Source organism: Argentina anserina, chromosome 1 (genome assembly GCF_933775445.1).
Source record: "Argentina anserina chromosome 1, drPotAnse1.1, whole genome shotgun sequence".
In the NCBI taxonomy this organism is placed as follows: Eukaryota; Viridiplantae; Streptophyta; class Magnoliopsida; order Rosales; family Rosaceae; genus Argentina; species Argentina anserina.
In genome coordinates this window covers 13,494,580-13,566,484 of record NC_065872.1, presented here as the reverse complement: position 1 = coordinate 13,566,484, position 71,905 = coordinate 13,494,580, and the positions used below count along the sequence as shown (strand labels likewise).

The window sequence follows — 71,905 nt, the reverse complement described above, 5'->3', positions numbered from 1 at the left end:
AATGATAATTCTTGTTTAGTTAAATTTGAGCTACCTATTGATTAAAAATATCTGCTTTCTCATGACTTCTTAATTTACATTTCTTTGTTTGTTTAAACAGGCACGAAGAAGCATATTCAGCTACTTCAACTGTTGTGTGAAGGCTTGATGATCCCGCAGACGTAGGATTTGGAGACAACCCACCTTCTCCTTGCATTTCTTCAACTGCTTATATTGTTCATCACATGTTTATCTAATCTTCTCACCAATCTCCCAGTTCATTTGAAAAAAAAAATGGATGTGATGTATAACTCCATTTGGTTATTAGCAGTCTTTCTAATTTTGTATTCTTCGTGTTTCTGCCCTTCACGAGACTATGATAAACCATGTACTTAAACTAAGAGATTAAGAGGTTAAACAGAAATTTGGCATAATATTTCAGCTCAAAAACATTGTTACATGTGTGGCGGTAATATGATAAACTTGACGGTAATTAATTTGGCTGAAAATAGTGATATCCACAATATGGCCTATAAAGTGAAAGGTTAACATGCAAAAATGTGAATGAAAAGATGCTCTAATAAGTGATCCCTCAAAGTCCCTCAACGGAAGTGTCCTATATAAGTATCAAGTCTGGATCGAGTTTCAGCAATCTGTTCAACAATGAACTTCGCAACTTTTGATCTGGTATGAGGTTTTCATAGAGGAATTCATCATATGATATGAGAAGGAAGGTTCTTTTTTTTTTTGTCAAATTGAAACTTCATTAAGAAAAAGGGACAGAAACCCAAGTAAAAGAAAAATACAGAACAACATAAGCAACAAGTAGAAAAAAGAAAACATAACAAACTAAACAAACACACCTTAACTAGACCAACAGAGCGCCAAGCCATTAGGGCGGACCTGGCAGGTCATCATTTCTCAACACTCGAGAGAGGGAAGTTGGGGGTGTTTCCACCCACTCCGAAGAGCACAACTCCACCATTGCAAGCTTGGCCGCAGCATCCGCTGAACGGTTAGTGTCACGCGGAATCCAATTCCACAAAACCTCATCAAAATCCAACTGAGCTGAACAATCTTTTTCAAAATGATGACAGACCTCCAGTGAGCACAAGAGTGATCCTTGAGAGCACCAATCACCTCCAAACAGTCACTTTCCATCACAACCTTCTTTTGATGCATATTTGCGGCCTTTTGGAGCCCAACCAAAGCAACCATAGCCTCAGCTTCTACAACTGAGTTATGACAACTAACATAGCTTGCTCCAGCTAAACAAGCCCCATTCTCATCCCTGATTACCAAACCCAAACCACACTCAGACCGTTTAGCACTCCAAGAAGCATCAAAATTAACCTTCACAAATCTAGGAGGAAGAGGCATCCAGTTAACACCCTCTTTCTGCCTCATGAAATCATCCTGCAAAATCGGCTGAGCAACTGACCATTCAGCAAAATTACGGCAGATGCCCTCAATTGTTGCAACTGGATCAGGATGCACTTTCTTCATTACTACCTTGCATCGCTGCTTCTAAATTTCCCATAAGTGGAAGCACACTAATAAGAAAAGATTAGAAGGGCCTTCATCCACACCTTTAAACTTCTTATGCATAGCAAGAAGCCAAACGTCAAGAGTAGAAATAGAAGCAATGTCCGGAATATAACCAAGGGTCCTACTAAACCACACCGCCTTAGTCCACGGACACAACAATAAACAGTGCTCGACAGACTCTTGATGCTCTCCACACAACTCACAAACCGGGCTAGGAATTATTTTTCTCTTAAACATACCCTAATTCGTAGAAAGTGCATTTGAGAGGGCACACCACATAAAGTTAGAAATCTTTGGAATAAAACCTGGCTGCCAAATAGCTTTCCACACAATAGAATCAATGATATGAGACGTGGATGGCTTCTTTTTCTTAACAGACCCATTACCCAACTCTGAAAAAATCAACTTGTAACCACTTTTTGCCGAGTACAAGCCATGCTTAGAGTGAGCCCACACAAGCACATCATTGTCCTTCTCCCCCCCCCCAAATCGGAATAGCACTTATAGCGCACTTGTCCTCCTTGCTAAGAAACTCCTCCAAGTTATTGATGTTCCAATTCCTCTGAGAGTCCATTAAGTCCGCAACCAACAAAGGAGTGAATCTGTTTGACATATCTGTAGGACTGATACGACCCCCATTATTATTCGGAACCCATCTGTCATCCCAAACATCAATACTCTTTCCATTTCCCACCCTCCAAATTGATTTCTCTACAACAACATCTCTACCTGCAAGCATACTATTCCAAATACAAGAAGCTTTGGACCCTTTTTTAGCTTTCATAAAACTTACATGGGGGAAATATCTAGCTTTGAGGACTCTAGCCCACAGAGAAGAGGGATTATTCACTAATCTCCAGCAATGCTTAGCAAGAAGAGCCAAGTTATAAGCATGTAAATTCTTGAATCCGAGCCCACCCTCAAATTTCCCTCTACACAGATCATCCCAGCTTTTCCAATGCATCTTATCCTTGGATTCGTTGAAACCCCACCAAAACTTGGAAAGATCGGAATTGATAGATTTACATAGAGTTTTTGGAAGTAGGAAAATAGCCATAGGGTAGGCCGGGACCGCCATAGCCACGGCTTTAATGAGCACCTCTCTTCCAGCTTGAGATAGAATATTAGCTTTCCACCCTTGAATCTTCTGATTAATTCTCTCTCGAATATAGGCCATCGCACTCTTCTTGGAGTTTTCCCAGATAGTGGGAAGACCGAGATAAATTCCCGGCTGAGGATTGATGGGAATCTGCAACTCAGCAGCTACCATTTCCCGGATTTCAATAGGAGAGTTGGCCGAGAAGAAGATCAATGATTTACCCAGGTTGACAGCTTGTCCAGAGGCTATACAGTACGAATCCAAAATTGTTTTTAAAGCTTTGCAATTCGAAATTGAGGCCTTGCAAAACAAAATCGTATCGTCAGCAAACATATGGTGAGAGAGCCCTGGACACTGAGGACTAAGCTTAATACTCTGAAGATTTCCTTTTCTAGTCTCAGCCTCAATATTTCTCGACAACACTTCTCCCACAATAAGGAACAAGTAAGGCGATAGAGGGTCACCTTGACGTAGGCCTCTTGAAGGATTAAATAGCTCCCTTGCTTCCCATTAATCATGATTGAGAAAGAAACTGAGGTAACCACCTTCATAATCAACTTTACCCACTCCATCTTGAACCCAAATTTCAACAGAGCCACCTCAAAGAAGTCCCACTCTACTCTATCATAAGCTTTCTGCATATCTAACTTCAAGGCAAACTCATGGCAATGCTTCGATCTCTTCAGCTTAAGGTAATGATAAGCCTCATGCGCTAGTATAAGGTTAGCATGTATTAACCTTCCAGGAACGAAGGCGTTCTGATGCTCCGAGATAAGATTAGGGAGCAGGGGCTTCAATCTATTTGCTTATTAGCTTTGAAATAATCTTCATGGAGCTATTACACAAGCTTATCGGGCGAAATTGAGTCATGGTCTCAGGAAGAGGCACTTTCGGCAAAAGGACAATATTGGTCTTGTTGAGACTCACCAAGGAAGAGTCACCATTAGTAAAGCAAGCCACAGCTCTGTTAATAGTCTCGCAAACTACTTCCCAATGCTCCTTATAAAAGTGACCGGGGTAACCATCCGGCCCCGGAGCTTTCCAATTGCCCAACTGCATCACAGCCTTTCTAACTTCATCAAGAGAGAACGACTTGCTTAAGGACAAGTTGTCGCTATCAGAAATCTGACTCTCCACAGCCAAAAGTGTTTCATCCAGCCTCCTAGGACCAGAAGCATAATATAGTTTACCGAAGAACTAGGAGAAAGCAACGCTAATTTGAGCATCCCCGCTAATCCAGTTGCCATTATCTAGGCATAAACTACTAATTTTGTTCTTATTTCTTCTATAGACCGTGGACACATGGAAGAACTTCGTATTACGATCACCCTCAAGCAACCAGTTAACCCTGGACCTCTGCTTCCAAAATAACTCCTCACAAGCCCAAGCAGCATCTAACTCTCCACAAATCTCTTCTTCTCTAACTCTACTCACACCACTGAGAGGCCCCTCATGCAACCCTTTCAACTCCCAAGACAGAGCATCAATAATGGCCTTGTTGTTAGGAAACTTAGCCCTGCTCCAACACATCAGCTTTTTCTTGCAGCGAGATAAATTATTCTCCTAAGTAACAAACGGATCACTGACATCAGAGGAGTTCCAAGCCGTAGCCACAAGCTCTTGGCACTCAGAATCATCAGCCCAATTTGCATCGTATCTGAAGGTACACGGGCTCTTTGTAACTTTGTCATGAGAGTAAAGAATAATCGGAGAGTGGTCAGAGCCAATACGAGCCTCGTGCTCCACAAAGGCATTAGGCCAAGCACACAAAATCGCCGCATTCCCAACTACTCTACCTAGTCTCTATCTGATCATCTCTGAAGGCTCATCCCTCTTATTATCCCACGTAAACCGCGAACCCGTAAAACTGAAGTCCACCAACGAATTTGCATCCATGAACTCCTTTAAATATCTAGGTCTACTCCAAGACCATGGTAGACCCCCTTCCTTCTCACACATTGCAACAATTTCATTAAAGTCACCGACACAAAAGCAAGGAGTAGAACTAGAAATTGCCAAATTAGAGACAGAAGACCAAAACACTATTTTATCCCCCTGAGAAGAAGGGCCATAAAAGAATAACAAGCGAACAGTGATATCTGAATTGGAAAACTTCACCTCCGCATCTACCAAGTTCTTACTCTTAGAGACAAACTTCATTTCCACATCAGGCTTCCACCAAATTGCTAACCCACGAGCTCCTGAAAAGAGTAGGATCAATAATGATGCCATTTCAAAAGTGAAGGTGTCTCCTGAGATTATTAATTCTGAACTTCGATTGCTTTGTTTCTGACAAGAAGACAATAGAAGGAGAGTGAGTTCGAATCAACTATCCAAGTTTCTGAATTGCCAAGGCACAGCCTAGTCCTTGACAGTTCCATGAAAGTAGTGTACTCATGACTGACATGTGACATGAAAGTAGTGGGAATGCCCTTCCGGTTCAAAACTACCTGCTTCTGCCACAACCATCGGTCTTTTAGCCACACCAGCATAACCCAAATCAACCAACCCATCATCCAAAATCGCAGTTCCCCTCATTCTCTTGTAGACTTGAAAGACTCGCTCTTCCTTATCATTCTCAGGCCGCGCTGAACAACTCCTCTTTTTCCAACCCCTAGCACTAGTTCGCCCTCGAGCGCCTCTTCTAATAGCATCGCCATCCACACTCAAGCATGCCGCCAGAGAGCGAACCTTACCTGACGAGGACGATATGGGGAGGGATCGATCTGAGCAATTAGAAATTTGGGGTGGAATGAAAGGGAGCTGCTGCTCTGGATCTTGGTTTAGGTCAATTCGAATAGAAGTATCACAATCAACGAGTAAAAGAGAGTTCGCACCCGGCTCCGAGACAAAGGCCCGACCCGCCTCTATAGGCTGGCCCACTTGCATGACATCATTAATTGTAGTTAGTGAGAGGGAGAGGCTCGTATCTGGGCCAGAACATTGGGCATCCACACAAACGGAAAGCTGGTCAGGCATAGGGCCACAATCTAGTGATTCAACCCTCTTTGACCATTCCACATGAGTTTTCTGAGCAACGACAGCGAGCATCAACCAGTTAGGGCTTGGGAAGGGGTGAGACACCAAAATTTTTATTTGCGGGGGCAGAGAAGGAAGGTTGTTTTAAGCCGACAACATCACGCGTTCAGCCCTATGGAGTGAGGAGATTCCCCTGTCACTATCACAACTGGCAGCACAATGGCTTTTTCCCTCAAACATTGGCTAAGGAGCCCAATCAAGTGAAGGAGCCAACTCAGGGACGATGAATGGCACAGTTCCAAGATACCGTCCAGTGGATGGATTCCGGCGCAGGAATCTCTTATCCAACCAGGAAGGGGTAGGAGCTGAAAGTACACTCCTCCTCATCCATGGACCATACCAAAGAATCTCATACTCCACTTCCTCTGAAGCTTAATGATTAACCAGCGAAGGATTTAGGCAATCATCCTCCTTATGGCCAAGTCTACCACATCGATAGCAGAAATCTTTTAGCCCCTCATAAGCAAACTCCACTCTAGTCTTTGAGTAAGCATTCAGCGGTAACCAAAAACCTGTCGGAAGTGCATCTCTAACGTCCAAAAACACCTTGACTCTGAGGAAAGCCCTAAGTGTGATATCCTCCTGACTAATATCTTCCAACTGCAGCACCTCTCCAATCTCCGCACCTATCTCCTTGGCATTGTTGTTGTTAGCTTTTCCTGAGTTAAACCTGAAATCTGAACCCAGTACCAGGCTTTGTGAAGATGAACATCTCTAACAGTGAGATTTGATCTCTATCGTACCACAATGAATCTCATGTTATCGACGTGCCAGGGACCACCAAGCAGAAGCTCATCTACATTCTTTGGTGTTATCACAATTGAGAACACGTTGCTGTGTAGATGTACGATCTTCAGAGGGCCAAAGTGCCTCCAAGAACGTTTGAGAGAGCCCTTTATACCACCAAAATTAGGGACCACATCTGCTATGAGGGCTCCAAGGAGAGAGACTCCATTGTTGACATTCTCCAAGTTGCAATTGTTTTCCAACCTGAAAGCAAGGTTGTCGAACGAGCGCATGGGAGAAAAAGAGGACAGAGAAATCCCAGGGAAGGGCTACCACGTCTTGGGTAGAGAACTCCAAATAAAGGATAAAGCCTCCAAGATCTAGGAGGAGAAACAAAGAACACTGGACAAAACAACTCTACGAGAGTCTGACTAATAACACTCGTATTAAAGCGACTGTGACAATATTGATCTGAGAGGAAAAATAAACTCGATCATCAGATCAATCGATCATGGGTAGAATGTCTAACACAGAGGCCAGATTTCGGTCATAGACTTCTCCGGTGATGACTTAAAGCCTGGAACAAGTTCGTGGCTCCAAGCCTGCAACAGGGTCTACAACGCACTCGAAGACTATGAGTGCTTTGTGGCGACACTGTCCATTGCAGACTGTTTAGAGCTTCACAACACCATCTTTGCATTCTAGTATTCACGCGGCAGTAACCCAACCACCGATGATCAAGAACTCATTCCATATGAGAAGGAAGGTTCTGATTACCATAAACATGACACCATTACTTTGCTAAAAGCCCTTCTTCAATGTATCCGCCATCATGTTAATTCTCTGGCTCGACCATCTACATACAAAAAGAACAATAGATTAGCTACTTCCAAGAATTGCATTATTGAAGTTTCAGCATCACTATACAACAAACGTGAATGAGTGTCTCCCAATTTTTTGCAGATTTGGTTTACTTCAATCTATTCTGTTGAGAGTCGGGTCGAGTGTTCTCCTAATTCTTTGGGGATTTGGTTAATAGCATCATGCTCGCAGTAGGCTTAACAAAAGGAAGATATAAATGGTACGTACCTTAGAAACTTGTTAGCATTTGACGAATGGCTGCATGTCTGCAACTCAACTCTAGGCCCTTCACGCCGCTTGGCTGCAACCCTAAACACAAACACACCATCAGGATTGATAAGGTGAGGTGCTCCGCCGCTCCACCCTCAAAATGCTACACCATCACCCTACTTCCTGGCGATGGCATTGGCCCCGAAGTGACTTCAGTCGCCAAAAACGTCCTCAACCTCGCTGCCTCCATTGAAGGGATTGAGTTTAGATACAAAGAAATGCATGTGGGTGGAAATGCCTTGGACTTGACTGGAGTGCCATTACTAGAAGAGACCCTAACGGCTGCTAAGCATTCTGATGCAGTTCTGCTTGGAGCAATTGGGAGGTACAAGTGGGATAAAAACGAAAAGCATTTGAAACCAGAAACTGGGTTGCTTAAGCTTCGGGAAGGTCTTAATGCATTTGCAAATTTAAGGCCGGCAGTTGTTTTACCACAGTTGGTCGATGCCTCTACTTTGAAGAGAGAGGTCACACAAGGGGTTGACCTTATGGTTATAAGAGAGCTCACCGGTGGCATCTAATTTGGACAACCAAGGGGTTTTGGCACCAATGAAAACGGTGAGGAGATTGGTTTCAATACAGAGGTGTATTTTGCTTCTGAGGTAGATCGTATTGCTCGAGTTGCATTTGAGACCGCTAGGAAGCGGCAAGGAAAGCTCTGTAGCATTGACAAAGCAAATATTTTGGAGGCATCAATGTTTTGGAGGAAGAGAATTCAGAAAATAGTCTTGGAATATCCTGATGTTGAATTGTCACACATGTATGTTGATAATGCCGCAATGCAACTTGTTCGTAATCCAAAATAGTTTGATACAATTGTAACAAACAACATTTTCGGCGATATATTATCTGATGAGGCCTCAATGATTATTGGAAGTATTGGGATGCTTCCGTCCGCAAGTCTTGGAGAATCAAGTCCTGGACTTTTCGAGCCTATACACAGTTCTGCTCCTGATATTGTCGGGCATAATATAGAAAATCCATTAGCAACAGTTCTTAGTGTTGCTATGCTTTTGAAGTACGGTCTAGGAGAAGAAAACGTTGCTAAGAGAATTGAGGCATCAGTTTTAGATACTTTGAACCGTGGATTTTGAACAATTGATATCTATTCCTCATGAATGAAATTGGTGGGATGCAAAAAAATGGGTGAAGAGGTACTTAACTCAATTGATTTTCTAGTAGTTTATCCGGTATGAAGTTAGTCATGTCTACCTCTAGAGTAGATTCTAATCGGAGAGGAAAAGCAGATGAGTAGAATAGAAGTCATTTCCCCTTTTTATGTTGGTAATATATGAGAAGCAACTCCTTTATCACTTCTCGATTTGTAGCTCCATTTTTTTAGGCGAAATAAAACAATTTTCAGTTTATGCAGTAGAATAGAAGTCATTTCCCCTTTTTATGTTGGTAATATATGAGAAGCAACTCCTTTATCACTTCTCGATTTGTAGCTCCATTTTTTTAGGCGAAATAAAACAATTTTCAATTTATGCAGTAAAATAGAAGTCATTTCCCCTTTTTATGTTGGTAATATATGAGAAGCAACTCCTTTATCACTTCTCGATTTGTAGCTCCATTTTTTTAGGTGAAATAAAACAATTTTCAGTTTATGCAAATGAATTTCACATACATATATTGTTTTTTTTAACTTGGCTTGGTGCTTAAGGTTGTCATGCTCATGGAGGATTATTGTACCATGAAAATATTGTTCACTCTTACTTATGCGATGAGAATTACATGAAAGAAAACTTTAGCTAAAACGCCTTATATTAACCATGTATCATTTGATCTATTAGATCAAGTCTTTTCTTGTAAGTGATAAGCCAACTCTAAAACGCGGTGTTTGGGCTTTGTTATGGTAATGGAGCAATAATTCCGGCCACTTGTATCACTGATACACCGAGATTTGGAACTTAGTAATGGAGGTGAAAGAATTTCATACTACGGTGTCAATTTAAAATTGACTATATTTCTTGTCGTTAAAGAATGTGATGAATAGGAGCAGAGTGCCAATAAGGATGACTACTCTGAAAATAATTAAGGCTAATGATAATCAATTTCGACTGAGACATGGCTTTAATTCTCTGACTTTCAACGATAATCAATTACTCGATAAATACTATAGATGATATGCGGCCTATGCACTTAATAACAACATACTAATCCATGGAGTTATTACATCATCAAAATTATATTCGATCCTTTACTATAATGAGCAACTTTTGAAGAAAGTTGCAGCTAATGATTTGAGTGACAGTTCATGAAATGTGAAATGAACGGATATCATAGTTGTTCAAAGATTTGTTTATTGCTAATTGCTACAAGGTATTAAGTATTTGAATTTTGGGAAAAGTTCTAGTTTATGATTTTTTTATACATACATACATGTATATACTAGATTGAGTCATGAGTTATCTAAAAAAAATTTACAACTTATGACTTGTCAATATTAGTATAACAACATCGATCTTATATATGATATCGTTTTCTTTAATAAATTTCACCTAAAAATGAGCTATAAATTGAGATAATATATCGCCAAAAATGTTGTTTGTTACAAACTTACAATTGTATCAAACTTTTTTGGATTACGAAAAGTTGCATTGCAGCATTATCGACATATATACATGTGTGACAGTTCAACATCAGGATATTCCAAGGCTATTTTCTAAATTATCTTCCTCCAAAATATTTTATTTGTCAACGCTACAGAGCTTCCTTGCCACTTCTTAGCGGTCTCAAATGCAACTCGAGCAATACAATCTACCTCATAAGCATAATACACCTCGGTATTGAAACCAATCTCCTCACTATTTTTGTTAGTGCCAAAACCCCTTGGTTGTCCAAAGTCCACCAGTGAGCTCTCTTATAACCATAAGGTCAACCCCTTGTGAGACCTCTCTCTTCAAAGTAAAGGCATCAACCGACTGTGGTAAAACAATTGTCGGCCTCACATTTGCCAGAAAGAGGAATGAGGTTAATGAAGCAGCAATACAAGTTAGTGTTTAGAAAAATTCGAAGAGAAGAAGGACAAGATAATTGAGGAGGTAATGGAAAATTTAATTGAGGGCCTGGAGGTGCTACTAGATGTTACTACATGGAGTTGGGGACACGTTGGCAAGTCAATACATTTTTTTAATGATGAAATAAACTTTCATTAAGCGAAAAACCCAAAAGGCAACAAAGCCGAACAACTACAACAGAGGAAGAAGTGAGGATTCACCTTGGTATTGAGGCCTCATCAGATAATAATCACTTAAATGTAATTTGTTACAAAGATTAATACGAGTTTTGGATTACAAAAAAAACTGTATTGCAACATTATTAACACTGATGACACCAAATGCTTAGAGTTCAAATTATTTCTAATCCTAAATATCAAGAATTTTGTTCTTAAAGGTTATCTAAGATTGAAGGTTGGCATGGACTGAGGTCACGGATAATCAACTCCTTCAGCTGGTGAAAGTAACAAATATATATATATATATATATATATATATATATATATATATAAATGATCATACATGTTACACGCACATGCTATGGGGTTCGCCAATGGAAATCTTTCAATATGGTCAAATTATGTTATTTTAGGTGAGGTGTCAATGATAGTTAATTTAAGTATCTATAGTCATGTGAAGTTTGCAGCGGAATCTGTCCGGATTGACATTAGAGACTTTCTCTTAAACCTAAAAGTGATCCTGATTAATCGACATGAGTGAGAAAAATTTGTCTTATCCTTATTGGAAAAAGTTTTATAAGCGGATGAAATTATAATTTGATGCTACTAGAGGAGAAATTAGAGACTTAAAAATGGATTTCAGTCCTCTTGCTAACATTATCTAGGAGGTATTGGAGAATAACTGTTCTCTCTGGCATTAATTTCTCTCTAAATCAAAATGATGGAAAATCAAAAGAGCTACGAGGCTAGAGAGGGAACGTAAGATGAAGATTTTTTTATCTAAAAAATCTGATTGCTACACATGCAAACTACTTTGTGCTTTTTTGTATGGCATGTACTCTTGTTATATTGAAATTTTGCGTGAGAGATTCTCTGAATCTGGGACAAAATACAAGAAAATCAGGTTATGTAATGACGCCTTCAAGGCGTACAATCTTGCCAACCGGACATTTGATGTGGAGAGAATAAGTTTTATGTTCACCACAAATACTTAGGAAAGAGCACATAACATGCTAAATTAGATTAGCCACTGCATTGTTTGCAACGAGCATCATCATGGTGTTGACATTTTTAAAGATAAGTGTATTTATAAGGAATAATATTGAGGATGATATGAATACTGTTAACATGGATTCAGTTTTCTAGCGTGAAGTAGGGCTCGTCAACGGGCCGGGCCTTGCGGGGTTGTATTAGAAAAAAATATAATACTCTAATTTAAGGGTTTGAAACAATATAAAAATTATTAGAAAACATTCTAAAAACAGATAAATTCTAGTTTCGAAATATTGTCGATCGACACCAATAGATGTGATCAATATATATATTGAGGGATATATTGAGGGACCTTGTAAAAATTTCATCCGTTTTGAACATGGTTTGACCGTCCGTACCTACGGTCAACCAAAAAAGAGGCGTTTTCACATAATAAAACCTCATTGACCGGGGTTTTGCCAAATGGGTTTCCTCATTGCGACCAAGCACGATCAGTGACAAAATTTAGGTGATTTCAAATATGTAAACAGCTTTCCGCATTCGCATCTTGGTAATGGATATCCTCTTAGGGCATATTAGTGTTGTTTTTGGTTTACCGGAAATTCTGACGGTTAAACGAGGTCTAAATTGGATGAAATTTTAAAATAATCACTAAATATATATATTGATCACATCGGATGGTGTCGATCGATTCTGAGAAGTTTCATTCATATAGTCGCTTCATAATGTGATCGTTTTTATTATAAACCTAATATAAAGGTTATGATACATTAGTGGACACTTCGGCGATCGACAACTCCAGTTCGAAATATGGTCGATCGACACCAGTAGATGTGATCGGTATATATATTTAGGAAACCCGTAAAAATTTCGTATGTTTCATGGTTTGACCGTTAGTACCAACTGTGAACTAAAAAAGAGGCGTTTTAACATATTGAAACCCCATTGACCGAGACTTTGCCAAATAGATTTATTCAGTGGGACCACGCACGATAGGTAACAAAAATTAGGTGATTTCAGATATACAAACGGCTTTCGGCGTTCGCATATTTGTAATAGGTCCTCCCTTAGGGCATATTAGTGGTGTTTTCGATTTACCGAAAATTCCGACGGTCAAACGAGGTCCGAATTAGATGAAATTTTTATAGGGTCACTAAATATATATACCGATTATATCGGCTGGTGTCTATCAATCCCGAGAAGTTTTCTTCATATAGTCACTTCATAATGTGATAGTTTTTTTTAAACCTAATATAAAGGTTATAATACATTAGTTGACACTTCGGCGATCGCCAACTCTAGTTCGAAATATGGTCAATCGACATAGTAGATGTGATCGGTATATATATTTAGGAACCCCGTATAAATTTCATCCATTTTGGACATGGTTTGACTGTTCATACCTACGGTCAACAAAAAAAAGGCGTTTTGACATATTGAAACCCCATTGACCGGAGCTTTGCTAAATAGGTTTTCCCTGTGTGACCGTGCACGATACGTCACAAAAATTTGGTGATTTTAGATATACAAACGGCTTTTGGCGTTCGCATCTTTGTAATGGGTCCTCCCTTAGGACATATTAGTGGTGTTTTCGGTTTACCGGAAATTCCGACGGTCAAACGAGGTCCGAATTGGATGAAATTTTTACAAGATCACTAAATCTATATACCGATCACATCGGCTGGTGTCGATTGATCCCGAGAAGTTTCCTTCATATAGTCGCTTCATAATGCGATAGTTTTAATATAAACTTAATATAAATGTTATAATACATTAGTGGATACTTCGGCGATCGATAACTTTAATTCGAAATATGGTCGATCGACACCAGCAGATGTGATCAGTATATATATTTTGGGCACCCGTAAAAATTTCGTCTGTTTTGGATATTTTCTGACCGTCTGTACCTACGGTAAAAAAAACGTTTTGACATATTAAAATCCTCATTGACCAGGGCTTTTCCAAATGAGTTTTCTTGGTGCGATCGCAAACAATCAGTGACAAAAATTAGGTGATTTCATATATGCAAACGGCTTTCGGTGTTCGCATTTTAGTAATGGGTCTCCCATTACGACATATTAGTGTTGTTTTCGGTTTATTGGAAATTTCGACGGTCAAACGAGATCTGAATTTGATGAAATTTTTACATAGTCACTAAATATATATACCAATCATATCGACTGGTGTCGATCGATCCCGAGAAGTTTCCTTCATATAGTTGCTTCATAATGCGATATTTTTATTCTAAACCTAATAAAATATGTATCATATTTTATTTTTTGGCGGTCTTTTAAGGATCGGGCCGGATTTCACATCTCTAATCTAAGCCCGACCCTCTATCCACGGAAGCGGGCTTCCTCACAGGCCGGGATGGGTAAAAGTCCATTGGGCTTGCGGGGCTCCGCGGACTTTTCGGATCCGCGGACTAAATGCTGAGGCCTAGTGTGAAGTAATTCCGATCCGATTGAGTATGTAGATCTAGTAGAACACTAGTTACTGCTAGCAAGTATAAGCTAGTAAGCTAGGGTGGCTCACTTGTTAAGTGCAAAATTACATTACATTTAACTAATAGAAAACAAAGAGCACACCTAAAATTCTAATAGAAAGTCGATCTTCCCTTAGTAGATTTAGGTCAATCTAGTGCCTATATTATCCAAAAAAAAGTGCCTATATAAACATTCACATCATCAGAAACTCGGACCTGCGGTTTCTAATCCTTTGTTTCCATCAATATTTGTTCGTCAGTTAACTAATACTAGCTAGCACGTTCTTCAAGACTTCAAGCATATCTTTCAGACCATTGTTCATTATTTTACGAGCAGCTATGAACTTTCGCTTGATGAGACTGGATAGTTTGGACTATGGAAGCTAGAATTAGAAAAGATGTGTTATTTGTAAGGAGGGCCTTAATCACTTTGACGATGACGGTTTAGAAGAGGTCTCACTTTTGTCTCTTGTGGCCATATCCGAAGCCAACAATGGAAGACGTGATCAGCCAACGATCAAGGGCCAATCTGCGTTGGCCTATGGTTCTCACAAATCACAATATTTGCAGACAGCTGAAGACAAGGCATCGATGAATTATATATAGACCGATATATATCAACGGAATTTGAACTGCCATTAGCCGTGCACTTCCTGAGAAGTAAATATGCGAATGAAATTTATATATTTGTGTTGCATCATCTAGAAGCTGGATTGCAGTAAAGGGCAAACGAACTTTACGGTTCAATTTTAACTATATAGAGATCACATTAGTTACCTACTTACCTTCATCCATTGGGCTCCTGAATTTTCACTGTATTATATGTACGAAATATGCATAGAATATGTAACATAAACATGGTTCTTTTGTTTGCCTGAACTCTTTGTACAATATTACAGATCCAATTACAAAGGTGAAGAAAGTTCAAGAGTTAGGTCTGGAGGGTCGCAACTCATTCCTATGGTTCATATAGGCTGCCTTGTTTTGATCATTGCCCAGTCCAGTTATGCAAGCAAAATGAACGAATGAATTTTAGTATCATAACTAGTTTATGAGTACGTGGGAAAAGGGTCTTTGGATAAATGATTCAATAATTTTAACAAGAAGATCAGTAATGATCGATTTCTGGTTTGGAACACAAGATTCAGTAATCCGTTGGGAACCTGAAAATGTGCTTCTTGACGACAACTTTAATGCCAAGATTTCAGATTTTGGATTGGCAAAGTACACACGACGTTGAGGGGCATGCGAGGTTACATTGCACCAGAATGCATGGCTCACCAATTATGCCATATCAGAGAAGAAGGAACTTGGCTCCACTCGGGGAGTGTACTTTGCCATGGACTTGCACAACTTGTTTCACATGCGTGCCAAGGCATTTCCATCCTCATCGTTATCGTCATCAAAGGCACGAATGCAGTTGTTGCTGATTCTGGTCTGGAGTCTAGACATGGAACCATGGAAGTGGTTCTAGGTTCCAATCAAATAAAGGGTACGTCGCTATACACTCGAAGCAAACATAGCAGACTAGATATTCTTCAAAATGACATTCTAATAGCTCACAAGTAATAAGGCTACAGGGGAACTAATAGATTATTCTGCAAACAAAGTACAAAAGGAAGAGCATACAAAAGGCTACCATTCATATAGTAGTTGACACCTCATCGTAAAGGAAGATACAGATTAACAAAAGGTCATACTAATCTTTGATGCATTTCATACATGCTGTCTTACAATCTCATAGACGATATTCATTAGTATCCACGTAGAACATAATACCAAGAACAGCTTGATCACATAAAGCTGCAGTAAGGTACCAAGATTTCGGTTATCAATCCTCCTTAAACTTTGCCTACCCTTACCACTAATAGAACAGACAAAAAGTGATGCAAAAACTGCAAAGTACAAGCGATGAATCTCATAAGCTGTAGCCCCACAAACCATGTACTGATGCTTAAGTTGCACATATTTTTCTGACTTCCTTCCAAATCACACCTTTTTGATAATCTGAACGACATCCTCATCTTCAAGCAGATGCTCCTGTTGCCAATTACAAGACAGACATGCTCTTTGATTAACACAGGAATTTATAGTAACAAAGCACAAGAAAAATGAAAGAGATGACATGGGAATCAAGATAAAATCAACCTTTCCAACTCTTTGGGGCTTGTGCTTCGCGCTAGACCCCCAAACCAGAGCACTGCAACAAAAAGGGGCTATGTCAATATTCAGGCCTAAAACCCTTGATAGCCAAAAGTAAAGGCATCAAGTTCGAAACATATAATGAAAGAAAAAGTCTATATGAACTTGAAAGTGTAGTTTCCTACAGATATGAGACAACTCCAGAAATGCCTTTTCAAGATTTCCCATTGTCAAGGTATTATCAGTGAGAAAAAAAAAAAACTACGAAATTTAAGGAGATGGCACTTACTACTTGAATTGTTTAATGAAATCTTTATGAATTCGCTCACAAAAATCCTCAACTGTCCTTGTCTTAGATGATAGGATCACAGGGTCTTCATAATCTGGATTCATTCCTTTAGGTTTCGTGTATATGCGAGTTAAATTGAGATACTCCCATATCTTCTCCAGCAAACCGTCAAGGTTCCACTCTAGGTGAGCACTGCAGATGAGTCGTGTAAAATGAAATTATAAGTTACAACTTACAACGATGAATAATGCCAGACAATCATGAACCTGAAACATTCAAGTCCAATACTCCTGTTTTTTCCTTTCAAAATTTGTATACTATCAGTACAGGGGAACATTAAATCTAATGCTCAATATAGTTATGTAAAACATTAGTTACTACAAATATTACAATGTTACATTCAATATTTTTTTCTTAATTTCATATTTACCATTCATAGTTCATTGTGAAATTATTAAAATCAGCTGTATGTTATAAGTTACCTGACGGGACTGTAGTGAGGAAGTTTATCCAAAATCTCAAGTTCTTCCAGAGTAATTTGATCAATCTTGTTCACAGCATAGATGCAAGGCATGTATACCCTACTGCCTTCAATAACATCTATGAGGTCATCAGCAGTTGCATCAAACCTAAGAGTGATATCAGCATTGTGAATTCTATATTCACTACAAATTGCCTTCACAGTTTCAAGATCCAAATGTGTGTTGGTAACCGTTGAGGTGAAATTGATTCCACCCTTCTCTTTCTTCCTGAAGGTCAGGTTAGGCGGCTCCTTGTTTAACCTGATCAGAATAAGCATTTAGCCAATCAGATGATGCACAGAAACTTTGAGATAATCTGGAAGAACAAAAGGCTCTAGAGACTTGACCAAAGGTTGCATCTACATCAACATCTACATGCTTTTTGGTAACCATTTTACCTACATGTGTTTGTGTGCCTGGAGACAATTGAATCAATGTTCTTTTAATTCATTGTTGGTTTAAGTGGCTCAAAAGCATCACGCACACAACGCACCGAAAGAAAATTATAATGTTAATATGCTACAATTGGCGACTGAAAGCGTGACAGACTCCTGTTGTTAAAACCCACAAAAAACAGTGAAAAGGCGGTATGCACTACAGTTTCTAAATTTTTTTAAGAGACCTGAAGCAGTTTCCAGAAGCCACTAATGTTAACTACTTTCTCAAGAAAGAGTGGGTTCAGTTCCCAGACAGGTTTTATATACAACTTCTGTTTTTGAGAAATGCGAGACAATTGGTAAACCAATAATTCATAAAGGCTGGAAAAAAATTTATATATTGCAAACAAAAGGCAAAATTATTAGACGCCAGCATATTTAGATAAATGACAGCTTCTGAAAGTCACATACACATACATACATTATCTAATTATCTGTATGGAGGGACAATACTGACAATGCATCAATGCTCTTAAGACCTGAGCACAATTGCTAACATCAAGCTTATACAGATTTATAAATTTATATCACAGTAAAACCTGTACCGACTAAAAAAATTGGGAACAACAAAGATTACCTTATACCAAATCCCTCAAGCTCTTTCTCAATTAGACGTTTGTGAGTTATTGGCTTTATTGCATCTAGAACAATTATTATGCAATTGCATGTTCGAGCAGTGCTGATAACCTGGATGTCATGGAAGCCAAATTTACAAACAAACTCAGAAGGGAGCAAACTACTTTATATTCCAACAATACAATATCAGGCATATCTTAACCCTCAAGCCTCCATAATTGCAAATTTAACAAAACATATCAAGGTCATTCTTAAAGAAAGCTATAAATACCGAGCAGTTTTCATGAGATATATATTGTTTAATATCTTTAATAACTACAGACATCAATTTAAGATGGCCCATAGGTTTAAAAACCAAACCTATCTTTCTGGTAGCAATGAATATGAGATGTAAGAAGACAATGTTCAACATTTGTTTGTTTGGCAGCTTTAAGTCTAACCACTAACTGTACTTCTTTTGCATGAGCAAATGGGAGCTAGACGGACCAGAGTGGGCACCGGTTAGCCCCCGGTAGAAATACGTCTTGAGAGATCTTCCATATGGGAGCATTAATTCATCTAAGTGAGTTTATGTTTTTCACATTTCTCTCATCTCTCCCCTTTAGGCCTTTACTCATTTTACCAGGGAATAAAACAATTGTTGGGGTCATCGGAATGCAAATATCATAAACCAAAGTGGTTATATTAAAAAATGCATTGAAATTTATCATTTATGGTCTTTCAAAGAAAAAAAAATTGTGGGAGTATACTTGGACACATTACCTGTCTTCCTCGACCCTTTCCATCCTTGGCACCCTCAATAATTCCAGGGAGATCCAACAGCTGCAGATTAAGGAATGAGAATGGCAAAGTTAAAAAGACATAAACTAATAATAGGGGAACCTCACGAGCCTATCTCAACAAGTGATAAATGCATAACATGATTATAACAAAGCTTCGCCCATGAAATCCAGGACTTCCATCTTGAAAGATGAAGATATGCTGTTAAGGCATGATCCAGCTAGTCTAGATAATTACTCACACACACACACACACACGTACATCACAGCCTAACGTGTTCTGTTGCAAATGGAGGCTACAAAGAGAAGCAGATCCCACTCATAAACTACATAATTGTCAAAATGCTACAAATCTGAGTTGCTTGTCAAAAAAGATGTACGACTGGTATAAATGTTGTTGTAGATGTAACTCTGCTAAAAAGGATATGATGAAAATGACGTGAGAAAGATAATGTGAGAACCATGATTAAGAAAAGACGCAGAGGTAACCAAAATCGTAAGTCAAATTTAGCTTACTCATCATTTCTGCAGCCACCCTCAATTTTACCTATAATTGTGGTTCCCATTCATGAACCTTTTGTGTTTTAACTGAAAAGTTAAAACCCCAAACCTTTTGAAAATCAAAATACAGGCAGAAAACCATTGAGAATATGCACATTTCTTGTCAATTTTGAAATCCCATCTGATTTATTAAATTATTTAATTTTCTGAATTCGGTGATACATGAGACAGAGCCTGCCTATATTTTTGAGTTCTAAAAATGAAGCTACCACATGGGAACTTTGGAGCGTATTTTTGAGGAATATTTATATTTATAATTAGAGGTATGAATGTCATATGCACGTCAAGAATTGACACACAAGAATCATATACAAGACAATATAACAGTTCAATATATAGCGTGATTAGTTTCTGTTATTAGAATCTAGATTATCATGATGAATGGTAAAAGATAAAATATCACCAAAGATAATATAAATGGTACCTGAATTTTTGCACCTCGATAGACAATCACACCTGGAATGCAAGTTAAGGTAGTAAATTCATATGATGCAACCTGTAAAGATACACACCAAACAGCCTTTAGAACATTAAGATTATAATTAATAAGATAATTCAAAGAGCGGATAGTTAAAAAATTTCATTCAAATCTCACGGTAAGCAAGCTTTCAAGCTTCATCACTTGCATACACATTAGTTAGACAGAGGAATAAAGATTCTCAACCCCTAACTCAATTTTATGTGAAAGTATTGACCACCAATTTCATCATCAGGCCAAAAAAAAAACCTTCGACATAAAAACTAATATAAAAGGATGACTCCTAATATTTATGCATTCCATGCATGTAGTTAAGAATTTCGCTTTTGGAGGGAAATAAACAGATAAAAATCTAATAGTTCCATATTGAATTCACAAACAACTAATCCCAGGAATAGTTGCATGCAAAGGGCGGGTGTATATCACTTATGTTTCATCAGTTTGTGATCCCCTAAATTGCTAAAGTAATCTATCTCTGAGAAGAATATACACTTTTTCAGACAACTTACGAAACTTATATCAATCAAACAGATTTGCACTTGCAATCTGAAAAGCACAAGTAGGTTTAAATCCCTAGACTGACAGCTACAGCTATTAAACGAACAAATGTTTTGGGACAATATGAAAAAAGTACAAAATGATCATCAAACACCAGGCAATGAATCCCAGCAGATTGCATCAAAAAGTTGGTCCACATTTGTCCCAATACTAGAGACAAGTTGCAGCGATTAAACATATCAGTGATCTCAACCAAAGTCTATATGCTTCCACTCTACATAAAAAAAAAAGTGACTATTCAAACATATTTGGGATAGATTTAGATATATCAACAGTACCCTACCTCTGAAAAAGTCCCCGTCAATTTATTGAGCAGAGTAGACTTCCCGACTGAAGGGAAACCCACCAGACCAACTCTTGCATCTCCACTTTTAGTGACGTCAAAACCTTCACCAGCACCACCACCACCTTTTGTCGAGGGCTCAAGTAGGTCTCTCCTTAACTTTGCAAGTTTAGCCTAACAACAAACCAACAAATAATGAGCCACATCAAGATCAAATCTCAAAGATCAATTAATGATAATACAACACAGTAAAGAAGCCACTTTTCCGCTCACCTTCAGCAAACCCAAGTGATGGGCCGTAGCCTTGTTCTTTTGAGTCCTGGCCATCTGCAATTAACCACAAAGCGTATTAGTATTCTAATTAAACGGCGAGAGAATTCACAACATCCAGATGCATCAAATTATAATCAACGCCACACATTTCAACCGTGAATCGACAAGAAATAAATCAAACAGTTGCAGATATTCAATACAATCAAACCGAAAATGCCAAATGCATATCAGGTAAAGTTGACAACTAGTGATCGAGTCCAGCTTAAATTTAAATATTTAATCAAAGAAGCCAAAATTTGATGAATGATGATTCCAACATTCTACGTTGAATTCAACAATCAGAAGAGCCATCAATTCAGCACGAAAACAAAAGGTACACTCGGAAATCGGAAATCTCAATTGTCTGTTATCGTTCTTCTCGATTGAATTTAACTGATGGAGAATAAATCCGAACTAGCCTAACAAGTATCACAGCGAATGCAAAATTTCTATCCAAATCGATTTCTCAACCATCTCAACTGAGCTAAGCAAATACAAAACTTGATTAAGCCTCATAATCTCGAACGCGAATACAAACAGTGATTTAATCTCTGGTTTAATCGTGCTCTAAGCCTCTAAGCCCTAAGGTCCGAAAATGATAAGGCTAAACATCTCTAATATCCTTCAATTTTTACTGACCGAACGGAGCTTAGAGTTCTAGGGTTTAGAAAAAGCAAGAGAGAATAGAGGTGAAGGAGAAGGTACCTCATCTTCGATGTCCTTGATTTTCTGCATAAGAGTCGCCATTGTTGAAGCGGACGAGCGTAGTGAGAGAGAGAGAGAGAGAGACGAGTGTTAGGTAGAGAAGAGTGAAGCGGTGTGATCCAACTGTGGAGATTCTAGAGTGTGTGCAGCTCTGTTGAGAGAGAACTCGGGGGAAGAAGAAGAAGGCGCTAGAATGAAATGCAGGGTAATATTGTAGGGTTAAAATACACTCGACACCCCTCCAGTAGCGGGGTAATTGTGGATCTTGGTAATTACTTTTGTTACCATCTTCTCTACATTGCCTTTTGTGGTTAAATAAATCAATAAAGCAACATGAAAAGAATTCATGTAAACCACAAACTACTTCAAAAAGACAAAAAACAAGCCCGAAATAATACATAATGATTGTGGAGGAACAAATACAAGTAGTACAATTGGAAAATACAAGATCGTTATGTAACTTAGATTTAGAAGTATTAAGAGCAGGTTAATTGATAACAAGTTTCTTTGTAAAAAATAATAGTTGTTTCGGGATATTACGGTTCTACCCAACGATGATGCTTTGATTTCCAGAGTCTACTCGACCCGGATTTGCTCTTACTCGACCCGTGTCAGAGGTTTCCATATCCAACTGACGTCCAACTTGCTCACCCAGTCTCCGCTTCAATTCAGGGTGTCGGCTCTATCTTTTTTCTATATGGAGTTGCAGCGGCCAACGTTTTTTTATGGCAGAGGGAGAGGTACTCGATGTACTAAGGGGCACACAAGTTAATTTGTCTTCCATATAAAATGTGTTTACCTCTCGTGAAACGGTTACTTTTTATTAGTAATTTTCCAATTACGGTTACTACTTTATGGTATATTTATCAATGATAATATGTATTTAACCATACACTTTCATTTCATAAAATCTACTGCACGACGCATTATATTGGATTTACGCAAGCTTCGCATTCACACGCGTTCGGAAAGGATTACAACGATTTGTGTCGTCCGTACTAACTACCTTCAGCTAGCAACTTTTATACATGAAGATTAATTTGAAAACTATCTCAATTATAGAGGCAGACTTAGAGTAAGCTTGTCTTAAAATTGCTGCTTTTCAGTAAGATATATATATATATATATATATTTTGCTCATACTTGTTTTGGGTAAATAACTTTACGTGTGCCTTTGTCTATTCGAGATTAGGAACATCTAGTATTTGTTTATACATTAAACCATGTGAAGATAAGATTCTCAGTATTTACATAAAAGTAGTTTGTAATCCTATATATAAAGACACTCCTATCGATATTCATGACTGTATTTATGTTCTCCTCATAATTTCTCCTGAAACAATTCTTGTCATTTTAGACCATCAGGTGGTCCACCTCATCCGCAATATCCCTGTTTAGAAAATAAAAACATGAGAATTAACAAATTAAAACTCGCTCTTCCGTCATTTTCTATTCTTTGTTTGTATCCATCAAAGAAATTAACAATGAAAATATGTTCCTCTCGGTTTCATCCTCATAAGCCCCTTAAACAAAACCATATACAAAAACAGTGATACTTACATGCCCTCTATCACAAACTCGAACCCTGATGCAGATCAAATAAACTCATCAGAAGTAGAGTTTGCCATCAAATTATTTTCCTTCATCACCAATGACGCAAAAACAAATCTTTAACAAATATTTCGCGTTACACTTGCACAACTCTCGTTGAAATGTTGATACCCAACCAGCTAATCTCACTCACTCTTATCACATTTCAGAATTTCTTAATCTAAATGCAAAAACGCCGCCATGGAAAAACGAAATTTGAAAATTCAAGTTTCCATCCCTAATGAAGACGGAAGTCGATTCCTATTCCAGATAAATACCAAACGCGGCACTCTCCCTCCCTACTCTCTCTCTGCAGCCTCCGCTTGTTTCCAACAATGGCGACTGTGTGCGCCCCCCTCACAATCTCACCCGCCGCCGTTGCCCCTTCTTCACTCAAAACCTCCCACTCCCAATCCCAGCTCCTATTCCGTTCACACTTCCCCATCCCCCGCCACGTCGCCTCTTCACCCCTCTCCATCTCGTCTCCTTATCTCCCCGCCGCCTCCAAATCCCGCGTCCTCTGCTCCCGAAACCCTAACCTTACCCCCGCGCGCCGCCCCGACTACGTCCCCAACCGCATCTCCGACCCGAACTACGTCCGCGTCTTCGACACCACGCTCCGCGACGGCGAGCAGTCCCCCGGCGCGTCGCTCAACCCCAAGGAGAAGCTCGACATTGCGCGCCAGCTCGCCAAGCTCGGCGTCGACATCATCGAGGCCGGCTTCCCGGCGGCGTCGAAAGACGACTTCGAGGCCGTGAAGACGATCGCGAAGGAGGTCGGGAACTTTGTGGATAATGACGGTTATGTCCCTGTGATCTGCGGGCTGTCCCGGTGTAATAAGAATGATATCAAGACGGCGTGGGAGGCGGTCAAGTATGCTAAGAGGCCGAGGATACATACATTTATCGCCACGAGTCCGATTCATATGGAGCATAAGCTGAGGAAGACCAAGGAGCAGGTGATCGAAATCGCCAGGAGTATGGTGAGCTATGCTAGGGGCTTGGGTTGCGAAGATGTCGAGTTTAGCCCCGAAGACGCCGGCAGGTAATAATGCCATAGTTCCTGCAATTCATTATAATTGTTGAATATATTGTCAGTGTGAGCAATGTGGTAGTCAAGTCGAATATATTGTCAAGTGCTAAATATATGTCCGGCCGTCCGGTAGTGTTGGTTTATATTTGGGAAGTCAGAAATTGGTATTTGGCAGTACGTGTAAGAGTTTAGTAGGTTGATGTTGGTGGTTGGGTTATAACTGCTAACCTGTGAGCAGCTATATATACTGAACTATCTACTGTTTAGAGGGTTCGAAGCTCAAAGTCTGTCCCCAGCATATGTTGGATTGGGGCTGATACTTTAATATATGTGGCTGTGTGCAAGCTGACTATTAACCGTTCGGGGTTCATTAGTCACATTGCTGATCTAGCATTGGTTATCGGTCCTGTACATTGATATGCTGCTGCAGGAAGGTCAAAGTAAAATACTTGGTTCAATGAAGGTCATGGCATTGCAATATTTGTAAATAGGTATCAACATTTATTATTACTATAATGAGTATAATCGGTCTTGACAATATTGTTACACATTGTAATTTACAAATCAAAGCCTGAGTTGTGTTAAATCAGAGACTTCTTTAGCCTCTTTACTCAAATTTTCGCTTCTATTGAGTAATTTTCATTTGTTCATGTTTATTAATAATTTGAATCTTTTATTTTCTTGGCCCAAACCCTACCAGATCTGAGAAGGAATTTCTATATGAGATCTTAGGTGAAGTCATAAAGGCTGGGGCAACAACTCTGAACATTCCTGACACTGTGGGTATTACAGTGCCAAGTGAATTTGGCCAGTTGATTGCTGACATCAAAACTAATACTCCTGGAATTGATAATGTTATCATCTCAACTCATTGCCAAAATGATCTTGGACTGTCCACTGCCAACACTTTAGCAGTATGCTCCTTATTTTTTTGGTTTTGCAATTAGGCATGGTTTTTACAAAAGGCAATCACACATATCTAATCTATGTTGTTCAGGGGGCAAGTAAAGGGGCTAGGCAAGTGGAAGTAACAATCAATGGAATTGGTGAAAGGGCTGGTAATGCTTCACTAGAGGAGGTGAGAGTTGATTCTTGTTGCAACCTGCAATATTTGTAGTTTGTTATGGGTATAGTTGAAATTGGAAGATTTGTTCATGTTAAACTTAAGTTGTTTTTATTTGGTTGTTATTTTTTCAATTTTATATTTTTATGTTATATTTCCGAAGAATATTATTTTATCATGTCTGCTAAAATTAATCTTTCTACATTCTATGAACTTAATATATTTGCAGGTTGTCATGACTTTAAACTGTCGTGGGGACGAAATACTTGGGGGACTTTATACCGGAATCAATCCTCGGCATATCTATTTAACAAGCAAGATGGTATATGTTCTTCAACCATTTATATCTTCATTGTTGCAAGTGTTGTTGATGTATAATTCCCTCCTAAATGGTTTGGTTTATAGGTTTCAGAGTACACTGGGATGCATGTGCAGCCGCACAAGGCTATTGTGGGATCTAATGCGTTTGCACATGAAAGTGGTATCCATCAGGTTTGTCTCGTTAATTTCCAATAATTGTTGTCTGTTTTCTTAGTTTTTAGTTGGTCGTAAGTGAATGAATTAGTATGCACGTCTTATATGCTTTGTGATTTATAGGATGGAATGCTTAAAGACAAACGAACATATGAAATTATATCTCCTGAAGAAATCGGGTATGACAGGTCCAATGAAGCTGGCATTGTCCTTGGGAAACTTAGGTATTTTTTTTAAATCAATCATTCTTATTTTTTCCTAAATATATACTTTTATTTTCTGTTCACAAAATTGAAAAATTTAACAAAGTTTAAAAAATAACCCAAATAGCCAAATTCTATGGCTGGTTCCCCGTTATTTTTAACTTCTCTTTTACATACTTTGTTAAAACAGACATCATCATCGACAGTTAAAATGCTACCTAACGGCCCTGCATTTTTTCACTTTATGTATGTATTTTTAAAGTCTTGGGACATCTAATTTCCAAACATTGAACTTCAACTGTGTTTTGTTCAGAGATATTAACTTCGGTTTGGGGGGAATGATGTGGAATAGTAGTTAGAAAGGCACACATAGCCCATGCTGAACCTGTCTGAATAGTCATGCTTAGGAAGATTATTATGCTCTCTGAATCATCAAACAAAAGTTTTTGGATATAAACTATATTTGCATTTTGATCTTTAAACCTCTGTAAGTTTTCAAATATAATAGAATAGGTGCCATTTTATAAGCTGTTTTCTTTTGTCTGTGATTTTTCTTTTGCAGTGGACGCCATGCTCTAAAAAAACGACTTGAAGAGGTACACGATACTGCTTATTTGTTGCAAGTGGATTTAAATTTGTTGGTTTGTTTACTACAGTTTTCTGATGCTTTCTTTGTTCTTGTTAGCTTGGTTATGAGCTTGATGATGTTCAACTTGAAACTGTATTCTGGCGTTTCAAAGCAGTAGCTGAACAGAAAAAGGTAAGCTGGATGTTGTAATACACTTCAAATTCATTGTGTAATAGATAGTGGAGTAATAAGGTGCACTATTGTCTTTTGGAATCCTTTATTGATTTGTGGTAGATTATTTGAAGATCGATTTTTTTTAACATTGGACTATTGAACCAACAGCCCGGTGGACTAAGATGCACAATGATCATATTGAACTCTCTTATCACTGTTCAACATATATCTTGTTTTGATGTTCTTCAAGAAATTATTGTTTGCCCTCTTATATTAATTGCTCATGTCACAGAGAGTCATTGATGCAGACCTCAGAGCAATTGTATCAGATGAAGTTTTCCAGCCAGAAGTTGTCTGGAAACTTAATGATCTACAGGTGAGTCAAGACAGCTTTCAACTTTCTTGCTCATTTTTTAATCTGCTAAATTCTCAAGAGAAACTCATTTCTACTTTACCTTAATTGGGTCCTCAGGTTACCTGTGGAACTCTTGGTCTTTCCACAGCAACTGTCAAACTAATTGATGCTGATGGGAGAGAGCATATTGCGTGTTCAGTTGGAACCGGACCAGTGGATTCAGCTTACAAGGCTGTTGATCTCATTGTGAAGGTTCGATAAAAATATGCCATAACTTCCTTTCTTGCATTTACATCTGATGCTTGAAATATTCTTTTTTGACACTTATACAGCTGTTGCTTTTTGTTCAAGCTCATTGTATATTGTAGTTTGTTGGTAGAGGTGATCATACTAATTATGCAACCCTAAGTATTCTACATATACTTTAGAGACTTGTTTCAATGTTCTTATCTCTGATCGTTCAATATGCTCATTATCCAGCAATCCAGCATTCATCCATTTTAGACGAATGATGACAATCTCCTTACTTTTGTGGTTTTATCATTTATTTATTTGATACTTTTATATTTATTTGGAGGGTGCTTTGCTGTAAAACTCTAGCTGGTTTCCAGTCGTGCCAAAAGCATTAGAATCATGTGGTTTCTAAGGGGTTTGCTTCTCTGTTGTGGGACAGGAATCGGTGACACTTGTCGAGTACTCTATGAATGGGGTCACAGAAGGAATTGATGCAATAGCCACAACTCGTGTTCTAATTCGAACTGAAAACGAAAACAGTGACATGGTCACTGGTGGGATATCTCAACGAACTTTCAGGTATGGTGTCTTTTTTGTTGCATTGTTTTCAAGTTTGCTTGAACATAACGTCTATTCCATCTTTTGGTGCCAGTGGGATTGGGGCAGGAATGGATATTGTTGTTTCTAGTGTCAAGGCCTACATTGGTGCCTTGAACAAGATGCTAGGTTTCCAGGAAAGATTTCCAGTAGAGCTTCAAGGAGAATCAGCAGAACGAACCCCAGTGTCGGCATGAGGTTTTGGTAAATGTTACATGTGGAGCATGAGCTTTGGTTCCTGGTTCCACTTGGTTTCTTGTATTCTGTACATTGTTGTCTAGAAATTTACGTAAAATGCATGGAATCATTAAGTGGAGACTGCAATTGAACATTAAGTGTGCTTTATTTCTGAATTTTATCTTGGTTTTTTAATGATGCTGTTGTATGCTAAAGATGTTGGCGAAAACGATTGCTAGTTTGACAGCAAGCTCTTGAAGGTGTGGCATTGCACCATGGAAAGCTGATGTAGAATAGATGAGAATCAGGTTTTGTGTCCTCATTTACCGAGGAACTAGGTAAATATGGAATGAGGTCAAAAGCTGATTAAGGCTACGTTAGTGTAGGAAAAGAGCTATTTGTTGTTGATGATGGAGAAAATCAGAAGTTAAGGCTCAGCAATGCGATTTTTTTTCTCACTGTTGCATTTTTGCATTATCTTTTGTCAATTTCAATTCACTAGACTCTTGCATGATCTAAATCAAAATTAATTTCTATAATATTTTAAAAGAAGGTAAAAACCGCCGAAGCCGGTTGGGCTTGTGAAAAATGGTAAAATTTACAGGAACCAAATGTTTGTTTCTACGTGAGTCTTATCATTTAGCCCGCGGATCCGAGAAGTCCGCGGATCTCGCAAGTCTAATGAACTTTTACCCGGTCCGGCCTGCGAGAAAGCCCGTTTTCGTGAGTAGAGGGTTGGGCTTAATTTAGAGGTATCCGGTTCGGCCCGCTAAAAGCTCGTAAGACCCGGTCCGTAAAAACTTCTAAGAAATAAAATATTATACATGCATATAATATATTATACATATATCAATTATTTGGTGATAATTATACATAAAATATTATATATGTTAGTAATACTATATTTCAAATTTTATATTTCTTTTATATTATAACTTTATACTTGATTTAAAATAAAATTGTAACATTATGAAGTATATGAAGTAAACTTCTCGGGATTAATCGACACCAGGTGATATTATCAGTATTAATATTTAGGGACCCTGTTAAAACTTCATCTAATTCTGACCTCGTCTAACCGTTAGAATTTTCAGTAAAGTGAAAACACCACTAATATGCCCTAAGGGAGGACCCATTACCAGGATGCGAATGTCAAAAGCCGTTTGCATATATGAAATCATCTAATTTTTGTCACCGATCTTGTGGAGTCGCACCAAGAAAACTCATTTGGCAAAGCTCCGGTCAATGGGGTTTTAATATGTCAAAATACATATTTTTTTGTTGACCGTAGGTATGGACGGTCAAACTATGTTCAAAACAGACGAAATTTTTACAGGGTCCCTAAATATATATACCGATCACATCTGATGGTGTCGATCGACCGTATTTAGAACTAGAGTTGTCGATCGTGGAAGTGTCCACTTATGTATCATAACCTTTATACTAGGTTTAAAATAAAGCTATCACATTATGAAGTGACTATATGAAGGAAACTTCTTGGAGTTAACTGACACCAACCGATGTGATCGATACTTATATTTAGTGATCCTGTAAATATTTCATCCAATTCGGACTTCGTTTGACCGTCAGAATTTTCTATAAACCGAAAACACCACTAATATGCAATAAGGGAGTATCCATTACAAAGATGTGAACGCCGAAAGCCTATCGGCGTATATGAAATCACCTAATTTTTATTACCTATCGTGCGACTAAAGAAACCTATTTAGCAAATCTCCGGTCAATGAGGTTTCAATATGTCAAAACGTCTCTTTATTGGTTGACCGTAGGTATGAATAGTAAAACCATGTCCAAAATGGACGAAATTTTTACGGGGTCCCTAAATATATATACCGATCACATCTGCTGGTGTTGATTGACCATATTTCGAACTGGAGTTGTCGATCGCCTAAGTGTCCACTAATGTATCATAACTTTTTTATACTGGGTTTAAAATAACTATCGCATTATGAAGTGACTGCATGAAGAAACTTCTCGGGATTAATCAAAATCACTAATATGCCATAAATGAGGATCCATTACAAAAATGTGAACGCTGAAAGTCGTTTGCATATCTGAAATCACCTAATTTTTGTCACTGATCGTGGGCGGTCGCACCTAGGAAACTTATTTGGCAAAACCCGATCAATGGGGGGTTTTAATATGTCAAAACGCCTCTTTTTTGGCTGACCATAGGTACTGACGGTCAAACCATGTCTAAAACTGATGAAATTTTTACGGGTTCACTAAATATATATACCGATCACATTTTCTATGTCGATCGACCATATTTCAAACTGGAGTTATCGATCGCCAAAGTGTTCACTAAACATATATTAGGTTTATAAGAAAACTATTGCATTATGAAACGACTATATGAAGGAAACTTTTTGGAATTAATCGACACCATCCGATGTGATCTATATATATATTTAGTGACCATTTTAAAATTTCATTCAATTCAGACCTCGTTGACCGTCGGAATTTCCGGTAAACAAAAAACACCACTAATATGTCATAAGGGATGACCAATTACCAAGATGCGAATGCCGAAAGCTGTTTACATATTTGAAATCATCTAATTTTTGTCATCGATTTTGCATGGTCGCAACGAGGAAACTCATTTGGCAAAGTCCCGGTCAATGAGGTTTTATTATGTCAAAACATATCTTTTTTGGTTGACCGTAGGTACGGACGGTCAAACTGTGTTCAAAACGGACAAAATTTTTACAGGGTCCCTAAATATATATATCGATCACATCTATTAATGTTGATCGATAATATTTCAAAACTAGAATTATTTGTGAACTTTTTTTTTTCTAATTATTCTTTTATTGCTCCAACACCTTAAATAAGAGTATTATATTTTTTTTCTAATACAAGCCCTCAAAAGCACACAAAACCCGCTTTAGGTGGGTAGCCTTAGATCTTCATATTTGTGAAAATACCTGGTCTGACTTGTCACTTATTTAAATGTACAGTACTAAGTTTCGACCTGGCCTGTTAACGAGCCCTATTTCTACGTAAAGAATGTGTCATCTTTAAAATCTCCCAAACATAGCCTCTCGGAGTTTCAGGGATCCTTTGAACTACCAACGTTGAAAACTTGCTCTAGTTTATATGCAATAAATGCAGAGGGCATCCACATCTAGTAGTATTAGGTATAATTCCATTCTTAGTTATGAAACTTATCTAGTTATCCTACTGATGCATGACTTTTTCTATTTTTTGCATGGCATAATTCATGCATCAACTGTAGCGATGTGAAGGTCATAAGTGTAGGTAAGAAGTTAATTACAATCATTAAGTGGGTGAGGCTTCTTGATCTATATATGCATGTAACTATACATTCAATACTGAATGAACATAGAGATTTGAATTTGAATATTTGATTACAAACAGATGGGTAGAAAGCTTGGAATAGGGTTAGGAGTGGATCGACTCGGGCTCATAATTTTGCCGGAGAACTCAACGCACATGATGCCGTTGCTCTTCATGGTCGTTTTCTCTCTCTTGCTCATATCAATGGTTATTTTTGCTTGTGGCGCGGATGGTGGCAACAATAAGAAGAGTGAGAGGAAGAAAAGGTATGGATCTCGTGGTGGATATGCCAGTAATGGAAGTGCTATATGGGAAGGCGTCGGTCTTGGTGCTGGTGGTGGTTGTGGATACGGAGGCAGCGGTTGTGGATGCGGAGGCGGTGGGGGAGATGGTTGTGGAGGCGGTGGCGGTAGTTGCTGAGATGGTGGTCGCTGCGGAGGCGGAGGTTTGGGAAATAGTAGGGGCACGGCCTGCATGAATCTTATAGAGTTATAGTACGTAGTCGAGATAAAGCTACAAATGCATCGAGTACTGAATAATTGTTCTAGTTTGGTATATCGAGTTTTTAATCTGCTTTGTTATTAGCTGTAAAGAATAGTTCCATCACTTCTATGGTTACGTCTAAGACTTGTCTAATTAGTGGCATTCATATTGTGAGCTTCATATCTTCTCAAGGAATGATGGCGCTGTTTCAAATCTCAACTCTGCCACGCAAGAGGTTTCACAGGTGACCCTATCAGTTAATAAGTAAAAAAGAACAGCCAAATAGCGCAAAAAGAAAACCATGATTTTTAAGTAACCAACTCCAAAAGCTCGAGTGACCTTCAATTTCCCTATAATTTTTCCAGCCACAATGGGCATGGGGTCAACAGGATCCTCACACACAGCTCTCATTCTTTCAACTTCATCATCAACCTGGACAGCTTTCAGTCTCTCACTCCGATTCAAGGAATCGCCATCACCATCTTGTTGCTAAAACAGCCCGGCTGTCACCTTAATTAAGTCTACAAAAATCATTCCCATGAAGAAGCACAACCAGAACACAAGACCCAACAGAAAGTCAGAAACCAAGTCAGGGCGATCCTCCATTTCCTGCTCGACCATGTATAGAAAATCATTTTCGGCCTGACTAAGAGCTATCGAGTACCCCATGCCTGAATGAATCAGTTGACATTTGTACTTCGGAAACAAATCGCTTAGACCCTGTCTTCACCAGTAGCTCCACCTGCCACTTGATTTCCATGGGACTGAGGAAACCTTCACCTTTGGAAGTAGGACTCATAGATTTCATCATTAATCAGACTCGGGCGTAGATGGACTCCAAGTCTGCAACTCAAGTTTGACATACTACTCTGAAGAGATGATGATAATATCATACAACCCTGGCGAAGAGGGTACCTTCCGAAAGGAATTAGGGGAGTCCCAAGTAGGAAGTATTTCTTCCCCTATCAAACCATTGCAGATATTAGTGTTTGCCAGAGTGGCATTGCACTTAATGCAGCTCCGGAAAGCAAGAGAAGCTGCTGTTCCTTCGGAGATCAAGCAGAATTTTAAATCCATTCGATGCCTCATAAGAACCGACTCTGTCACCATCATATTGATAGCCGAAGCTTACTTTAAGTTCTCCTTCAGATTTAATCACAGTTTCTCCTAGCATGACCTACAGATGAAACCAAACAAATTCTCATTTATTAATTTCGGAATTAACACTGTAAGCATCCGGTTGTACTTACTGCACTAATGAATAACAATGTTTCTTCAGATATAAACAGCTTAAAAAATCTAGTCCCCTCCCAAGTCCGTTTTGTAGTATGTAGAGGAATTAGAAACCCACACAGATTTACAACAAATTGTCTTTGTGTGGCGAGGAACACAGTAAAAAGTAAAATTTAACAATTTTTTGAACACAGAAAGCATAAATCTTTACACATTAGGAATTGAATACGCCAACTAGACAAACATGGAGCATTCAAGTTCACAAAATCCAAGTTCAAACCATTGTTGGGTTACCTCAGTCTTGCAGGCAACTGGTGCCAGATTCTCCTTCGTTGTCTGCAATCATACAAGTTTCAAGTTCAAATCCTTTTACAGCAAAACAAACAAAAGGTTAGACTTTTCGGAAGAAAGAATGGAGAGAATAAAGCCAAGGGAGCAGTATGGAGAGAGGAAGAGTGACGGAGAGAGGAGCCGATGGAGGAAGAGAGACAGTGGAATCAGAGCTGGCCATTTCAGATCAGAACGATTTCTTGGGGGTTTACAAGTGTCCGTTTGAAGTTTTGAATTTTGGGGGTTTGGGGTGACAAGCATAGAGACTGCCTTCAGTCGGTACATTCCTCATTGAGTCATTGATCACACCTATACTTAACTACTGATATCAACAGAAATAGGAAGATGGACCGGAACAGGAAGAATATTATAGGCCTCAAAACTTTCATTTTCCCTCATAATTCATATAAATACTGATATACATTATCATGCCATCCAATTACATCAGACAGCCATATCTCTTAGTCAAGAAAATTTAATTCTACCGGCATGGACTTAGTGAAAGCATACAAATGTTTGTACCTATGCAAGTTCATGTATCAACAGCATCAACGGGGAGAGAAACTGTCCTGCAAAGAGAGTGTGGAAGCAACTGCGATTTGACATAGAAACTGTTGGCAGTACCCACATCCTCCTCTTCTGCATCAGGAGACTCCAATATCGCCTCACATTTTCAGACCCTTTGGGTATCCGAACCGGGGCTGCTCTTATTAGGACTAGGAAGGCAATTAAAACTTAAATTCCTGTCATAGTTCCCTTTCATGGTGTTTGAGAGTAGACATGATAAGCTCCCATTTTCTCTTTCCTGTTCTTTATTTGAAGATTTTGAGACAATTCCCAACTGCTGATCTTTAAGTTCCCTCAACTCAATCTGGTGCTTTGCTTTTAGCCACCTCAGTTCCTTCTGAATTTCGTGCTCAGAATTGGCAGAGATGTCATAGTAGATCGAAGGGACAGTGGAAAAGGGATGTGAACCAGATAAATTCCGGAGAGAATTTCTTGCATCAGAAGTAATGGCATTGTCCATTTTAAGATCCTGCATGACTGTGTCTAAGTGATTCATTTTTTCATATTCTTCATCTGAATGGCTCTGTCCAGAGCCCACTGAACTTAGCTCACGACTCTCATGCTGTCCCCAGATTTCTTGGTAATGTAGGCAGTTTGATTGGTTTGATTCATTTGGTATATCCCCGGTCACACGATGCTTCAACTCGTCTTCTTGGTATGTAATCTCCTCAAAACGACCATGCATTGAAGTACATCCGTGTGCACAACCTTGAGTAGCCCCGGGGTTATTAGACAGAAACTCCATGAAGGAACCACTAGAGGTGTGGTTGGAAACACAATTTTGACAGACATTTTGATTAGAAAAACGTGGTGTTTCGACAATTCCTGGCCCGGACTGCCAATCAGGTACCAAGGAAGCAATTTCCCCATCAATCATATCTGCTATTTCGGTTACATCATGATCAGTGATATCCAACTCTGCCACCATTTCAGTTGCAACACTCAGTGCTGTATCCGTCTCAATGTCAAATGGGAAATAAATCTTCCGTATATGTCCTGCAAAAATAAGAGAACTATAATGCTACATTTAACTTTCAAAATCAAAAGCATACATATTTATATATAAACTTTTAGAAACAAATTAAAGACAAACCCAACCTTCTTTATCTGCAATTCTAAGTCTCAGGATGATGCTACCATCTTCGTCTTTTCGCTTCCCTCGAATACTTATGTCCACATCTTCACCATGTTCATCATCATCGCGGTGCTCAAAGAGGTCTATTCCACTTGATTCAACCTCAAAAGGATGATACCCCCATTCGTTTTGGGAATCAAAACCATAACCATTCGTGTATCCATTACTAAAAGAACTGTAGTTTTGATGAACCTCGTAAAGAGGCTGCCTTACAAGGGGGCCTATGTCATCAAGCTGTCTACCGTAATTCACTGGCCTCAAATCATATTCACATTCGTCTACTCGAAGAAAATCATCGTTCAAAAGCTCAATTGCAGAAAGCCTCAGAGATGCGGTTACCAAGCATTTCTCTACAAACTTCCTTACTTCAGGATCTTTCACTTTGTACAAAGCATCTGGCTTTTTTCCCTAAAAAAATGTCAAAAGGAATCTTTTACTCAAATTTTCCAATAGAAAAGGCATGCTACTAAATGGAGAGAAAGAGAAAGTCGGAAAGAGATTTATAGAAAGAGATCCTCTTACTGAAACAACTTTCTTGTAGATCTGAGCAGGATGAGTGCATTCACTATAAGGATATTCAAAAGTCACCATTTCCAAAACGCACATCCCAAACGAATATATGTCAACTAGCTCATTATATTCCTCTTCATACACTTCTGGTGCCATAAACTCTGGTGTCCCTACTTAACAACAAGGAAAAAGGAATCTAAAACGCATATCAAGTTCTAAGCACAAAACTTTATTCCAATCATTTACAGATTACCAAATCAACATAATTTTGAATTCTGCATAGTAGGAATGGTTGAATTTACCAACACAATGAGCAGCATGCTGTGATTTCCTTAAGATCGCTGCTAGACCAAGATCACCAATCTTCACTTCCCCTTGATTTCCATTAACAAAGATGTTGTCACATTTGAGATCTCTATGAATCACAGGCGGGTCATGGCTATGCAGATACAGAAGTCCTCCCAAGATCTGCCTACACCAATGCTTCACAGCTCTGATGTTAACTCTCTTGTGCTTTAATCTGTACCTAGAAAACCCAAAACAGATTATTAACAAATTGAGCCCATGTAATGGATTTTGGAGCAAAAAGACCCAAACTTTTCTTTCTCTGGTATCAAATCACAATACACTCACTGCTTAAGAGTCCCAGAAGTGAACATTTCAGTTACAAAATTGATGTTCCTTTTTGAAGTGTCAACCCAAGAAGTGTAGAACTTCATAATGTTCTTGTGCTTGAGTGTCTTGAGGAGGTGAATTTCACAGTACAGCCTCTCAAGATCTTCAGGACTTTGAAGAAAATCATAAAGCTTGACCTGGTTCCAAGCAACTTCAATCCCATCATACTCATCAAATGCTCGGTAACTGCACCAATCAAATCCAACCCCCAAATACTCAAAAAAAAAATCACAAACTTTGGGAAACCCAAATTGGGTTCTCATCAAATTGTAAGAAAGACAAGAGCATTGAGTACATACACTGTCTTTGAAGCTCCTTTGCCTAGGATTTCATTGTACTGCAACCAAAACAAACACCTACTCAGGACCAATTTCCAAGCAGATGACAGAGTTCAAAGACACAGAAACATAGAGAAAGTTTAGAGAGAGATAGACAATTAATAGCTTACTCTTCCATATCTACCAGTTGGATCTACTTCAACAAACTCAGAGTAATCCGGTTCCAGATGTGAGAGACCATTCATTTCTCTAACCCCAAATCTCAGGTTCTTTTCACTTTTTTTTTTTTCCCTTCTTCTCTCTGCTATATGCCTTTTACTTTTATGGCTGGCTCTTCTTGTATTCTGACACAGAAAACAAATGGAGAGAAAGGAAAGCAGGAGATGATTTCTAATCACAAAATAATGCTGCTTCGGATTAAGGAAAACAATCACTTGTTTAACACATGAAGAAGAGAAATACACATGGTAGTGACAAATAGGGCAAAGTCTTGTTGTCTATGTAAAAAAGCCATGGTAGTTTTTTTAACGGAGGACATGCAAAACTGCAAGTGAAACTGATGGAAGAACCCAAAGGACCCACTTTGATAGAGTTTGATGCTTCGTCTACCTCTTACCTGGACACCATGGACCATGCTTGTTCTGTCATTTACTGGTTTTGGAATCAATTTCTGTAGGGGAGCCCCATTAAAATTTCAAAGTCGTCGGATGAAGCTTGAATGATTGGTAATCTTTTTTTTTTGTTATTATTTTTGTGTACCCACCACTTTAATTGATTCATTTATATTCGATTATACAATCAAGTGACGCCTATATGATCTAGGCCTCACTAGTATTATATTTCATATATTTTTTCTTATAAATCGTAAAATGTCTTCATATATTCTTCATTAGTCTACATGTAATCTTATATATATTTGTAAAAAATAAAAATAAAGACTAAAAAAATACAAATAGTATAAGATCAGGCATGGAGATTAGCCGATCGAAACATTAACAGAACACATGAGTTTGTCTCACCAAAAATTCGAAAAGAAAACGTACATTGAGGTTAGGGAGGATGTTATCTTAAGGCAGTACAACTTCAAGAAACGAACAAATTTGATAAACCTAACTTGATCGGTTCTGACCAGAGTTGTCGGTCGAGCTTCACCGGATAGTTAAGTTAACGGAGGTCGACATATAAGGGTTCATCTGCAGTACATTACTGTATGTTATACAATAATGTTTTGCATGTAAAAAAAAGGGGAACGTGAGATGCACGAGGGGCCGTGTGTGAAGTTTTGGCAGGAATTTAATGTATGCACGACATACAGCTGCGCACAACAGATTTTTTCGACATATAATAGTTTGATATATATTACAATTATAAATTAAAACTAGTTGTTCTGTGTTGCAGGAGGAGGCAACAAATTGAAATACTGATTTGATAGGGCACATGGTGAGCTTGGGAGGTTAGGGTTCAGTGTTTGATTTTCCATGTACGATGACTACGATCCATGCATGAATGCACGTACAAGTGTATCACTGCATTCAGATTTCAGACAACTCTAATGTCTGGTCCTTTCATATTTTCTAGTATTAAGCTTTAGCCTAATTTAGTTAGTTGTCTATGCATCAATTCATGTTTATAGGTCTCACTCAAAAGCTCAGGTACGTAGGATTAAAGTGAATATGTTATGACCAAGTAATGCATCATGGTTGAAAATTAGGTTAAACATTACAAAATGGTTCATAAAGTACGTAGATGTTATCATTTTTAAGATGATAATGAAACAAGAGGTAACGGGTCTCAGTAAACCTACCGTTGATTTGATTATGGAACTGTAGTAATCAAGGAATTGACAAAAAAGAAAAGGTAACTCTAAACACCAAAATCGGTTTTTTTTTGACCAACTTTTAAGCTACCACAAAATTTATCTACTCATTTGATGTAACACATTCACTTTGTTTTTAGTTGTGTGATGTTTTTTTCATGCCTCTCTTGCTTTATTTAAAGTTTGACAATGGTTTAAGATAAGATTATAAATTAATAACGTTAAAGGGCACTATCAACATTTCAATATTCCTAACTTGACTCGTTGATGCTGAATCCATGGATTCCGTACACCCAAGGGTCAAATATATACGAAAGGGTTTGTGACTACCACTCACAAAATGAAGCCATGCCAAAAACGCAAGAACTTGGGATTGATGCTCCGTATTTGATAGGATTAATTAGGACTTGTGTACATATGATTATACATTAATCTCTAAGCAATCAATCTTTTATTATGCATTTTCTTGACTAAAGTACAAGCCTCGAACTAACGTTTGAATAAATGTGATTTAGAATGGTTGAATGGAGTGTTGAACTAAATATTGTATTCCCACATATGAAGCCAGAAACACGTGCATTGCGCTTATAAACAAGAATCGAAATAGGAGAAAAAAAAATTCAATCAGGCAAAACTTTATACTAGACACAAAGAAAGTTTTTAGAATGAGTGACCAACTTGGTTGAAAATGGAAAATGGAGCTTCACTCATTCCATATTGGTTGAAATTAAGGATTCCTCGAAAACCATACGTAATTAGATTGTTTAATTATTCTGTATGTTTTGTACATTGATAACTTCGCGATCATCGCACTATTCAGTTGATAGTTATCTATTGTCGATTACAACATCGATCTCCCTATATTGATAAGACAAAAAAAAAACTAATGTGCTGAATCAATCTGTGTGATCGGTAAACCTCATAACAAGGTTAACAATGTGACTCGTATATGAATTCGATCGTCATTAAAAAAATAATCAGGCAGATAAAGAAATACACATCGCTACTTAATTCATTTGCTAGTCTTGAAAGAACAATAATAGGTTTTGAACAATTGTACGTAGTAGCTAGTTGCTCCTCTAGTAGAAAAGGTATATATTCTCTCTTAATTGATATGAACAATTACAAGGTATTTATAGAAATCTAAACTACTATTTATCTAGTATGAAACCAAATACATATTTGTCAATTAGTACGGCTATAGATTTGGTTGGTGAGATCTGTTTGTTGTTTGTTGACTCATGCTAACACTCCCCCTCAAGTTGGTGCATACATATCGACCATGTCCAACTTGCTAAGTGAGTCATAAAAAACCTTCTTAGATACTCCTTTTGTGAGTATATCTGCAAGTTGCTCTTCCGAAAGAACAAAAGGAAAGCTAATGATTTTAGCATCTAGTTTCTCATTTATAAAGTGACGATCAACCTCCACATGCTTTGTACGATCATGTTGTACAGGATTATGTGAAATATCAATAGCTGCCTTGTTGTCACAGTACAACTGCATAACATTCTTAGGCTTAACACCCAAATCTTGTAGCAAATTTCTAAGCCATAACAACTCGCATACTCCCTGAGCCATACCTATGTATTCTGCTTCAGCACTAGATTGAGCTACCACATTTTGTTTCTTACTCTTCTAAGTAACAAGATTACCCCCAACAAAAGTAAAGTACCCTGATGTGGACCTCCGATCTGTAATATTTCCAGCCCAGTCTGCATCTGTAAAACCACAAACCTCAATGGTATTGTTGTGATTAGAAAACATTACTCCTCTTCCTAGAGCTGACTTCAAATACCTCAAAATCTTCACAAAAGCATCCATGTGATCCATACTGGGATTATGCATGAACTGACTTACTACACTAACTGCATACGCAAGATCTGGTCTGGTATGTGACAAATAAATCAGGTGTCCAACTAGCCTTTGATAACGAGTTTTGTCAGTAGGTACCTGATTTAGGTGCTCTGCTAATCGATGGTTTTGCTCAATATGAGTATCAATTGGAGTGCAATCCAACATACCTGTCTCTGTTAGTAGATCAAGGATGTACTTCCTCTGACACAGATAGATACCATCACTTCCCTGGGCTACCTCAATGCCTAAGAAGTACTTGAGTGTACCTAGGTCCTTCATCTCGAATTCTGTGGCTAGTTGTTTTTGTAATATGTCCACCTCAATAGTATCATTACCAGTAACTACCATATCATCAACATATATAATTAGGGCTGTTACCTTCCCTTGTTGATGTTTGAGAAATAATGTGTGGTCTGAATTACTCTGTCTGTAGCCAATTTTCCTCATGAATTATGAAAATCTTCCAAACCAAGCACGAGGAGACTGTTTAAGACCATACAAAGACTTTCTCAACCTGCATACACAGTTATCTGGAGAAGCTGCCACATATCCAGGAGGAAGATCCATATACACTTCCTCTGTAAGTTCTCCATGAAGGAATGCATTCTTAACATCAAATTGTCTAAGCGGTCAGTTTAAGGTAGCAGCAAAGGAGAGCAATACCCGAATAGTGTTCATCTTTGCAACAGGTGCAAAAGTCTCATCATAGTCTATGCCATATGTTTGGGTGAACCCTTTTGCTACTAGGCGTGCTTTATACCGGCTTATTGACCCATCTGGATTATGTTTTACTGTAAACACCCAACGACATCCCACTGCCTTCTTGCCATGTGGTGGAGATACAAGCTCCCACGTATTGTTCTTATGTAATGCTTCCATCTCTTTCTCCATCGCTTTCCTCCATTTTGGATCTTCTAATGCATCCTGCACTTTGTTAGATATTGATACAGCAGAAATTTGATTCACAAATGATTCATATGACTTAGACAATCTTTTAGTAGACATAAAATTTGCCACAGGATACTTAGCTTTAGCCTGAAGGGTAGGTTCATATTTTTTTGTTGGCTGACCCCGAGTAGACCTATTTGGCAGGATATATTGTCTACTATTAGCTTCACTAGTACTAGTCCCAATAGAATTACTAACCTCAGATAAGTGATCTTCTGTACCAGGGGAACGTTGGTCAGGGGTATAAATAACAGTAGGGGAGGCAGTTGTGCTCTCAGCTTCCGATACCTGAATCTCTGGAGTGTTTATACCAGAATCATCTGGTGGTGCATGTGTAGCTGACACATCAGTAATCCCAATCGAATCTGGCACCATATCTCCTGGCTGACTTGTCTCCCCCTTTCCATGATACAGTTCTTCAAAATATGAAATCTCCCTGTGAAGAGCAGTATCAGAAGATGTAAAATAGCTCATGTCCTCAAAGAAAGAAACATCCATAGTGACATAATACTGTCTGGTAGGTGGATGAAAGCATATGTACCCTTTTTGATGTCCTCTGTATCCAACAAACACACATTTAACCGCTCGGGCATCCAACTTAGACCTCTGATGTTTTGGAAGATGGACAAAAGCAACACAACCGAAAACACGGGCTGGAAGATTATGAAAAGAGGGTAAGGAAACATGGGAAGCAAGCACCTCATATGGAACTCTGCCTTCAAGGACACGAGATGGAAGACGATTAATGAGGTGAGCGGAAGTTATGACAGCATCACCCCAAAGGTATTTAGGCATATGGGCACTAAAGAGAATACACCGAGCCATATCAAGTAAATGACGATTTTTCCTTTCGGAAATTCCATTATGCTCAGGTGTGTAAGGACACGTTGTTTGATGAACAATTCCGTGTGTGTTAAAAAACTCCTGAAAGAGACGATTCACATATTCCCCCCCATTATCAGAACGAAGAATTTTAATTGTGGCATTATATTGTGTTTGGACAGTGGTATAGAAGGCTTGAAAAACTGAAAAAACCTCCTTTTTTATTTTTAGAAGAACAATCCATGAAAGACGTGTGCAATCATCAATAAATGACACATAATACTGCATTCCCGACACAGTAGATTCTTTGGAGGGTCCCTAAACATCAGAATGAATTAATTCAAAAGGAAGAATACTTTTATTAGAAGTACTAGGGGAATAAGTAGACCGATGACTTTTGCCCAAAACACATGTTTCACAACGAAAAACTGACTCATCCACACCAATAAACAAAGTAGGCATGGATTTTTTCATAACACTAAATGAAGAATGCCCCAAGCGACGATGCCATAACCAAACTTCACTTAGCTTATCAGAAGTGGAGAGCAAAGCGATCCGGGACTGTGCCCCTGGTTTTTCCCTCGCATATGTCTGATCCAGATGAAACAACCTGCCCCGTAGATACCCCCGACCAATTAACTCCCCGGTGAGAAGATCCTGAAATATCACATACATCGGAAAAAATGTCACAGAGCACTTAGCTTCAGTGTTCATTTGTGGGACAGATATCAAATGATGAGATAAAGCAGGTACATATAAGACATTGTGAAGCTCTATTGTGGGAGTAATACGAACTGATCCTTTTCCTAATACGGAGAAGGCCTCACCATTAGCATTAGTAACATAGGGTACTGGTGGAGGAGATAATATAGTAAAATAAGATTTGTCATAAGTCATATGATCAGACGCACCAGAATCAATAATCCATGTATCAAAACCATCAAAGTGAGAAATATGTAAAGCCATACCAATCTTACCACGACCAGCTATTGATGCTATGGGTGTTGCTCCTCCTGCTGTATGATGATCATGTCCAACCACACCATAAATATCTGGTTCCTGGACCAGTTGAATAGCTGCTTTTGCCTTAGGACGATAATTAGGCCTTTGGGGCCTAAGGTGTGGATACAACTTCCAACAGGTTGCACGAGCATGGTTTGTATCATGGAAATAAGAACAAGGAGGGCGGGGCTGATTCCCGAAACCTGGTGGTGGTCCTCGGTGATGAAGTGGAGATGAAGTGGCCTGCTGAAGGGGTGGTGCTGAAGATCTAGCATGAATAGTAAGGCTGGAAACTTCAACTTGTGTCTGATGAAGACTTTCCTGGTGAGATTCATCCTTACGGATATAGGTGAAAGCTGTAATTAAGCTAGGGGGTTCGGTCTGGCGGAGTAATTCCCCTTTCGCACTGTTATATTTAGTATCAAGACCTTTCAGAAAATGGTGGACTCGCTCAAGCTCTTTCTCACGTTGGTACAAATAATATCCTCCTGATGTTTGATCATGCAAGGACGTTTCACATCAATCTCTGCCCAAATATTTCTTAGTTTGGTGAAATATTGCGCCACCGGTTGCCCATCTTGTTGCATCGCCAAAGCGGTGCACATTAACTCATGAACCTGTATGAAATCAGAATCATTAGTGTATAAGCCTTCAAGTGTCAGCCATATTGCCTGCGCAGTGTCACATGCCTCCACCAAATCAATTATTTCGTCATTCATAGCTTTCCACAAGACGGACATCACAAGGCCATCATCATCGTCCCATTTAGTGTAGGCAATAATATCATCTTTACTAGGAGCCTGAGTGACTCCGGTTACATGCCCCATCTTGTGCATGCCGCGAAGATGAGCCGCCATAAGTCGCTTCCATTTACGGAAATTGGTTCCATTGAGTTTAGTACCCCCAAAGGACCCACTGTCAGAACTCTTGACAGATACTTCAAATTTCGGAACATCAGCTTCGTCTCCAGAACCCATTGGAAAGGGAATGGAAAAACAGAATCAGGATTTATGCAGCGGAAACACCAAAAAAACTGATAAGAACCTGTCTTCGGTGCACGTTCACTGTCAGTGCACCTTCACTGACATTAAAGAGATATGAATTCTGGGCCGGGTCGGATCTGGTGCGGGTCGGGTCAAGGCCGGGTCGGGTCGAATCCGGGTCGGGTCGTATCTGGGTCGGGTCGAACCCGGGATAAATCCAGGTCGGATCGAGTGGGCCGGGCCGCACAGTTTATGGGCTGGGCCGGGTCGAGTTCGGGCCGGGTTTTAATTGAACCGGGTTGGGAGATCGATTTAGGGTTGATTTTCTGCGATTTGGGGTTGATTTTCTGCGATTTGGAGGAGAACACGTCCGGTGAAGTGCGGCGACTGAGGAGCACAACTGAGGAGCAGCGACTGAGGAGCGGCGAGCGACGTCGGAGCGGGGGGGGGGGGGGGCGCGGAGACAGCAACAGCGGCGCATCGGTGACGAGAGGACGACGTCGGCTTGAGAGCGGAGCGGACGACGTCGGGCCGAGAATCAACGGGAGCGCTGGAGGAGTGTCGGCGACGTCGGGCTTGGCTCAGGTGAAGGGCGACGTCGGGGAGCGCCGGGGAACAGCGGTGATGGAGCGCCGGAGGGGAGGAGGCAGCGGCGAGCACGAAGGCAGTAGCCTGCCGAAAAAAAAAAACGGGGAAAAATTGCCCAGAAAAACAGAGCACGGAGGCTCTGATACCAAGTAGAAAAGGTATATATTCTCTCTTAATTGATATGAACAATTACAAGGTATTTATAGAAATCTAAATACAGATTTATCTAGTATGAAACCAAATACAGATTTGTCAATTAGTACGGCTATAGATTTGGTTGGTGAGATCTGTTTGTTGTTTGTTGACTCATGCTAACACCTCTAAAACACTATCACAATCATAAGTCATCAAAACATATCTCATGCACTGTCATCAACTAGCTAGCCCACGGATTATTAAGCCATTAGTTGCAGTGAAAGGGCACAACAATTCGGTTGGCTACTATGATAATGAATATCTACAACAAGCACCTTTGTGGCTTTGTACATACTATAAAAACCAGGCCATTGTTGAGCTGCAAGAATATATTGAATACTTTGGGTGATATATGTTCCAATATATTGGTATGGATAACGAGACGACGTATATGCACGTGTGATGTATGGGGAGGTTAGGGGGCACGTATACAAAAACAGTCCACATGCAAACATATGTTCAAGTGGGGATCCTATGCTCCTCCATTGTCACTATTCTGAGAGCTCTATAGCAACCAATACCAAAGATGAATTTTTTTTTTGAGAAAATATAAACTTCTTACAGTGATGATAAAATCAAATGAAGGATCGGGTCTGCTTAGGAATTGGAGTTTTAGGTTTTAGGGTTCAGGGAAAAAACCTAAAATAATTTTTAATAAAATAGCTAAAATAATTATTTAAATTAAATCATACGTGTAAAAATGTGATTAGAAGAGAGAACCACTAAGTATGGGTGACAATGGTACATAATTTCATACATATACCAACCGTACCAAATATATTGGTATACTACCAAATTAGTACATGGTACACAGTACAATATACAATACCATACTTCAAAAGATGGTTAGTATGTGGTATAAATTTTTCGTGTAACATGGTATGTCGTATCAACCGAAATAGAAGTTTTATGAAGAAAACCCTAATATATGCATCCATGGTGAGTCGAATTTGGTATTCTTGGAAGTTGAAGCCAATTACCACTAGGCTATCATTGCAATTACAACAACTCATGCAAAATAATATATATATTTTTTAAAATATATATATTCATAAATATTTCAGTCGTAGATTTAGTGAAAAATAAACTCAACAATAGATTTTTGTTAAATTTATAATTTTTTGAATTTCGCATGTTTAATTTGGTTGAAGTTGTATAAAACTTTGTATTTGTGTTGTTATTTTCAATTACTTATTTAAATTGGGCTTATAAATTTTTGGGTCATAAACATATTTGTAGAAGCCCATTACCAACCGAGTACCAACCGTACCAATTAATTTGTATACCAACGTTATTGGTATTTTCAATTACTTATTTAAATTGGGCCTATAAATTTTTGGGTCATAAACATATTGGTAGAAGCCTATTACCAACCGAGTACCAACCGTACCAATTAGTTTGTATACCAACGTTATTGGTTGATTTAAATGTTGGATTTTTCATACCAATTATATGTTGGTTGGTACATGATATTTGAAAAATGAGGTAGGTATACCTACCAATCTACCCCTACCACTAAGGGTTAACACGTGGTGATTGGGTAGTACTGAAAAATTTGTATCAACCTACCAGAATGAATTTGAGCCTTTTTTGATGGGTGAGGAATCTTTGTGCATCGGATATAATTGTCTTAGATTAGGGCATATTCTTGTGAAGGTATGCCTTAAATTAGGGCATATTCTTATGAACCTTCACAGTAATTGAACATTATAAACCAAATAACGTTTGGATTGGAGATATATTTTGAATGTGGGGATTTTATGTATATTCTGAATTTGGGCATACAAGATATACATAAGGGTATAATTGTCTTTGTAATAACATTTTGTGCAATTGGTAATTGTCTGATCTACCCGCGTCCGGCACCACGGCTATTTCTTCTTCCTTGACTTGAGGGATATATCTCATCATGGTCAGCATCGACCTGAAATCTCTTTCTTGATAATTCGTTGCCCGAGAGCTATATTGCTCCTTTTGAAGACCGGGGTTTGTTTGAGAATCTTTGAATCAATTTTAGAGATTATGATCAATAAATCTAAGTCGCCGAAGAGCTACGATGCATGGAATCGGATGTGGGTACGTGGAAGCGATTTTTTAAAAAAATTAAGGAAGCGGGTGTGTTTTGGAAGCGTCAGAATAATAAATATATATTATATACTATTTTTATCTTTTATTTTTTAATTATTTTATCTAGTTTTAAAATAACTTAATAACTTGTTTTATAAACCTTGATTATGTTTAGTTATAGCAATATTAAAGATTCCTTTCAAAATTGAAATAAAAGAAGGTCCAGTATAATGTGAAGGTATTTGACACGTGCAAATCAAATAGACATCACTAGATGAAATTGAATAAAAACAAGGTTCGTCTTCTCTCTGTCTCGTCTAGATTTTTTTCATATCTCCCCAGCTCTTTCTCTTTTCTCTGACACATTAGATCAATTTATGCTATTCATCTTTAATCGCTTGAAAAAAATTGAAAGAAGATGAGACGACAAGAAGAGACTCAAGACATTGATTGATGAAATAGAGGAAGAGAAGGAATCGCGCTTCCAATTTGGAAGTCAACGCTTCCGCCGGGCTTCCAATTAGAAAGCCAACGCTTCCACTGCGCTTCCAGTTTAGAAGCCAACGCTTCCGCCGCGCTCCCAAACCCTACTTTTCTGGAATTGCACTTCCGTCGCGCTTCCCTGTGCTTCCGCTCCCGCTTCCGCTTCCGAAGCGGGAATCGGTCATCAAGGCAAACTTCCGTGCTATGTAGCCGAAGAGATGTCGCAACTAGGAGGCCGCCAAAAAGAGGTGGATGACGTTTCTTAGTTGCAATGATTCATGCAATCACGAAGCGCTTTTGAGCAGCACAACACGATGTTAGAATTTCCATGATTGATATATTGGAAACTATTTTTAATTATTTCTCATGATCATAGTTAGAAATAGAAAATCAAAGAACTTTTACTTCACCGATCATGCTAACTGAAAGAGTACTATATGATCGATATAGCTTATAAAATTGGCTTGGGTGTTCGCCACATTAACTTTATGATGTTCTCATTTCTCATTTAAGTAATTATAGATTGCTTAATATATTTATCTAAATTTTATATGTGTATTAATTCAGTTTCATTATTGATTACAATACTCAAGAACTTAACATGACACTCTGCAATAACAACTTTGAGACGTAAAAAAGACATTGCTTAGGCATTCACCATATTCTCGACCTCTTTTGTGGCACTCTGATTGACAATAATGCCAAGCTCTCATACTTTTATCTTTGTTGAACCATCCATGATCGCATTCCACGCCAATATCTTCATAACGAAAATTATGCCAACATGATTGTGCAACACCAAAATGAATCAGATTTGATGTCGAAAAGATCAAGAAGAGTGCTAAGAAGAAAACAAATACCCTCGACACCATGGCTAGTCGCTACACAATATAATTGAACTTTTTGCTTCTTCGTTTTCAAATGGTATGCAGTATTAGCTACAATAATCACTATTTATATGTATTTTAATGGAATATAACTACAATCACATTAATAAACACGTACGATCACAATGAATGCAATTATAAATAAAACTGTTCTATCGCAGTTATCATAACACATAACATCTCCGCTGGTCCACTAAACTGTTTCTAAAAAAAAATAAGGAAGAAGAACGTAAATTCATTCAACTACAAAATAAATACTATTGATAGCACCTCTCTAACATATGACTTCTCAAAACCAAATAACCAAAATAATTGAATTAGAGAAACTACATCAGCCCTGCCCTTCGTAAAATGGCGCGCATCACATTCATTTGAAATCTCATCCTATATTAGCATGAGAAACTCTTCACTTCACCTAAGACATCATCACAAAGCCATCACTTCTTACCACCAATTCCTCCACTTCTTCTTCTCATTGCCTTCCCCTCTTCTCGAATCGCAAAACCCATGTCTCCATTCTCTTCCAATCCAAACCCTCGAAACCCAAAGGCGTGCATTAGTCAATCTCATACAACTAGGCCTTTCAAACTAACCCAAAACAATCCACGCTCAGATTCTCGCATTGGATTTTCAACAAGATGTATTCCTTGCCAATCTTCTTCTCGACTCGTATAAGAAATGTGGGTTGATTGTTTATCCACGGAAGGTTTGATACATTGCCTGAGAGGAGCTCGGTTACTTGGTCTTCCATGGTTTCTATGTACACCAAACATGGCAAGAGCGAGAAAACACTAAATGTGTTTTCAGAGTTTCATAGGAGCTCTGATGGGAAGCCTAATGAGTTTACATTGCCTAGTGTTATTCGGGCTTGTACTCAATTCGGAGGTGCTGATCAAGGTGCCCAAGTGCATTGTTTCGTTGTCAAGACTTGTTTTGATAAGGATGTCTTTGTGGGTACTTCTTTGATTGATTTTTATGTGAAAATGAGTGATATGGAGGAGGCGAGATTGATTTTTGATGGGTTGGAAGTTAGAAGCGCGGTTACTTGGTCTTTAGATAGCAGGGTATGCGAAAAGTGGGAGGAGTGAGGAGGCTTTGGAGTTGTTCTATCATATGAGGGACAGTGATGTTGTTCCAGATAAATATGTGCTTTTTGATCTTCTGACTGCATGTTCTGCCCTCAAGTTCGTTGGAGGTGGCATACAGATCCATGCTTATGCGCTGAGAAGGGGAACAGAAATGGATGTTTCAGTGGTTAATGTATTAGTCGATTTCTACACAAAGTGCGGTCAAGTCCAGGTGGGTTAGAAGCTATTTGATAAGATGGTGGATAAGGACCTTATTTCATGGACCACAATGATAGCAGGTACGCAGAACTCGATGCACATGGAGGCCATTAAGCTGTTTTCTGAAATGACCAGATCGGAACGGAAGCCAGACGGATATGGGTGCAGTAGCATTCTTACTTCATGTGGTTCACTTGGGGCTCTGAAACATGGGAGAGAAGTGCACGTTTATACTATAAGGGGTGTAATGGTGTAGTAAAGAAACTGGACGTAGTTGGGTCTAAGACGAGGGGAATTATTTGAAGGTGGGAAGGAGTGGTTAACAAGCCTATTTGCTGAAAACTTAAAAGAGATAATTGTGAAACTGATCTGATTTTTTCCATTTTAGCCAATATGACTAAGCAGATCAAAGGCATTGGTTTTGTGCTTGACACTACAGCATCCTATGTTGCATGGACACGGACACGGCGACACGGAAAATCTAAAAAACTCATCTTTCGACACGGCAAATAAAAAATATTTATATATAATTTGATATATAAAATAAATTAACAATACTATTATAAAGTTGTAAAATCTATCAATTGCATAACAATGTTTAAGAAATAACATCAAATAGTCAAAATGCAAGTGATAAAATTAGCCAATTATATATGAACCTAGTAAATCTTCTCATATTGATCAAATATTCAAATATAATTTACCTCCATATAGCTAGGCCTCAAGACTCCATCTCATCATTGAAAATCACCCTCTCTAATGCCGGTTCATCAAGGGATAAAGTTGCAAGCTCTAGCATATCCACATTCTCCTCCACCAATGACTCATGGCCATCCCCCGCAAGATCCCGATCCCACATTGTTTCCTTGCTTTTGTAGTAGTTAAGATCCCTCCTAGCCAAAAGTCTAAAGATTGGTATGAATATAAACCAAATCTTGAGCTCTTTTTGGTTCCAACTTGTTCCTCTTCAAACCATATATGAAACTATATGTGCTCCAATTGCGTTCACAACAAGAAGATGAATAAGGTTGATTGAGCAACTTGAGAGCCAAAGTTTGAAGAAGTGGTGTAGAAGCTCCATAACTTGCCCACCAAATTATAGGCTCAAAATGAAACTTATTCTCCAAAGCTTCGGGTGTTGAATAATCTCCCATGTTCAATGAAAAATAGGCAAATTCCTCCATCACTTTGTTGCGAACTTGGGAATCCGGAAAGAGCTTTTGAAGACATTTCCTCCTTTCATTGTTGAGCTCGGGATCTCTATGTGGAGCAACTCGATTAGAAACCTCCTCAAGCCATTGAGAACTATAATATCTTGGATTCAAGGAGTGTGCTAAGCAATGAAGAGAGGTAGAACTTCTAGTCCACCTATGTATTAAGATGGAGTACACCACATCATAGAATCGATCTACCTCTACATCCTTCTCCGCTAAGACACTTGCAAATTCCGGCTTATAAATTGCATTCCTCACTTTCTCAATCATCACATCCCACCACTCATAAAATAAGTGAAGACAAGGTCTATCCAAATCCGTCATCCTTATCATCTCATATATATGACCCATGAATGCAACTATGAAATCAATTTGGTCTCATAGCCTTTCTTCAATAAGCATCTTCTTCACCGCTTTTGCCTTATTGACATCGTCTTCCTTATACATGTCCCATCTTAGACTAATAACCATAGCTTGCAAGCCACTATTAACCTCTTTAAACCTTTTAAGCATCACAAAATGAGAGGCAAATCTTGTCTCCGCAATAGTGAGCAACTTCAAGGCACAATGATCATTATACATAGACAAACGCATGTCATGGTTCATGATAAAGTTCTTGACAAACCACACATCATTGACAACACTTTCAGTAAGCCACCCCAACTCTTTCTCTACACTCTCACCCGGGTCATGTGACTTTGCCTTCAATATATCCTTCAAAACAAGATTGAGAGTATGAACCACACACGGTGTCCAAAAGATATGTGGATGTGTAGTCTCAACTATTGCACCAGCAGCAGCGCACACAGGGGCATTATCAGTCACCACTTGAACCACATGTTCGGCACCTATCTCATTGATGGATTCCAAAAGCAATCTACTAATTTCATGCTTGTCTTTATATTGGCCTTCACAATTTATTGCCTTTAACATAATAGCCCCATTGGTGGAAGCAGCCATCATATTGATCAATGGCCTCCGTTGATCATCGGTCCACCCATCGGAACACAAGCTCACACCGGTCTCCTTCCATGTCTTCTTAACAGGTTGAAGCACCCGTTCAATGTGGCGCCTCTCATCATCAAGAAGAGTGGTCCTCAATGCATTGTACCCCGGGGGAGTATAACCCGGAATGTGTGAAGCACGAAGGTATAAGCCTCGGTAATAAGGATTTCTTGCAACATTGAACGGTAATCCACTAGTGTAAAACAATCTTGCAACTTCGGCATCACATTGTTGCCTCTCTTCAATCTTGAAAGCTTTGGTAAGATGCGGACTCACCACCCTTCTTTTTTTGCTTGCATCATCCCTCTCCTCCAAGGGAAAGTAAGTTCCACTTCCTGACATAGACAAATTTGAAGGAGGCAAAGAAACTTTCTTAGGAGCTTTCTCCCGCAACTTTTGCTCACAAAAGGCTACAAGCTGATGTACTTCTTGGCTCTGTTCATAATTGATTTTGCTACAAATCCTGACCCCTGTGCCCTTCTCTTTAAGCAAATGAGACCTAACTCTAGAATGTGACCCATTGAAGCTCACATGGCAGAACTTACATTCCCAGCTAACATTTCCTCCTGCAGCTTTGACAATGGTTCCATCATCATCAAGCACTGTATGCTTAATAACATATTTCCAAAGAGGAGCACTTAAATTTCCCACCTCAGTTGTACTACTAACACTATGTTCGGACGATGGTTCGGTTGATGCTGCACTTGAATTCATCCTATTAAAGTATTCAACAATTCAATCATCACATCTAATTACTTCGACTTGAGCTATCAAACACTAGTACACTACCCAATTGAGCTATCAAACACTACCCATTAAAATCATATCAACAATTCAACAATCAACACCCATTCAATAATCTAAACATTTAAAAAAATTGAATTACCTTACGCAGGCAGAGGCAGAGGCTGGGAGCTGGGAGCTGGAGGCTTGAGGCTGAGGCTGAGGGAGGCTGAGGCAGGGAGCAGGGGGCAGGGGGCAGGGGGCGGGAGCAGGGGCTGGGGCAGGAGGCAGGAGGCAGGGGCAGGGGCTGGAGGCAGTAGGCAGGGGCAGGAGGCAGGGGCTGGAGGCACTGTTCTAAATATCCCGATATATTCCCGATATATCCCCGATATTAAGAAAACGATACGATAAGTAGCTTATCGGTCTATTATATCGGTCAACCCGAAAAATCAACTCAAATGACGATATATCGGGTCAAACTCGGTTTGACCCGATATATTGGTGTTTTTTAAAATTTTTTTTTTAAAACCACGTTGTTTTGAAAAAAAATAAAAGAAAATAAAAGTTTCGTCGATAACATTTGATGACAAGAGAGTTTATGATAAATGATCATCTCTATTTTTTATTAATTAATATTATTTATGTATTTTAATTGTCGAAACAATTAAATATTTGTTATGAAGTTTATTTAGTACATTTACTTTTATAAGTTTTAATTTCTCAAGTTTATTTGGTATATTTTGATGTATATGTTAATAAATATATTAAATTTAATTAAAAATTAGCAAAAACGATAAATCCGATATAATCCGATATATCTCGATATATCCCCGTTATATCCTTATTTTACAAAACCGATACGATGCCGATAACCGCTATTTAGACCATTGGCTGGAGGTTGAGGCGGAGGGCAGAGGATGAGGCTGAGGGAGAAAGGAGATGCAAGGAGAAAGCCAGCAAGGAAGGAGAAGGAGAAAGCCAGAAGAGAAGTAGAACGACTGAGAGAGATTTTTAGGTTTCAAACGTCAGTCAACGTGTCGGTCAACGTGTCCAACAGTCAACTTTTTCCGATACGCCACGTGGCGTGTCCGATACGGTGAAAATGCGTATCGTGTCGTATCAGCGTGTCGGGACGTGTCGGACACAGCGACACGCCTCTGCCTGCCGTATCCGTGCAACATAGACAGCATCTATGGTTCATGTTTGAGCATTCGTGCCAAGTGTAGATGCCAACGGCATGCGCTCCTGCACAACTATGAAAGTAGAATTTACAGGTGCATCTTTCTGAACTCTGAAGTGAAGATTACAGCTCGACATGGAAAATGTTGGGCTACTTTTAGTTGGGATATTTAAGCTGGTGAATCAATCTAAGGCTTTGAGTACTGCAGAAGGTTTACCACCTAAATTAAGTGCAATCATAATGGAGGAAGATCTTTGTTGGGATTGAAACATGAGTCGCATTGAAGAAGCTTATGCCAGCATCACTGGAGCGGACAGCTGATCTGATGAAATATGGAGATCACATCTAACTGTGTACATGCATGAAAGTTGTAAATAAGTTGATGTCCTATTCGCAGCTTATAGAATGTGTAAAGATTTACTTCAGCGGAGAAACTCAGTTATTATCATGATGGGAAAAGCAGTGGGAAATATCCTTTCTCGATGTTCTGTTCATAAATTTACTGTGGCCTTGTTTTACAGAGGTTCCAGTTCCTCCAAAGTTGCATCACTATGTATTTCCTAGCATGGAAGAGAAATTCGTAAACGGCCATATCTTCAGACTCAATATTTTGTACTGCTGGGTGTACACGCAAAAAGGGTGTGGGAGTTGCCTGCCAGTATTCGGACGGGCAATCTTCTTCTCGGCTGGTCAGTTCCTACCAAATTTTACAATTACTCTATTCTTCTAGGATGAATTGCCATTGGCACTGCATGTTTTTCTAAACATATATAACTTTCAAATTTGCAAGCTCGGGTAAGTCAGGCTATCCTCGTACATGTTTCTTCTCTCTGATTAATAACAACGCACCAAAGGTCCAAAGTTGAGGGAGAACTGGAGAAGCCATCGATTTTCCCTACTCCAGTAAACATGCTGCATTGTCAAGCTCCCATTATAAAGTTTAAATGTGATAGATGGTGTTTTATTCAGCTAGTTATTGTCAAGTATTTATACAGTACTAGTATTCACCTTTTCAGTACTGGTGTTACCACCTTTTTAATCTAGATTTAGGATAACTTATGATGTACCTACTCTCTGGCTTAATGCAACTATATTTTCTCAAAAAAAAAAAAAAAACTTTCAGACTAGGAATATGCAGAAGTAGCAGTGTTTGCTCAAGTTTCATGAGACTAAACAACTTTGTATCTCCATGAAACAAGAAAGGTGCTCGCAAAACATGAGTTGTGTTGTGCATCATTCAGCTTAGTTTGCTCGACTTTAAGACTCAAGTGACTGGTGGATCTTAACTAAGCTTGTTGGTTACAATCTAATTTTGACCAAACAGTTGTAATGAAATTCTTGTTATTAGTAAACTTCTATACGTCCATGCATCCTTTGGGGGGCAGCATCTAAGAAAATAGTTGGTGGACTGAGGAATGAAGTAGTTTTGACCTGTGATGCGATACGTGAGAAAATTTGAATGCCCGTATCGTACCCGTATCGGATATGGGTAAGGGATGGATATGTTACATTTACATATCTTTGGCTGAAAATACGCACCCAAAATATGCAGTGTATAGTCAACTCACCAGATACAGTCAAAATATGTTTTGATACGTTTTGGGGTATAATTATCATTACCACGTAAAAAAACTCACAAAACCTAGATTTAATCCTCAGCCGTATTGTTTCCATTTCACAAAGAGGGAGTGAGGGTCTGAGGGACTGACGCCAGATCGCCATCGTCTTCCGAGTTCCGACCTACTATGGTACGTATGTATTACTACTTATCAGTTTATTGACATGGAGTATCAGTTGCATCTTGCACTTCTATGTACACTTCAAAATCCGCAGTTGCTGGATATCCAATTAAGTATTAAGTGGATATCATTTCCATGACCTCTCGCCCAAGATTTCCAGCAAAACTCTCTCTCTCTCCCTCTGTTCGTAGTTACTTTATTTCTACCCATCACCATGCCCAACGAAGTTTATACTATTCTAAACTTGTAGTATAAAATAGTATAAGCTGGAGCAAGATCTATTGTGAAAATGAAGTAGTAGATCTTTGACAGAAGAGTAGCAAGTAGCAACACACAATCCGGATTCTCAAATCATGAAACACACTCTTAGATAAAACAAAATCACTATAAAACCAGAATATAAACCATGCTTTGTAGAGACAAGAAAACAACTTTGAACCATTGTCTGAATCTAATCTCTACCAACATCTTCAACTACCTGCAACCCTCTTTAAATCAAGCGTTTGTCACAACTCCCACTCAATCAGCCTTTCAATTTTGCCATTCCTACAATTGTAATCTAGATGAAACCCGAAAGTAATATTCTTCTTCTTCTTCTTCTTCTTCACAAAACTTATGCTCAGTGGGCTTTTCCCAAGCCACCACCACGTGGATCATGCATACTAACCAAAACAACACTAACAATTCTAATACAAAAAAAAAAGATAGGTGAAATAATAAAATAAATAATTAAATTGAATATTAAAGAAAAATAAATAAATAAAAACAAGCTAGTCTGTAGATGACTAGATTCTTCTTCTTCTTCTTCTTCTTCTTTGTTTTTCCTCCCCTCCCCCCTCCCCCCTTTTTTTCTTTCTTTCTTTCTTTTCCTCTCCCTCTTTCCTCCAGTTTCCCTCTCCTAAATTAACTTAGAGGCTAAACAAAACTTATGCTCAGTGGGCTTTTCCCAAGCCACCACCACGTGGATCATGCATACTAACCAAAACAACACTAACAATTCTAATACAAAAAAAAAAAAAGATAGGTGAAACAATAAAATAAATAATTAAATTGAATATTAAAGAAAAATAAATAAATAAAAACAAGCTAGTCTGTAGATGACTAGATTCACGTGGTTCATCAAGCTGTAGGATCCATCCCAGGTCAATTGAACACTTCTCACCTTCAAATCATAGCTTCCATTTTCTATTTTCAGTGCATCAAGATGAAGTAATTTTAATATTTGTTTCACTGCATGCAGTGGCGTAGCTAGGATTTATAGCTAGGAGGGTCAAAATTTGAACGATAAATAACAAACAATCAAATATTATATAAATGAAAAATAACGTGTTACAATACTAAAAATAATATCATTACAATACTTACAAATAACAAATTTCTCTAAAGTAATTATAATTGCCCACGAGGATTGCTCATATTTTGAAATCTTTTCATGATGGTTTTATTATCAACACCATCAAATATATCTTTCTCGATATATGTAATCATGTTGTCATTCATCAATCAACAAGTCCCCCGTTCGGTTTCAGAAATCACTTTTTATGATCTTCATAGCACATAATGCTCTTTCTACAGTGGTAGTTGCAACTGGAAGAATCAAGGACAATGTTATGAGCAAGTAGACTAAAAGATAAACCTGATCTCTTTGTGTCTGAACCATCTTTTCTCCAAGTTCAGTAATTCCTTTTAGTTTTGTAAACAAATCACTACTCTGCATATCTGAAATATAAGTGTCCAATTCATTTTCAAGAGCCAAGAGTGATACTACAGAAAAATCTTGAGGATAAAATTCAGCAAGACGATTTAGTTTTTCTTTGTTGAAAGCTAAGAATGAATTAGCTGGACTGAGACATGACATACAAAAAAGTAGCTCCGTAGTAGTCTCTGTAAAATGATCATTCAGCTCTTGAAGTTGCATATCTATGACTACAGTGAACAATTCAACCTTATATCTATGCATATTAGTGACCTTTGGAGCTCTACGCCGTGATTTTCCTGGAATAGTAGGAACATCATCCATGTTAGGAATATCAATCTCATACTTTTTGCAAAATGAAACAACCTGACCTAAAGGAGAATCCCATCCATTGTCTCTCATGGTTTGCAATTGGCCCCTGCAAACTTTAACTAAATTCATTGCATTTACAATATCTTGATCTCTTCTTTGCAATGCATGTAATGAATAACTAGTAATTCCCAACAAAACCTTCATCAAATGTAGACAAATACAAAGTCAAATGATTCCAGTGAGTCTAACAACCTACTTGCATTTTGCCTTTGATCACTAGACGATCCATCATCATTTATTTCTTCAAGCAATTCAACTAAAGATGAAAATAAGTTGATAATACTTAACAAAGTACCATAATGAGAGCTCCATCTTGTATCACCAGGTCGTTTTAGGGTGGTTTCTTGATTCAAACCCCTCCCACTTGAATAACACCACTATTAAGTTCTTCAATAATCTTAGCCACTTGCTTTTCTCGAAGAAAATCACGGCATTTGCATGAGCTTCCAGCAACATCCACTAGAGTACCAACAAATATGAAGAGATCAAAGATTAAGATATGATTTTTTTTTGCAACAGCTACTATAGCTAGCTGCAGTTGGTGAGCAAAGCAATGAACATAAAATGATGATTGGTTCTCCTTCAAAATAAGTGCTTTTAGACCATTAAATTCTCCTCTCATATTACTAGCTCCATCGTAACCTTGACCACGAAGGCTAGATATGTTTAAGTTGTTCTCTGAAAAGAATTGATCAATGACTACCTTAAGTGATGCTGAAGTAGTATCGGTAAGATGTTTCACACCAACAAAACGCTCAATTACTTGTCATTTGCTTACATATCACAATACAATATCCATTTGCTCTTTTCCTAATACATCACGAGACTCATCAACGAGAATAGTGAATAATGCATTACCTATGTCTCTAATTATGATATTGAGAGTTTCAACTACAGCAACCTTGACAATATCATGTTGAATATTTGGTGATGTTAATTGATGATTTCTTGGAGCATTTTTCAAGACAATCTTTTTTATATCATCAATTTTATCAGAATGCCACTTCAAAAGTTCCTTAAAATTCCCTTGGTTCTTTGAATTCTCAGATTTATCGTGACTGCGAAATGGCAACCCTTGTCGTAGAAGAAAACGAGCACAGTCAACTAATGCATTCAAACGAGTGCGATAGTTAATCCGATCTTGTTGTGTCTGGTTCGCCAAGACAGTACCAACATGTATATTAGGGGTGGACACGGGTCCATCCGGTTCGGTTTTGGACAAAATCCATAACCCAACCCAAATTTTAAATTCGGTTCGGTTCGGTTCGGTTTTTCTATTTTAGAGACTGTGACCCATAATCCAACCCAACCAGTAAGGTTCGGTTCGGTTCGTTTTTTTTTTCTTCAGTTTTACCCGTATGTAAAATACGTAATATTATATATTAATTTTAAAAGTACAAAATTTAACATAAAGATGAAAAACTAATGGTCTAATGATTATACCTTACATAATTGACTTATGCCTCATCATTTAGCCCGTGGATCCGAAAAGCTTGCCGAGGTCCGCAAGCCCGATGAGCTTTTACCCGAAAACAACACTAATATGTCATAAGGGAAGACTCATTAGCAAAATGCGAACACTAAAAGTCATTTGCATATATGAAATCACCTAATGTTTATCACCGATTGTGTGCGGTCACACAAAAAAAACTCATTTGGCGAAGCCCCGGTCAATGAGGATTTTAATATGTCAAAACACTTTTTTTTACTATAGGTATAGACAGTCAATCAATATCCAAAACGAACGCACATTTTACGGGTTCCTTAAATATATATACTGGTCACATTTGCTGGTGTCGACCGACCATATTTCGAACTGAAGTTATCGATCACCGAAGTGTCCACTAATGTATCATACCTTTATATTAGATTTATAATAAAACTATCGCATTATGAAGCGACTATATGATGGAAACTTCTCGGGATCAATCGATACCATCCGATATCATCGGTATATATATTTAGTGACCATGTAAAAATTTCATCCAATTCAGACATCGTTTGACCGTCGGAATTTTCGGTAAACTGAAAACACCACTAATTTGTCCTAAGGGAGGATCCATTACAAAGATGTGAACGCCGAAAGCCGTTTGCATATCAGAAGTCACCTAATTTTTGTTACCTATCGTGCGCGGTCGCACTGAAGAAATCTATTTGGCAAAACCCCGGTCAATAAGGTTTTATTATGTGAAAACGCCTCTTTTTTGGTTTACCGTAGGTACGAACGGTCAAACCATGTCCAAAACGGATGAAATTTTTATGGGGTCCCTAAATATATATACCGATCACATCTGCTGGTGTCGATTGACCATATTTCGAATTAGAGTTGACTATCACCTAATTGTCAACTAATGTATCATAAACTTTATATTAGGTTTAAAATAAAACTATCGCATTATGAAGCGACTATATGAAGAAAACTTCTAGAGATCGATCGACACCAGCCGATGTGATCAGTATATATATTTAGTGACCCGATAAAAATTTCATCCAATTCAGACCTCATTTGACTGTCAAAATTTTCGGTAAATCGAAAACACCACTATTATGCCCTAAAAGAAGACCTATTACAAATATGCGAACGCCGAAAGCCGTTTGCATATCTGAAATCACATAATTTTTATTACCTATCGTACGCAGTCGCATTGAAGAAATCTATTTGGCAAAGCCCCGGTCAATGAGGTTTCAATATGTCAAAACGCCTTTTTTTAGTTAACCGTAGGTACGAACTGTCAAACCATGTCCAAAACGGACGAAATTTTTACGTGGTCCCTAAATATATATACCGATCACATCTGCTGGTGTCGATCGACCATATTTCGAATTAGAGTTCTCGATTGCCTAAGTGTCAACTAATGTATCATAACCTTTATATTAGGTTTAAAATAAAATTATCGCATTATGAAGCGACTATATGAAGGAAATAAGTCGGCTAAATAATGTGCCTCTTATACATTAGGTCAATTAGGTTAGAAATTAGGTGCGGCTGTGAGATCGACTACAGTATTTTTTTATTAAATTAATAATAATGTAAAATTATAAATATAACAAAATGATGTCGTTTTGTAACATTGACCATTGACTTCGGGTTTTCCGGGTCGGTTCGATTTCTAAGGGACTGAAGGTGTCGCTTCATTGATGTGAATGCCACACTCCCTTGCTTCACCAGTTTCATACACTTAAGAAAAAACGACCGTGCAGATGTTCTGCCACAATCTCCAATGAAACACAATTGTTCGCTTCCACTAGTACACCAGACGGAAGATGTGGCAGTCTTTGAAGGTTCTTGCAAAGGCACAAATTCAGAAGTTGAAGCCTGTAAAGTTGACTGATGCTCTCAGGAAGGCTAACAAATTGGTTACCTTGTAGACGTAAATCTGTTAAAGTCTTAAAGAGGAGAGACAGGCCATATCATTGGGGATGGCTCCTTCCAAAATATTGCAGAATGAGAGATCCAATATTGTTACATAACGTAAACCAGCAAAGGCAGCAACTTAGATATCGGTGGTCCTCTACATCCATAAAACAAATTTTTTGAGATTTTGAAGACCCATGAAAGAAGGCAGTTCCCTCAAGGCGGTTGTAACGATCCTAAAATTTCGAGCAGAAAACTCAAAATTTCAAAGTCGAGAAACACCAAAATAATCTTAACGAATCGAAATCGTTTAAATGTATAACGGATCATTACTGAGTTCACAATACAACTCAGACAACCAATTATTACAAACCAAATTTATAATTCAACATTACATAAATTGGAAATGTAATAATCCTCACAATCTCTCACAAAACTCACAAATAAATCCTCACAAGTTCTCACACACAAATCCGCATTAGAAACCTCACCACAAGTAGGATAATGAACAACTTCGAGTCTCCGGAGTCGTCCCTCAGTCTCCACTAATTAACACCGGCGGAATTATCCCCTACACCATGGAATTGGTGCACCGGGATTGTAAACACAAACCCGGTAATCTTATAGCTCGTATGAGTAAAATGAAAATATAACTCGCATATCAATATATACGAAAAATCCACAAATCAACAAATATAAATGCACTCATGAGTCAATGGACGGCCTATCTGGTTGTCCCAAAAATATATGAAATGAAAGTGCTCATGAGAAATCGAGCAACCCTTCTGGTTACCCAAATATATTTATAATACGGGTACTAATGAACGCTGGTACAATTTGTTACCCCTCACGTAGTACACCGCCGATATTGGGTAACCACCTGCTACCCAACATCAAAACAATATGAGTACTCATGAGCCGATAACCACCCGTTACCTCACATGCAGTACTCCGGCAGACAGACTAGAGCTCAAACTGTATCGTAACTTTCGCCCGACCAAAGTCTAGGTTCCGACATGCCAAACACGTACAATAATCAAACCTCATATTGTATAAAAATCAAGTCCGAAGACAATTCAACATTTTAACAATCTCCATGTTAAAATCACGTACAATAATCACACCTCATAGTGTACAAATCAAAATCACATGCTCGATATATAAATTCCGTCATCAAAATGACATCATCACGATAAAATCATAACAGTACATTATATAGCAAACTATATATATATGTACCTATTTACCATTTATACAATATATATATAATCCGCTATATCATATACATGTCATATTTTATAAACACGTCCGAACACAAAAGGTTTAACAAACACCATGTTAAAACCACGTACAATAATGACACCTCATATTGTACAAATTAAATCACATGCTCAATATATAATTCTCGTCATCGAAATGACATATTCACAATGAATTCATAGCAGTATATAATATAACAAACTATATATATATGTACTTATTTACCATTTATACAAATATATATATATATATTTCACTATATCATATACATGTCGTATTTCAATATTTAAAACTCTTGCAAAAATCTTGAATTCACCGCAAAGGTAGATTCGTAAATATGTGAGATTTTACTCACCTTATCAACTCGAGCGTAATTCCACAATTTCCGAAGATAATTCATTTCCTTGATTCATCGATCACCTTGAAAAGATAATAAAAGAGTTTAGAAACGTTTCGTAAACCTTTAAATGCCGAAACAGTAATAATCTGTTAATGTTCAGCATTTTTTGGTTTTACGAATTTACTGTTCCCTGAGTACTATTCACGTATTTACTATTCATGTATTACTGTACAAATACACATCCATTACGTATTCTTGTACGAGTACATACTGTTTACATATTTCTGTACGTATAATTACTATTCAAAAGTACATACTGTCTCAGTAAATAATAAATACTGAATTACCCTTCCAAAATTACTTTTTACTGAAAGTAATTTACATTTACCGTACATAAATTAAAATTTACATTTACCATACGTAAATCACATTTTTACATTCACTGTCGTAATAATAAATTTTACAATTTACTATTTGAATTCATTGTTCACGCGCCGCCGCACGTGACGGCGCGTGGGGTACACGTGCTACCTCCGGCAAGCTGCGCGTGGGGCAAACGCGCCGAGCCTAGGGCCGGCGCGTAGCACGCCACCGCCGCCCCATTTCTTCCCCTCTCCTTCTTCTCCGCCCCAGCACGGCCCAAGGCCACCTCTTGGCCACCTCACGCACTCACACACGCCGCCTAAGGCGGCGGTGCTCAACTCTCCACCTACACCTCCGATCCTCCTCCAAAATCCTCCCAATCCATCTAAAAACATCACACAATCATCACAACCATGAATTGAATGCTTCCTTACCTAGATCGGAGCTCAAAATGCGTCGAAAACGATTGAATCATAGACGAGCTTCGCGCAGGAACTTCACTCGTCGGTGTGGCTCCTTGGCGGCGAGACGAGGCACGACGTGCTAGAGGGTGGTAGCGGAGGGTCTCGCGATGCCCCAGGGAACGGCGGTGAGGGACACAACAGCTTGGAGGCGAAGATCGGGTTGCGAGGCAGAGGAAGGTTCGGGGAGAGAGAGGAGGCTCTCGGTGGCGAGACGGAGCGCCGCAAGCTCGGGGTCGACTGCGGAGGAGTGGGTGTTGCCTCTGGGCTAGGCGTTGTGCACCACGGCGGCCGGTCGGTGAGGTTGCAGGCGAAGCTCGAGGGAGGGAGAGAGAGCGATCGGGGAGAGAGTCGTGACTGGAGAGAGAGGGAAATGGGGGCGGGTGAAGGGTTTCCAGAAATGGAAACCCTAATCCCTAAATTTTCTTATTTATACTAGTTTTCAAAATCGGAAACGAACTTGCGACGTTAATAACTTCCACGTCCGACGTTCGACTAGAACGCGTCACATACTCACGAACTCGTATCGACGAGCTCTACAACTTTCGTGAAGAAAGTTTTCGCAATCGAGCGACGGAATAAAAGTTGATATATTCATTCGGTAACGTAACGTTTTTCTAATTAAACATTCCGAAAACGTTTCCGTTTCCGTTTCGTAAAGTCGCAAACAATCAAATTCATTTTAATGGAATTTCATAACTTTATAGAATTCAAATCAAACCAATATTATTTTGAAAATTAGGGTTATTACAGCGGTTCTATTCACATTAAGTACTTCCAGACTCTCTAAATGGCCCAAGTCTTTGGGTAATTTCTCAAGCCTCCAGCAATCCTCAAGATCGAGAATTTTCAGCCTTTTTAAGCCAGATACACTGCTCGGAAGAAGCCTAAGGTTTTTGCAACCCGTCAAATGTATTTCAATTAGTCTTTTGAGTGATCCAACGGATGAGTCAACCTCGTTCAGCTGTATACAACCTTCAAAAACCGAGTATTCAAGATCTGGACTACCACTGAAGTCAGGGGTCTTGACAAGATTCAAAGAGTAGCTGAGGTCGATGCGTTTCATACTTTTTAAAGGCTGTAAAAACATATTGAGCATAGTTAGCTTCCATCAATCATTTAAGTGATATATAAATCGTCGATATAGAGTGATATAATACCATTTTACCCTCCCACATATATTCAATTTGGCTATGGCGCATCTCAAGTTCCTGTAAGTTCTCTAGGTTGTTCAGTGATGCCAAAGATTGTGGAGGACATTTCCACCAGACGAGATTTTGTAACTCACTTGAAAGTTGAAACATATTCGAGGCCGTCAGAGAAGTGCACCCCAGCAACATCAAGTATCAGTATTCTCAAATTTTTCATCATTGAAAAGGATTTTCCAGGCAAGTGCAATTCTGTGTGGTATGCATCACCATTCTCACGCAGTGCTATGCCTTCCACCGCTTCTGTTCCCTAATAAACAAAATAAAGGATAATCAAGCTCTTGTTGCACTAAAATCATTGTTGCACTCACCCTATTTTTTCTTAGGATTTGAACAACGTCTTCTTTAAGAAACAACCTACTGCGCTTGCTTGACTCGTTAGGTGATTCCCGTCGAACAATTTCTAGTCCCATTTCTTGAAGCAAATCATGCAGGAAAATTCTACAGTACTCACCAGTATTGTATACTGGGTTTTTTGAATATTTCTCACCGTTGGATTGCGAATATATCTAACGCTCCTAAATATTCAAGGGAAAGTGGAACCGGACGACCTGGTCACATTGAAAAAAAAAACAGAAACATCTCTATTGCGTCAGAGAAATTAATAGCTTCTTCTTCTTCTTCCTCCCCACGCCACTTTTGAGTTGGCTTCCATTAAAGAAAGGAGCGATCCAATTTCATTCCGAGAGAGAGAGAGAGAGAGAGAGAGAGAGAGAGAGAGAGAGAGAGAGAGAGAGAGAGAGAGAGAGAGAGAGAGAGAGAGAGAGAGAGAGAGAGGGATCATAATTTAGTTTTAGTGGAAGAAGAACAGGATTGGGCAATTTTAATTGAGTTTTTTTTACTAACAGTCCCTCAATTCTGGTGTACCTACTAATGTGATACCTCAACTCTTAATCGTACCAATGTGATACTCAGACTCTAGTATTGCTATCATTGAAGTACTTCTGTTAGTTTTTTTAAACTTTTCCGTTATCTTGGTGACGTGGCAGGTACGTGAGGCCCACAAAGAGGGTTAAAAGACAAAATTAATCTCATCTGAGAGGAGCAATGTTTTTCCCGCCCTTTACCTTGAGAAAGACACCCAACAATTCCAATTTTAGCGCCAATTTTCCCTCTCTACTCCTTAATTTGTGTCTCTTATCTAAACTAAAGAACTACCGCCAACCAGTCGACCACAATCTGATAAAACCTAGATCAATCTCATTTTCTATTTTTACCCTAGCACTTGTTAAACTAACAGAATAAATATATAAATTTATATGGAACATCTCATTTCCACAATCTCATAAGAATATAAAAACACATAACTTAACGAAATTCAAATACATGTTTAAGTACCATTAGTTGCCACCTTTTATGTTGATCTGCCATGATTTTTGCTTGTAAGAACTAATGGTACATGTAGTTGAATTTCGTTAAGTTATGTGTTTCTATATTCTTATGAGATTGTGGAAATGAGATGTTCCATATAAATTTATATATTTATTCTGTTAGTTTAACAAATGCTAGGGTAAAAATAGAAAATGAGATTGATCTAGGTTTTATCAGATTGTGGTCGACTGGTTGGCGGTAGTTCTTTAGTTTAGATATTAGACACAAATTAAGAAGTAGGGAGTGAAAATTGGCGCCAAAATTGGAATTGTTGGGTGTCTTTCTCAAGGTAAAGGGCGGGAAAAACATTGCTCCTCTCAGATGAGGTTAATTTTGTCTTTTAACCCTTTTTGTGGGCCTCACGTACCTGTCACGTCACCAAGATAACGGAAAAGTTTAAAAAAACTGACGGAAGTACTTCAATGATAGCAATACTAGAGTCTGGGTATCACATTGGTACGATTAAGAGTTGAGGTATCACATTAGTAGGTACACCAGAATTGAGGGACTGTTGGTGAAAAAAACTCATTTTAATTTCGCGATTCGGACAAGAAGTTGGGCTACTCTTCATTTTTGTCGATCGTGTCGCTTTCAATCCGGTCGTAAGATTGAGTTGATCATTTGGGGGCGGCTATTGAGTTCAAGAAAGTTTCAGGTACCCCACCTCTATTGTTGGATTTCAAATTATAAACTGGTTGCTGGGTTCTTTGTGTTTGATTTCATGCCTATTTGTTAGTAGGAAAATGGAAAAGTTCTTTTATTACAATGTCCCCAATACCCTTCGATCTCTGAGAAACCTAAGAAGTTGAATATTATGATTTGTTTTGTTTTCTGATTCGGAGATGCAAGGAATCGTCTTTCCCTCATGTTTAAATATATGATATACCTATTGCTTGGGGACATGGATAGATAGTTGTTAGCCTGCTATCAGTTGTTTAGAGAGGAGGATTGGGTTGTGTACTTCATACCTATTGCTTGGGGACATGGATTGATAGTTGTTAGCCTGAATATGATATCCCTATTTACTTATTGCATGAGATCAATTCTATTACTTCTGTTAACTTGTCAACAATCCTCCTGGAACAATTATTGTTTGCTGATGAAAGGAGCAATTTTCGTACACATTGAATTGCAGATTGAGAGTGTTAACTACGTTCCTCAGTTCCCTTAAGGAGTCTAATGTGTTTAATAGGAACTATGGCCTTTTTTTCATGCCTGATAGACTAGGAATCTCTACTTTAATCCTTTTTCTTCTGAGGCTGTGACATTATCTAAAACCCTCGTTATACCACAGAAAGAAGGTACTATAGAGAAGCAAAGCAAATGCACTTTCCCCATATTCTAGATATTATTGGCTTTTTTCATATATGATCGACAGTGCCGGGTCCCCATAATTTTATTTTTGGTCGAATTGGGTCTCCATGATATATTGATCCCATTAAATTAAGCTCGTGTTGGAGAAGTTGATATGGACCTATATACTGTATCTACATGTATTTAACAATTTAAGCACCTAGCTAAGTACCATTCCTTCATTCCATTCACAGACTTCCACTGCTTAACACTATTTTTATAAAGTTGTAATTTGCAAGTATCAGATGAATCAGGATCTTCGTTCTTAGTTGATAAATGCCCTACTATAGAGTCACATATGGTCCTACGTGGGAAGCATCCTTCTAAAATCGATAACATGCTCATAGGCGAGAAATACGCTTACAAAGACCATAACATCCTCCTAGGCGAGATTGTCATGCTGGAGAAGCTCCTAGGCGAGAATTGCTCAACTAGGGAGTCATACATGCTTCTAATCGAGAATCTCTAGTAGAGATGATACATACTCTTAAGTGAGAATTGTCCTACACTGTTTTATTTCTCCACGAAGATGAATGTGTTTAGAAGGTGATAACTGTATATACACACACACAAAAGAGTTCATGTGATCAAATTCATGTAATAGAGTTTTCGGTTGTGTAATTGGATGGTTTTATTTTGTAATTTTCATTATTCAGAAAAGTATTATATTTTCCACAACGACATTGCGAATATGAGGACAACTGATACAAAATTGTAATTACAAGGTCACGATTATATTTACATGTTTTTTACTCATTTTACAAATTTGAAGACAATTCGGTTGCAAAAGTAGTGGAAAATTTATATATTTACAAAATGAGTCTAAATTGTCCTCATTCATGTAATAGAGTACTCATTTTGTGAAATTGGGTGTTATTATAAATTATTACATTTTTTTACATTGTTATTACGAATATGAGGATAATTGATACAAAATGTTGTAAAAAATGTTGTATAAGTTGTAATTACAAGGTCATGACCATATTTACATGTTCCTAACTTATTTTATAAATTTGAAGACGATTTGGTTGCAAAAGTAGTGGTAAATTTTTATAATTACAAAACGAGTTTAAATTGTCCTCATTCATGTAATAGAGTACTCATTTGTGAAATTGAGTGTTATTCTAAATTATTACATTTTTTACATCATTATTACAAATATGAGGACAATTGATTAAAAAATTTGTAAAAAATGTTGTAGTAAGTTGTAATTACAAGGTCATGACCATATTTACTTGTTCATGACTCATTTTACAAATTTGAAGACAATTGGGTTGCAAAAGTGATAAATTCTTATCATTACAAAACGAGTCTAAATTGTCCCCATTCATGTAATAAAGTACTCATTTGTGAAATTGGGTGTTATTCTAATTATTATATTTTTTTACATTGTTATTACGAATATGACGACAATTGATAAAAAAAATTTGTAAAAAATGTTGTATAAGTTGTAATTACAAGATTATGACCATATCTACATGTTCTTGACTCATTTTACAAATTTGAAGACGATTAGGTTGCAAAAGTGATAAATTATTATATTTACAAAAACGAGTTTAAATTGTTCTCATTCATGTAATAAAGTACTCATTTGTGAAATTGGGTGTTATTCTAATTATTACATTTTTATTAAGAATATGAGGACAATTGATAAACATTTTTTTGTAAAAAAATGTTGTATAAGTTGTAATTATAGGGTTATGACTATATTTACATGTTTATGGTTTATTTTACAAAAGATAAGATGAATGTGTTGTAAACGTGGTAAATTTTCGTATTCACACATAATAGTCAACTTGTCATTTTTCATGTAATAGTGTGTGATATTGTGTAAAATTATCCAAATTATTATATTTACATGTTTCAACAATTAATTACAAAATTTACCACGAACTTGATTGTAAATTGTAATATTTATCTTATTTGGTGTAATTAAAATGCTAATGGTTTGTATTACATGTTTGTTTTTGTTTTTTTTACAAAGTTACAAAAATTACATCAATTATGTTTATAAACTTGTAAAAGGAAATCCACAGGTTAAAATCTAAATGGGTAACATGATGACTCGTTCAACAGGTTAAAGGGTTAAAAAAAGAGGGTATCGGGTACCCACCAGTATCCTAGCCTGTCTCGTACTGATGAAGGTAAATGATAAAGAGAAGTATAGTTAACAAAATTATAAGTATGGTTGGGAAAGTTTAATTTAAATACCAGAAAACTGTAAGACAGAAAATGAGGATAACATACCAAAACAGGCCGAATTCAGTTATAAGAGGAGAAGGAATGTAGGGTGAAGGAAAAAAATACGAATATATGAAATAATTTGTGACATTCAATTCCCATGAATTTATGTTGTTAGGTACCACGCCAAGTTAGACGTTTATAATTGTTAATATAATTTTCATTACTGTTTCATATTGCGCAGACAAAAATGAACATGAAAACGAACTGCAACCCTAGAGAGTATTGCAATGTCGTCTCCAAACTATCACCGGAAAAACTTAGAGCTGTTGAAAAGTTGGGTTTGTCTAGGTTGAGTACAATGACATTGAATCTCATTCATGATCCTATATAAATAGCGATGGTGGCGGGAGCTAACATAAAGGACAGGACGGTCTCCATTCATGGGTTAAAATACACGCTTACCAGATCTGAGTTCACCAGAGTAATGAGGATAAAAGATGGAGGGGTGGAACTGTGGAAGTTCATCTTACGGACAAAGCTATTGAATACACTGCGGGAAACGTTATAAGTAATTAGTGCGACGGAAATGGGAAAGTACATGTATCAGCTGTTGTTGACATTGTGACTAACAGAGAGGCCGCAAATTTTTTATTCCACATTGCTTTCATTATATACACATTTACTGTCATACTCTGCATGGGTATTGATGTTGAGGTTGATACACGCTTGTTGCATCCCCTAATGGAAGATAGTGGGATGGGGGATACAAATTGGTCTTCATTTATGCTGCAACGTTTTTGTGAAGGGGTTGCGGCACATCAAAATGGGGAGACGGAGTACGTTGGGGGTTGTGTGTTGTTTCTTCAGATCCTTTACTTAGATATTGTTGGGGGAGCTTTGTGTACGGTCGACAAGACTTTGATTCCAATCCAACATTGGCATAGAGAGGGGGTCGAAATTCTGTATGACAGAGTTACAAAGTGCGGGGGTTCAGCTGTCCTCTACGAAAACTAAAACATATTTCCCTTGTTCATCATTTATCCAGTGAAAGAAACAGAAACGATGCCGTCAATATAAGGAAAAATAGGTCCATCCATGAAGGCTTCTGTGGAATGAATGAGGAGAAATATGAACTGTCACCTCTACAACATCACAGGGTTGTTGGAGGAGTACATGCTCACCTGCCATGACATGAAAACAATGGGGGACCTTCTGTTTGATGGAATATTAGAGATAAAGAATGATTGTGTGATTTAAGGTGCTTCGAGAAATGGCCCCTTACAAAAATGAAGGCTGGAATGTGAACATAAGGAAGAGGAAAAATGTCATGTTACAATGCATAGATAAAACGATGACCCAGCAGTTAGGAAGCGGGTGGAATTACAGCTCCCAACAAGTCAAACGACAAACTCACAAACTTGTCGGATCATATTACACAAATGTCAACGAGCCATGATACGGTCAGTAACAATAATTACATTTGGTAACTACCTAATGATTTCAGATTTAAACTGTGGTCTTCTGTATCGTCGTTTGTTACAGTGAACTCCAAACTCCTACATATGTTGCTGTGCATATTGACAATCAGTATGCGTTAATCACACAGAATCTTTAAACAACTTTTGTATATAAACATGCAGATGCCTAAACCTCAAGGAATTCCTGGTAATGTGAAGGAATGCAGAGCACATACCAAATCCTCCTATCAGGCCGGGACCGACCAGTCAAACTACAAATTAGACGGTGCAGAGAATGAAAATGTTTTGGGGAAAGGTATTTCACGAGCACAACTCCGGTTTTTGTTGAACAACGAGGCTGGCAGTAAAACCTACATGAACACAAGGTTCCCACCGACAGGGATACAACATCAAAATCAATTTTCAATTTTAGAATTCAAAAGAAGTTTACCTTATCCGTAAGTCTATGACAATATCATTGTGATTATTTCATAGGTCATGAATTATGTGTGTGAATTTATGTCCAGAGATAACCCTGACTGTTGGTACATCTCATCGTATTTTGCGGTATGCAACTTTTCAGGGTTTATGATTTCTATACGGATCATTAACAGGCATGAGGTTCGTAAACTAACTTTGTATGGCTTGTAGTACTGATAGCGAGCTGCGAACATGCAATTGGCGGAAAACGAAACATACGACCAGTGGACGCAAACAACGAGGGTTGTATGCAAAATGGCTCGAGACGATGGACGTATGAGGAAATGCAAACGGGTAACGCTGAATTTTTTAAAACCGGTTTCTACTAGTTTGTTGTTGTTGACACTGAATACTTTGAAATAATATCACTTGTCTTTCATACATTAAGATA

At 38.3% G+C, this 71,905-nt stretch overlaps 7 protein-coding genes and 1 pseudogene across 7 annotated transcripts in view; 3 read left to right on the top strand and 5 right to left on the bottom strand.

Annotated features, from left to right (window-relative positions):
* LOC126794337 (uncharacterized) overlaps positions 1–413 on the top strand; it is a 3,205-nt gene extending 2,792 nt beyond the window's left edge. The window contains exon 3 of the mRNA XM_050521022.1: positions 101–413. Coding sequence (XP_050376979.1) covers positions 101–148 — 48 coding nt within the window. The 3' untranslated portion in view covers positions 149–413. The remainder of the gene's footprint in view (positions 1–100) is intronic.
* Positions 414–1,990: 1,577 nt separating this feature from the next.
* On the bottom strand, positions 1,991–4,156 carry LOC126802237 (uncharacterized). Its single transcript, XM_050529838.1, has 4 exons — positions 3,966–4,156; positions 3,554–3,788; positions 2,958–3,384; positions 1,991–2,871 (listed from the first exon to the last, which is right to left on the bottom strand). The coding sequence occupies exons 1-4, from the start codon at positions 4,154–4,156 to the stop codon at positions 1,991–1,993; spliced, it is 1,734 nt and encodes a 577-aa protein (XP_050385795.1).
* Positions 4,157–7,488: 3,332 nt separating this feature from the next.
* Positions 7,489–8,718, top strand: LOC126794320 (3-isopropylmalate dehydrogenase 2, chloroplastic-like; annotated as a pseudogene).
* Positions 8,719–15,877: 7,159 nt separating this feature from the next.
* Positions 15,878–21,998, bottom strand: LOC126794328 (developmentally-regulated G-protein 3). The gene is made up of 10 exons (XM_050521011.1): positions 21,820–21,998; positions 21,076–21,129; positions 20,803–20,976; positions 19,908–19,979; positions 18,906–18,965; positions 18,145–18,254; positions 17,092–17,391; positions 16,610–16,801; positions 16,327–16,378; positions 15,878–16,218 (listed from the first exon to the last, which is right to left on the bottom strand). Exons 1-10 carry the CDS (start codon positions 21,859–21,861, stop codon positions 16,168–16,170), a joined length of 1,107 nt encoding a protein of 368 aa, XP_050376968.1. The 5' UTR covers positions 21,862–21,998; the 3' UTR covers positions 15,878–16,167.
* A 1,710-nt stretch (positions 21,999–23,708) lies between these two features.
* On the top strand, positions 23,709–28,756 carry LOC126794285 (2-isopropylmalate synthase 2, chloroplastic-like). Its single transcript, XM_050520959.1, has 12 exons — positions 23,709–24,454; positions 25,143–25,356; positions 25,440–25,520; positions 25,735–25,827; positions 25,911–25,997; positions 26,103–26,203; positions 26,745–26,778; positions 26,868–26,942; positions 27,217–27,300; positions 27,397–27,531; positions 27,953–28,092; positions 28,166–28,756. Exons 1-12 carry the CDS (start codon positions 23,745–23,747, stop codon positions 28,305–28,307), a joined length of 1,896 nt encoding a protein of 631 aa, XP_050376916.1. The 5' UTR covers positions 23,709–23,744; the 3' UTR covers positions 28,308–28,756.
* A 3,484-nt stretch (positions 28,757–32,240) lies between these two features.
* On the bottom strand, positions 32,241–37,325 carry LOC126794276 (probable serine/threonine-protein kinase WNK9). The gene is made up of 9 exons (XM_050520947.1): positions 36,990–37,325; positions 36,841–36,878; positions 36,500–36,727; positions 36,169–36,392; positions 35,879–36,036; positions 35,320–35,764; positions 34,177–35,217; positions 33,619–33,660; positions 32,241–33,268 (listed from the first exon to the last, which is right to left on the bottom strand). Exons 1-7 carry the CDS (start codon positions 37,062–37,064, stop codon positions 34,328–34,330), a joined length of 2,058 nt encoding a protein of 685 aa, XP_050376904.1. The 5' UTR covers positions 37,065–37,325; the 3' UTR covers positions 32,241–33,268; positions 33,619–33,660; positions 34,177–34,327.
* A 14,020-nt stretch (positions 37,326–51,345) lies between these two features.
* Positions 51,346–52,686, bottom strand: LOC126802232 (uncharacterized). Its single transcript, XM_050529831.1, has one exon. It carries the CDS (start codon positions 52,684–52,686, stop codon positions 51,346–51,348), a length of 1,341 nt encoding a protein of 446 aa, XP_050385788.1.
* A 4,453-nt stretch (positions 52,687–57,139) lies between these two features.
* On the bottom strand, positions 57,140–57,712 carry LOC126802222 (uncharacterized). The gene has a single exon (XM_050529817.1). It carries the CDS (start codon positions 57,710–57,712, stop codon positions 57,140–57,142), a length of 573 nt encoding a protein of 190 aa, XP_050385774.1.
* Between the last annotated feature and the right edge of the window lie 14,193 nt (positions 57,713–71,905).

Bases quoted from the DNA above. Each gene is read 5' to 3' on its own strand.
- LOC126802237 (XM_050529838.1), bottom strand. From the start codon at position 4,156: ATGTGTTGGAGCAGGGCTAAGTTTCCTAACAACAAGGCCATTATTGAT. The intron at 3,789-3,965 runs GTTGCTTGAGGG...TTCTGGTCCTAG, and splicing joins CAGAGGTCCAGGGTTAACTG to GAGGCTGGATGAAACACTTT. The intron at 2,872-2,957 runs GTTTGCTGACGA...CGTACTGTATAG, and splicing joins CCAGGGCTCTCTCACCATAT to CCTCTGGACAAGCTGTCAAC.
- LOC126794328 (XM_050521011.1), bottom strand. From the start codon at position 21,861: ATGGCGACTCTTATGCAGAAAATCAAGGACATCGAAGATGAG. The intron at 19,980-20,802 runs GTAGGGTACTGT...GTATCTTTACAG, and splicing joins TGACGGGGACTTTTTCAGAG to GTTGCATCATATGAATTTAC. The intron at 17,392-18,144 runs GTAATCTTTGTT...TATTCTGATCAG, and splicing joins CTTGAGGGATTTGGTATAAG to GTTAAACAAGGAGCCGCCTA.
- LOC126794285 (XM_050520959.1), top strand. From the start codon at position 23,745: ATGGCGACTGTGTGCGCCCCCCTCACAATCTCACCCGCCGCCGTTGCC. The intron at 25,828-25,910 runs GTATATGTTCTT...TTTGGTTTATAG, and splicing joins TCTATTTAACAAGCAAGATG to GTTTCAGAGTACACTGGGAT. The intron at 27,301-27,396 runs GTGAGTCAAGAC...TTGGGTCCTCAG, and splicing joins GGAAACTTAATGATCTACAG to GTTACCTGTGGAACTCTTGG.
- LOC126794276 (XM_050520947.1), bottom strand. From the start codon at position 37,064: ATGAATGGTCTCTCACATCTGGAACCGGATTACTCTGAGTTTGTTGAA. The intron at 35,765-35,878 runs GTAAGAGGATCT...ACATTTTTTTAG, and splicing joins TCTACAAGAAAGTTGTTTCA to GGAAAAAAGCCAGATGCTTT. The intron at 35,218-35,319 runs GTTGGGTTTGTC...TTATTTTTGCAG, and splicing joins TAGAATTGCAGATAAAGAAG to GACATATACGGAAGATTTAT.
- LOC126802232 (XM_050529831.1), bottom strand. From the start codon at position 52,686: ATGAATTCAAGTGCAGCATCAACCGAACCATCGTCCGAACATAGTGTT.
- LOC126802222 (XM_050529817.1), bottom strand. From the start codon at position 57,712: ATGAGAGACAATGGATGGGATTCTCCTTTAGGTCAGGTTGTTTCATTT.